Source organism: Sapajus apella, unplaced genomic scaffold (assembly GCF_009761245.1).
Source record: "Sapajus apella isolate SASKATOON/1434 unplaced genomic scaffold, GSC_monkey_1.0 scaffold41, whole genome shotgun sequence".
NCBI classification, from domain to species: domain Eukaryota; kingdom Metazoa; phylum Chordata; class Mammalia; order Primates; family Cebidae; genus Sapajus; species Sapajus apella.
The window spans coordinates 7350093-7422181 of NW_022436981.1; the positions used below are offsets into that span (position 1 = coordinate 7350093).

Consider the following 72089-nt stretch of genomic DNA (forward strand, 5'->3'; position numbering starts at 1 on the left):
TTTTAAGTGACTTTTTTTCCTTTCCTCACAGTGTTCCAAGCAATGAAAATTTATTTTTAAAGCACTTATTCAACTTCCCTATTAATTGCCTACAGCATGTTTACAGATTTCCTTCTCACTGGAAACAAAAAATAGTAAGTCGAAATACTGTTGAATTTGCTTCACAGGTGCTCCTCATCCAAGCAGAACCCTGTCATGTGAAGAGCCTGAGAAATCTTACCCAATTTACAAGTGACCTGGGAATGCATCCAAAGTGAATTGGGCATCTTCAATACTAAGAAATCTCTGAGAATGGCTGGGCCTTGGCTGTTTGATCTTACGTCTACTCCACTGAAAAATAAGATTATCTAAAATTGTGTTTGGTGGATGAACCACATCAAAGACTTCCAGAAGCCACTCCAGTGACCATAAGACAAATGTCAGAATTGCATAGTTACCGGGATCAGGCAAGTGTCACCCTCTCTTAAAACTCTTGGTTTACAACCATCATTTCCTTTCAGGAATAATTACATTTGACTTGCTGCTTATTTTTGTTGGACGTTACCAGTGCATGACGATAAAACTTGATGTGGCTTTTTGCTTTGAAAAAAAAAAAAAAAAAAACAAACTTTTTATTAAAAGAAAAAGTTATACACACTGCATAAAATTAGGGAAATATTATGAAGAAAAAGAAAATTATTATTAAAGAAACAAAATGTACAGATGACCCCAAATCTCTTTTAATATTTGGCATGTTTCAAGTATGAGTTTTTTGTTTTGTTTTGTTTTGTTTTTATTTTACAGAGATAGTGCCTTGCTATGTTGCCCAGACTAGTCTTAAAATTCTGGACTCAAGCAATCCTCCTGCATTGGCCTCCTAACACGCTGGGCTTATAGGCCTCAGCTATCATGCCCAGCCAAAGATGGCTTTATTTTATTATATTTTCATGTGTATATACCTACGTATATACCTACATTTTTCTAAGCATAAACTATATAAAGTAGTAATAATGCAGCCTCTGTATATTTTCTGAGTATTGTCTTTATATAAACACACATATGCTACTCAAGATGTTTTCTGTGAAACAGCAACCTGGGCATCTCCAAGAAGGCATTTGGAAACGTTGAATCTCAAGCCCGATTCCAAATCTGCTGAATCAGACTCTGCATTGTCAAGATCATTGGATGGTTCACATTAAAGTTTGAGAAACATTGACATATTCTCATTTTTAGTTCTGTGTTCTATTTTGTCACTTACCAAAACCAAAAAGTTTATTTATTCTGTATTCCCTATTAATTGTTAACAATGTCATGAAGATAATAATTTGCAGAAATTTGAAAACATTTAAAGATAACAGGAGGGTGAAAGATAGTAGATATGAATTGGTAAATTGGCAAAGAGAGCTCTATGATGCTTTATAGTGTCTTTTTAAAGAGCCTTATTATTTTAAAGGTTGTCCCAATGAGCCATTGACTCATCATTGGATTTCAAACTATTTCAGAAATGTGACTATTTCATTATCTAGGAATATGAAATAATACATTCTCAAACTCTTGTAAGGGTGAAAAGTCAGGAAGTCATTAACACACTGCACAATTGCAACACCTCTACAGGCTGAGTCAGGACTTGTCAGCCACTTATGATGAATTGTAAGGGGTGGGAAAAAGGTGGAGCCAGAATTTGAATCAACTGATTCAGATAAGTTAACAAAGGGCTGTGACTCCTGAACACCATGACATCTCTATAACTGCAGCCAGTACTTTGCTCTGTAATTAGGGAGGGCAAATCTGTGAATTTACTTTTCTAGTTGAAGATAACGAAGTCCAGATTACTTTGGAGAGACTAAGAAGTTGTGATCGGTTTTCAGGCAGTATGCAGCCAACAGTCACAAACAAAGCATTAAGACTTGGTTATCTTCAAAGCAAGGAATTAACCAAATTCAAACTTAGATTTCTAATGTTAAAAAAGAACAAGAAAACTTTGAGGAGACTGCAGCCGTCCCAAAAGTAGAACAAATAGAGGCTGTGTTTGCAGAGCTAGGTATAGTATGGGAGTCAGACAACATCATTTGTGCTTAGCCAGAAGCGAAGGCAGGCAGGGCAATAGGAAAGCTTTATAGTGACCAAGATGATCTTACCAGTTCCTCAGTTTTGCTAAATTTTAGATAAGCTTCTTGACTGTAGGTCCCTGACTTCCCTTTTCTTAGAGCATTTACTTTAGAAGACTTTCGATTGTAAATTGTTTATCTGCTCCTTTGAAATATAAATCTAAGAAAGATCCGGGTAAGTCTTTCTTAAGGACCTAGGAGCCATCCTTTTGAAATGTAATTACCAAAAAAAACAAAAAACCCAAACAAGCAAAACCAGACAACTCTAACTTTCAATCTCTGTGGGAGGGTGGAAGCCCAACTTCTCAAAGTGCCAATCAGCAAACATTTATGACATAAGCACATTGACCAATGTCCCTTTTAACATTCTCACCTTAATGCTTAAAATGTTCCCACCTTTTGTTTCAAAGAATTGGAGTTTAATCTCTCTCCCCCGTTGCAATCCTTTTTTTGTCTTGTTTGGTTTGTTTGTTTTTGTTTTTGGAGACGGTCTTGCTCTGTTATCCAGGCTGGAGGGCAGTGATGCAGTCTTGACTCACTGCAACCCAACCTCTGCCTCCTGGTTAAAGCGATTCTCCTGCCTCAGCCTCCTGAGTAGCTGAGAGTACAAGTGCATGCTACCACACCAGAATATTTTATTTATTTATTTAATTTTCAGTAGAGACGGTTTCGTCATGTTGTGCAGGCTGGCCTTAAATGATCCACTTGCCTTGGCCTCCCAACATGCTAGAATAACAGGCTTGAGCCGCCACATCTGACCTCTAATGCAGTAGTCTTGAATAAAGTTTTCCTTGCTTGTTTAACTCTGACCCATGCAATTATACTTAATAATAGCGGGAAGAGAAAGACTTTAGTTGTGCTCTGCTCGGAGCATATTGGCATGCAGGAGCTGGAGGCAGGTCATCTAGAAGGACAGCTTCTTATATGATTGGTTTAGGGCTTTCTCAGGTGGGCTCTGAGTTGGGGAGGGGGAAGAGAAGCTGGCAGTCCCTGACCAACTCCTGACCTTTTAAGCTGATTACTCCAGAGGCTGTGGTTTGACTTCTCAGGTTAGTTCCTTGTCACAAAACTTGTAGGTTGGCATTCTGTAATAAGTGATACCAACTTCATAAGAATTTTTCTAGGATTAAGTTGAATAAAAAATTCTTAGGACAGCGTCTGGCATATGGTAAATACTCAAAATTAGCTATGATGATTATTATAATTAGCAGTAGTGTGTTATTGTTCAGTTTACTTTTCATTCTAATTAGGCTTTAGTCTTTAATGACAAAGAGCAGAAGACATACAACACACTCACAAAATCAAATCCAAACCAGTGGTTTTTACTAAGACTCTTTTCTGTCTTTTTTCATATTTTACCATATATGATCTGGTCATTGTCCATATATATATTCAGTCTTTCATTTGTGTTAGACCAATCCTAACACAAGAGTTAGAAACTAAAAAACCCCAGTCATAAAATTCTGGAAGATTTAGTCACAGATTTGTTTTAAAGAGATAATCACATTATACCTGTTTATTAGAAACATCCGGAATGCAGACTTGCAAGTAGTTTTTTTTTTTTTTTTTTTTTTTTTTTTTATGGGGGTGAAATATGCTTTGGCATAGTTTAATCCTGACTGTTGACATCCAAAATGTTATGTAATGGATCAGTGCCAACTACTGAAAGCAAAGTCAAGTCTGTGTTAAGTCCACCTAGGCATGGGGTATTACCTAATGACCACTGGCATTACAGCATACATAAGCATTACTTTAACACTGCATGACTTGTCTCTGACCCAAACCCCTGAGTATTAAATTGGACCATCCTTAGGCCATTTTCTACGTCCAAAACATCTTGTGACTTTGAGCTTATTTGGAAAGACCATGAGGTCCACGAAAAAGTGGGCACAATTTGATATCTTGAATTCAACTTACCTGGGAGAGGAATAAGGAGGTATAAGGGGCACCAGATAATGTTTAACAAAGCTAGGTAACTTTCAGGGAGGACTTTGGAATGCAGTCAGCTTCTGTAAGAATTCTCTAACTGGTGTCCCTATGTCAAAGAAAAGTCCTAAGCCTGCCGGTTGACTTTCCGAGCCAGGCTGGGATAATGTTGTCCCAGGCCCCTGAGGTTATAGGATTTATGCTACAGTCTTTCTATCCTAACTGGGTGGAATAATATACAAAGTTACAAAGGCAATAACCTTTTTTTTTTTTTTTTAAATTTTTTCTTTCTTTTTTTTTTTTTTTTTTTAAGATGGGGTTTCACCATGATGGCCAGGCTGGTCTTGAACTCCTTACCTCAGGTGATTCACCCACCTCAGCCTCCCAAAGTGCTAGGATTACGGGTGTGAGCCACCATGCCCAGCCTGCAATAACCTTATATTAGAAATTGGTCAGGCCGGGTGCTGTGTCTCATGCCTGTAATCCCAGAGCTTTGGGAGGCTGAGGCGGGTGGATCACCTGAGGTCTGGAGTTCAAAATCAGCCTGACCAACATAGTGAAAACCCATCTCTACTAAAAATACAAAAAAATTATCTGGATGTGGTGGTCCACACCTCTAATCCCAGCTACTCGGGAGGCTGAGGCAGGAGAATCGCTTGAACCCTGGAGGCAGAGGTTGCAGTGAGCTGAGATTGTACCACTGCACCCCAGCCTGGGCAACAGAGCGAGACTCCATGAGAAAGAGAGAGAGAGAGAGAGAGAGAGAGAGAAAGGAAGGAAGAAATAAAAAAAAGGGAGGGAGGGAGGAAGGAAGGAGGGAAGGAAGGAAGCAAGGAAGGGAGGGAGGAAGGAAGGAAGGAAGGGAGGAAGGAAGGAGGGAAGGAAGGAAGGAAGGAAGGAAGGAAGGAAGGAAGGAAGGAAGGAAGGAATTGGTCATTTTTCTCCCCGGTTGGAGAGTGGAAGAAAGGGGATTCTCTGATCTCTGTTGAGTGGCATGCCAAGGACCAGGTGATGGGTAGAGTTTGCTCGGCAGAGAAAGAAAGAGAGAGAGAGGGAGGGAGGGAGGGAGGAAGGAAAGAAATTGGTCATTTTTCTCCCTGACTGGGATTCTGTTGGAGCGGAAGAAAGGGGATTCTCTGACTTCTACTGAGCGGCATGCCAAGGACCAGGCGATGGGTAGAGTTTGCTTGGCAGTAAAGAGTTAGCTGTGCATCATCGTTAGATATTTTAAAACAATGATAAAGCCAGAATAAACGTATTTCTGCTTTTTATTACTGTCATGTGCTTAGTGATAAAATGCTTCTATCTGAAAAAAAAATTATTGTTCTAAATTATAAAAAATTCTCATGATTATTGCTGAAATTTTAGCAAAGCAGATGCAATTTTCAAATTTGCACATTTTTATTTTTCTTCACCATTTTTTTCTGTGTGGAAGATCATTGAAAAGACTCTGTGTTGTCCTCCTAATATCTCTGCTTTTCTGTCACTGTCTGTCTCTCTCTCTGTCTCTGTCTCATACAAACACTCAACTAAATGCATTTATTTTGAGAGTAAATTTTTTTTTTTTTTTTTTTTGAAGACAGAGTCTCACTCTGTTGCCCAGGCTGGAGTTCAGTGGCACAATCTCAACTCACTGCAACCTCCACCTCCTCCTGGGTTCAAGCAATGCTTGTGCCTCAGCCTACCAGGTAGCTGGGATTACAGGTGCATGCTGCCAATCCTGGCTATTTTTTGCATTTTTAGTAGAGACAGGGTTTCACTATGTTGGCCAGGCTGGTCTCAAACTCCTGACCTCAGGTGATCTGCCCTCTTTGACCTCCCAAAGTGTTGGGATTACAGGCGAGAGCCAACGTCCCTGGCTGGGTTAAGAATCTTTAGCACTCACTTTGAATGTACCTTGTGCCTCCAATCCCTAAATATAAATACCTGCATTTCAAGAACAGATTTAACATAAACAATACCATAGCAAATGTAGTGTCTGAGGAATAGAACTTGAGTTACTTCAATCCTGCCATTCTATGTGGCTTATGATGTGTAAAATTTAAAATAAGGAAACAGCAAAATGTATTATTTTTGATAAGTGCAAATTTGTTTCACAGACAAATTGTTTTACTGGATATGAGTAATGTCTTTAATTGAAATTTATTCTTTAAAAAAAAAAATAGAGATGGGGTCTCGTTCTGTCACCCAGCCTGGAGTGTAGTGGCATCATCATAACTCACTGCAGCCTCAAACCCCTTGGATCAAGTGACCCTCCTACCTTAGCCTCCCAAGTAGCTGGACCTATAGGCATAAGCCACCATGCCTGGCTATTCCGTTTGTTGTTAATTAAAAAAAAACAACAACAACTAAGGAATGAATCAAGAAAATAAAGCATTACATGAGTGGTACAATTTAGTTGTTGTCTTAGTTGTTTCTTGCTATCATTTGGATCTGTGTCTGCGCCAAATCGCGTGTTGAATTGTAATCCCCAGTGTTAGAGATGGGGCTTGGTGGGAGGTGATTGAACCATGGGCATGGTTTCCCATGAATGGGTTAGCACCATCCCCTTGGTGCTGCTCTTCTGATGAGTGAGTGCTCACAAGATCTAGTCGGTTAAATGTGCATAGCACCTCCCTTCTCTCTCTCTTGCTCCTGCTCCCACTTTGCCGTCTGCCATGACTGAAAGCTTCCTGAGGCCTCCCCAGAAGCAGAAGCAACTATACTTCCAGTACAGCTTGCAGAAACATGAGCCAGTTAAAACACTTTTCTTTATAAATACCCAGTCTCAGGTATTTATAGCAGTGTGAGAATGAACTAATAGATTTCTTTTTTTTTTTTTTTTTTTTTGGGGTTCTTACTTTGTCTCCCATGCTAGAGTGCAGTGGCATTATCTCGGCTCACTGCAACCCCCGCCTCCCAGGTTCAAGCAATTCTCCCACCTCAGCCTCCTGAGTAGCTGGGATTACAGGCATCTGCCACCATGCCCAGCTAATTTCTATATTTTTAGTAGAGACAGGGTTTCACCATGTTGGCCAGGGTGGTCTAGAGCTCCTGACCTCAGGTGTTCCACTTGCCTCAGCCTCCCATTACAGGCATGAGCCACCATGCCCTTCCGAACTAATACATTTCTTTTGTGGACATTTCAGTTTTATTAAAGTTTACTTATCACTAACTTGACATTTACATGAAATATTATTGTATCAAACTGCAACCAAAAGAGTAAGGTTTTATTTGTTTTACTTTATGATTATTACTAAAAGTTATTTTCTCATATTGACGTTAAAAACTGATTGCTTGTGATAGCAGATATGCGAAGTACATCACTGCCAATATGTAGTCATAGAGTCCTAAATTTGGATGAAAGACAGGGTTGCAATTAAAATTAGATTTTTTTTTTTTTTTTTGAGACAGTGTCTTACTCTGTTGCCTGGGCTACAGTGCGGTGGCACAATCTCAGCTCACTGCAACCTCTGCCTCCTGGGCTCAAGTGATCCTCTCACTTCATCTCCCAAGCAGCTGATACTACAGGCTTGTGCCACCATGCCTGGCTAATTTTCGTATTTTTATTAGACAGGGTTTCACCATGTTGGCCAGGCTGGTGTTGAAGTCCTGACCTTAGGTGATCTGCCTGCCTCAGCCTACAGAGTAGCTGGGACCACAGATGCTATCACACTCCAGCTACATTTTTGTTGTTGTTGTTGTATTTTTAGTAGAGATGGGGTCTCACCATGTTGCCCAGGTTAGATTTCTTGATCTTTAATTAAAGCTGTTTCTATTCCCTGCAAGAGAAAGTAGTCCACTAATTCTGGGGTTTCCAACCCCTAGGCCACAGACTGGTATTGATCTGTGGCCTGCTAGGAATGAGGGCACACAGCAGGAGGTGAGCAGCAGGCAAGTGAGCAAGCTTCATCTGTCTTTATAGCTGCTCCTCATCACTCACATTACTGCCTGAGCTCTGCCTCCTGTCAAATTAGCGGCAGCATTGAATTCTCATCTAGGAGCATGAATCCTATTGTGAACTGTGCATGCAAGGGATCTAGGCTGCGTGCTCCTTTCGAGAATCTAATGCCTGCTGGTCTGAGGTGGAGCTGAGGTGGTGATGCTAGCACTGGGGAGCAGCTGCAAATACAGATTAGCATTAGCAGAGAGGGTTGACTGCACAGAGACCATAATAAATCAGTTGCCTGCAGACTCATCAAAACCCTATCAGTGAGTGGCAAGTGACAGTTAACCTGCATCTGGTAGCAGACTTTATAGTGGCAAGTGAGTTGTACTTCAAATGTAAGCTGCATCTGGTGGCCTTAAGTTTGTTTGAAATAATTTCAAATCTCCATATGTTCTGGATTAAAGTCAAGGTGGAATATCCTGAGATTGCCACAAAAGAAAGCGCTGAAAAGCCTGCTTCCGTTTTCAACATCTTAACTCTGTGAAGCAGGGATTTTTGCAGTGGCTGCAACCACCGTGAGATCAGAAAGTAGCCTGGACATATGGAACACACTTCCAGTGTCACCGTCTCCCATTGCTCCCAGATAGGACTGTTACAGGAAGCAAGCTCAGGGCTCCCAGTGTTTCTACATTACGGTGAGTTGTAGAATTATTTTATTGTGTATTACAATGTAATAATAAGATAAATAAAGTACACAAGAAATGTAATGTGCTTGAATTATCTCAAAGCCATCTCCTTCCAAACCCCTGGTTCATGGAAAAACTGTCTTCCACAAAACCAGTTCCTGGTGCCAAAAAGGTTGGGGACTGCAGCACTAATTAATTTTGACTTTGGATTCAGAATTAATTGATATATTACTGAACACCAATTGTGAACTAAGTGTAATTCAGAAAACGCAGCTACCCCTTAAATGTGTTCAAACAATGAACTAAGATGAGCAGCTTCCATTTTTTAAATTATTTATAGTTTCATTTAGCTCCACTGGGAAGTCAGGGAACCAGAGCATTTTTCAATGGACTTATCTAATTCACATTGCACACCTGCATCAAAACATCTCATGTACCCTATAAACATATACACTAACTATGTATTCACAAAAATTAAAAATACAAAATTAAAAAAAAATTAAAGACTTTATAGAACATACTGGTTGGGGATGACCAAGATCACCTAATGTTCTTCTCAGCTTAACTAAACTTTAGACAATTTTGGTTTTTGTTTTTTGGACTCTAAGCCCTGATCTCCCTTTAGAGCATTTACTTGGGAAAATTTTCATTTGTAAATGATTTCTCTCCTGCATTGAGACATAAATCTATTAAAAAGTTTGCTAGTTTTACAATCCAGAAATTTCTTTCTCAAGGGCTTATGAGACATCTTTTTGAAAAGCAATAATCAACGGATTAAACTTCCACAACTCCAGTCTCTGTGGGAGGGTAGGAGTCTGATTTCAATGTGAACCAATTAGCAAGCACAGATGACTTGGTTGCAGGGAAAAATATTTGTAAATTTAGGAGCCACACAATATTGTGGGCACATCCTACTGATCAAACTCTCCCTAACTCCCTTCAGTACTTTTTCACAACTCACCCTACTGCTTTAAAACCTTTTTCTCTTTATTTTAGCAGAGTTTCATTTAGACAATTCTGGCCTCACTCCCCTGTTGTAATACCCTTAAATAAAGTATTCTTCGTTTAATTTTATTCAGTGCAATTTTTCCTTTGGCAAGAATCAGCTAAGAGCAGGGGAGAAGGATTTATGTTGATAATGGGGAAGTATTTGATTTCATAAAGGCTAAAGACGCTTTGTGTCTCAAGGGAACTGACAATGATTCCTTTATTGTGCTGATAAGAGTCCCTTGCTCATACCTTCCCTGGGACTTCAGAGCATTGGAAACTGGGATGTGGGAGTCTTCAAGTTCCAATTTTGTTAGGAAAAGGAGTGAATACTTTTTTGTTGTTGTCAAGACAGAGTCTCACTCTGCCACCCAGGCTAGAGTGCAGTGGCCCAATCTCAGCTCACTGCAACCTCTGCCTTCCTGGTTCAAGCAATTCTCATGCCTCAGCCTCCAGAGTAGCTGGGATTACAGGTGCACATGACCAAGACTGGCTAATTTTTTTTTTTTTTTTTTTTTTTTTTTTTTGGTATTTTTAGTAGAGATGAACTCTTGCTATGTTGCCCAGGAAGGTCTTGAACTTCTGGACTCAAGTGATCTGCCCACCTTGGCCTCCAAAAGTGCTGGGATTACAGGCATGATCTCAGCAAGCTGGCTGTACTCCCAAACAATTCTCTGTTATTAACCATTGTTTTTTAGTTACTCACAGAATAAAACCAATGCCTCATGTTTAGTATGGTGTGATCCTCACTTAAGAGTTTAATTTTCTTCATTGCAGTTTTGTTCATTGCCATTTTGATGCTGTCCATGATCTCAGGAGAAAATGTTATAAAGCACCTTTCCCTCTCAAACACACATCAGTTATAGCTATTGACCGATGATAGAAGGACCAAACAGTTTCATGTTTGAAAGACAAAACCCTAAAGCACTAAGTGAAGGTTCTGTTTGTCAAATGTTTTGTTTATTTGTTGGACAGAGGATAGCAGTAGGGATGTTTCCACTATGGCAATTAAGCATAGGAACTCAATCTGAGGTGACGTGAGAACACTCTGTGACAGTGCAGCTAACTGCCTAAATAATCTCAAAGTGCTTGGCAGAATATTGTGGCTTGCAAAATGCAGGAAGGAGAGAAATCCATACTAAGGACAAGATAACAGTGAGAACTGAGACTCAAGCACATGTCTTATGAAGCACTGGTCAAGTGGTGAAGGCAATGTCCGGGCTAAGGTCCAGGTCCAGATGGGAGACTCCAGGGGGGGCAGGAAGGGGGGCTTCTGCAGGAGGCTGGTGAAAAACAGGAAAAATTCCATCTTGGCTAATGACTCACCAGCACACATCTGGTGACCTGGACTCAGACATCTTGGGGGGTTAGAAAACATATTGTCACAAAAATCTGAAAAACAATCTAGACAAAGATAAAAATGGTCCTTATGTAATTTCTTCTACTTTGGAATGTGTAGATCACCCATTTCACCTTCCCTGAGTCTCATGAGCTCTGTCTTCTAGTTTAAGCACTGGATATACATAATGAAGCACAAAAGCCAGGTTTGCTTTATGAGCTCCATGGAAAGACACACAGTAAAATGGTAATATTTAAATGTGAAAAATGTTATGACAAGTAAAGCCAAGTGTATCAGGAGAAAATAGTAAAGGTACCTAATGTGGCTTGGAGAATCAGGGAGGGCTCATGCTTTGTACAAGAGCTTTCTTTGTATCTAAACTCTCATACATAGGGTGAGAAGCTGGCCAGGCAAAGACAGGGAATATGAGGAAGGGATCATGATAGATTTGAGGGCTGAAAGAAATTTGACTCTGGCTAGGATATACAGCATGAACTAGGTTCTCAGCCTGAAGCCAGAGGAATGAGTAGAAACTAGATCATGGGACCTTGGAAATCAATGTTAAGAAGCTGCTGAAGCACCCTGAGGAAAGAGGCTTGACTAGTATTATTTTGAAACATGGATTATTTGGGAAATGTTAAGGTATCTAAAAGGGGGAATAAGTTAAAATTGAGAAAGGAAGCATTTCTAGGTAGGTTTTTATTAAAACAACTGAGGGCTTAATGATTCTATGTATATATTTCTTAAGACATTATGTTGAGAATGGTATTTTTCTTTCAGCTTAAATTTAATGAGCTTTGTGGTTGTTTTATAGAGCAAAAGTAGTATATTGTACTAAAATGTAGCAATATTAAAAGTTTCTACTTCTAGTCCTTCAGAAGACCTAACCAGGTCTTTTCATTCCTGCTCCCATAATCTGTAAATCCTAAACCTGCTGCTTGCTTTATGGTCAGCAAAATGTTGCAGATAATTTAGTTAGATTTCATGTTTTTGTTTCTTTAATTTGCAAGATAAGTGTGACAAGTGTACTGAAGACGTCAAAGCTCACAAAAATATTTAAAAGCAGATATTTTGGCTGGGTGTGGTGGCTCACACCTGTAATTTTAGCACTTTAGGAGGCGGAGGCAGGTGGATCACCTGAGATCAGTAGTTTGAGACCAACCTGTCCCACATGGTGAAACCCTGTCTCTACTAAAAATACAAAATTAGCCGGGCATGGTGGTTCATGCCTGAAATCTCAGGTATTCCAGAGGCTGAGACTGAGAAAGGAGAATTGCTTAGAAACTGGGAGGCGGAGGTCGCAGTGAGCCAAGATCACGCCACTGCACTTCACTTCAGCTTGGGTGACAGAGGGAGACTCTATCTCAAAAAAAAAAAAAAAAAAAAAAATAGGGGAAAGTATCCCAAATTACCACTTCCAAATTAGTATTATTTATATAGGACTTCCTGCAAATAGATTGACTCCAAAAATGAGAAACATTTTCTCACCACATCTGATAACAAAGCAAGCTTTTTGGGAAGTGAAAGGCTACAGATATTGCCTGGAAATGTTTGTTAAATAAAAGCTAACCATTCAACTCACAAATGTATGTTTAATGTCAACAAGATTCATATGTTTAATGTCAATGTCTCTCGAGCTTGGCTCTGAGACTGTTGCTCTCAAGGGGTGTGCTGTGTAATAGGTGAATCTTATAGTAAATAAGTAATTTATTTTGTTTGTTTGTTTTTTTGAGACAGAGTCTCACTTTTTTGCCCAGGCTGGAGCGCAGTGGCACAATCTTGGCTCACTACAACCTCTGCCTCCCAGGTTCAAGCAATTTTCCTGCCTTAGCCTCCTGAGTAGCTGGGATTACAGGTGTGTGCCACCACCCACAGCTGAATTTTTGTGTTTTAGTAGAGACAGGGTTTCATCATTTTGCCCAGGCTGGTCTTGAATTCTGAGCACAAGCAACTTTTTCACCTTAGCCTCCCAAAGTCCTAGGATTGCAGGTGTGAGCCGCCGTGCCTGGCTAAATAGGTATTATATTTTTTATCAGTATTGCAAGATAGAGTGCTGGGGTTGCCCATGGAAGGAATGCCTAATCTAGCTTTTTAGGTCAGATTTTCCCACCTGCCCAGAAATAAATGCATGACTGAGTGGTGTCATCTGACTGGATGATAGGTAAAGTAGCTTAGAGTGTGAATTATGTGCCCTATGTTTAGGCCTTATTCAGTTTCACTCCAGCCTGGGCAAGACCCTGATTCTCTCTCTCTCTATATATATATGTGTATATATATATAGTGTGTGTGTGTGTGTGTGTGTGTGTGTGTGTGTATATATATACGCACACAAAAATATACTTTTTTGCCTCTAATAAAGATAGGATTACTACTGAATTTTCTGGATTAAAACAGAAAACAAAAGGCCCAGTATAACTAGGGAAGTTTCAAATTCCTGAAGTAAACAGCAGAATCCTTTGAGAATAAGCCACTCTGCAAAAATCTGGACTATGGCTACTTGTCTCTTAGTACAGAGAAGCCTCCAGGCTCAGTTGTGTAAGAAACCAGAAGGAGCTTGTACACAATATTGATTAGAGCTCACGAGACAAAATAAGTAATTGTTGTTCACAGTAAAAAGGGAGTGTTAAGGAAAACATAATTCCTTATCTCTAAATACTAATAGCAGGAAGTCCAAGAATCTGGAAAAGAGTTTGGAAAAAAAAAAACTTTATGCATGAAAAAATTGTTTTTCCATGTCTTCTCTTATAAAATGATTGCTCAGTATTAGATGTTGTTAATGTGACTTCCAGACACCAATGCTTAGGTTTCTAGACTTTTTTTTTCAAAATATAAATCAAGAAATGTTGAGAGAAATTGAGTTTATAACACTGCAAATTATACACAGATTGTTTTTCATTTCTTTTAATTCTTGTTCCAGGTGTGATATTACATTTTTTACTTGAAAGTCATTAATACATGTAATATTTTCCCCTATATCTTTGTGTGTATGTGTGTGTGTAAAAATTAGACTGAATTGTACTTCATATCTTGTATTACTTAGTTATCAGTGAGTGAAGAAAGCCTTTTCTTGGGGTGGCTGCTGTTTATCCATCAATGAGTGGATATCTGGAATGAATGCTCAGCCATTATTTGTAGAAGTGGAAAGGCCAAAATCACAACCTGCTTATGGTGCAGCTTTGCTGCGACTCTCCTAGGAACAGGTAATTTATTTCAAGCTGTTAAGCTTCAGCCATTTATGGAGCAAATTCACTTAGTTTTCTGAATTTCAAATTTTATAATAATGAAAAGCTCTTTCCTTCCACCCACCTTCTCCAAAGAAATCCCTAAAAACAAAACAAAACAAACAAAACCAAAAAACACTTCTATTTACACATATTAACGCAGAACTTTTCTGGTTGGGGTGAAGTCGCTGCTGTTGTCTTTCTGCTTAACTTTCTCCTCAGCCTCCTGAGGTTCAATCCTAGCCTTAGGCAGAAGGAATCTTCAAAGATTCCCTAAGAAAATGTTGCTCTAGTGCCTAATGTCCCATAGCCAATTTAGAACCCGTGCTTTTTCCAATCTTCCACAGTTCTGAAGTTTAGTGCCATATGGAAAAGTACAAAACCTTAGCACAGTCTTAAGTCTCTCCAGGTTTTTCAAACCACCTTTCTCAAGTAAGATACATGACCCACTGAAAGGGGCAGGAACACTTCTCTCTTGATAAACTTTCCCTTAGAGTTGAGGAAATGCTCAGGATTAAAAGTGTCTGGTTTTTCCCACTGTCATTGATCCCGAGCTATGGAAGCCGACAAGATGATAACCTCAGTGCCCTGGAAATAAAGATGTTCATATTAGTGACAGGGACCAAAGTTCTGCCTAAAAAGGTCACTCTCTAAAAACATAGCATGATGTTGGTTGGCAATTCTTCAGAAGCAGGGTGTTCTGGAAGGAAAAGGAAGATGGGGAAGCAGAAAGGTGGCAGATCAACTTGAGGCTTAGTGTGGAATATTCACTTTCCTAACCACATTTTTATTCATGTGCTTACTAAAAAACTCAAGCCTTAGACTCAGAACTGAGAACAAATTCTTTCTTGGTCATGTAGTGGCTATGTGATAATAGCATGTCATTTACCTTTAGATAAACCCCACTTTCTATATTTGTATGATGAGAGTTAAATAGTCTTCATTTGGGACTGAGACTTAGAGGAAAGGATATGTATGAAAGAAATTGGCACAGCTCCTGGAAGGCTTGGGGGCTCAGTGAAGGTTGGCTCTTATCTCCAGTGACTATGATAATGGATATTAAATCAAAGAAGCCCATCAAAACATTCTCAAAAACAAGTTTTCCTGCTGCCAGAGCATGCTGCATACTGGGAAACAACTTTATACAAAAGAGAAAGTAATTTTAATTGTGATGTGAGAAAGAATATTCTGTGAACTAAAAAAAAATAAAATAAAATAATGATAAAAACCAAAATCTCTCCCTCTCTACTTCATTTTGGTTCATTACAGTTGCCTCTTTTTTTTCTTTTTTTTTCTCTTTTTTTTTTTTTTTTTTTTTTTGTATTTTTAATAGAGCTAGGGTTCACCATGATGGCCAGGCTGGTCTCAAACTCCTGGCCTCAAGTGATCCACCCACCTCAGCCTCCCAAAGTGCTGGGATTACAGGTGTGACCCACCATACCTGATCCTATAGTTGCCTCTTTTAGAAGACTTTGGAATACTGTGTTGGTGATCAGCTGTTTTACAACATGAATCTGTATAGTTTTTCAAATTACAAAAAGCAAACAACTGCTTTAAAATGTTCTGTTTTAAAATTTTAGGCTGAGTGTGATGGTGCACACCGGTAGTTCCAGCTACTCAGAAAGCTGAGGCACAGGGACTGCTTGAGTCCAGAAGTTCCAAGGCTAGCGGCCCTATGTTTGAAAATAATAATATTAATAAACTACTCTGTCTATGAATGATTCTTTGTATCTCGATATTGTACAGACTTTCCCCTCCTCATAGCAACTGTGCTAGTTGTTTCAATTTCACAAAAGAGATGATTGAAGCCAGGTGTGGTGGCTCACACCTATTATCCCAGCATTTTGGAAAGCCAAAGTGGGCAGATCACCTGCAGTCAGGAGTTTGAGACCAGCCCAGCCAACATGGCAAAGCCCTGTCTCTACTAAAAATACAAAAAATAGCTGGGTGTGGTGGTGTGCACCTGTAATCCCAGCTACTCGGGAGGCTGAAGCAGGAGAATCGCTTGAACCTGGGTGGCGGAGGTTGTAGTGAGCTGAGATCATGCTGCTGCACTCCAGCCTGGGTGACAGAGTAAGACTCCATCTCAAAAAAAAAAAAAAAAAGAAATGATTGAGGCTGAGTCTCAGTAGCAAAGTAAATCAGACCCCCTATACCCACCTTCCTTCCTTCCTTCCTTCCTTTCTTCCTTCCTTCCTTCCTTCCTTCCTTCCTTCCTTCCTTCCTTTCTTCCTTCCTTTCTTCCTGCCTTCCTGCCTTCCTTCTTTCCTTCCTTCCTTCCTTCCTTTCTTCCTGCCTTACTGCCTTCCTGCCTTCCTTCTTTCCTTCCTTCCTTCCTTCCTTCCTTGACCGGGTCTTGCTCCTGCCACTCAGGCTGGAGTGCAGTGGTGCAATCATGGCTCACTGCAGCCACAAACTCCTGAGCTCAAGCAATCCTCTTGCTTCAATCTCATGAATAGCTGAGACTATAAATGCATGTCACTACGTCTGGCTATATTTAAAGTTTTTTTTTTTTTTTTTTTTTTTAGAGACATGGTCTCGCTATGTTGCCCAGCCTGGTCTTGAACACCCAAGCTCAAGCGATCCTCTTGCCTTGACCTCCCAAAGTGCTAGGATTACAAGTGTGTGCCACTATACCTGGCCCCCTTTCTTTCTTTCTTTCTTTCTTTTTTTTTTTTTTTTGAGATGGAGTCTTGCTCTTTCATCAGGCTGGAGTGCAGTGGCGCAATCTCGGCTCACTGCAAACTCCACCTTCTGGATTCAAGTGATTCTTCCGCCTCACCTAATTTCTTTTTGTATTTTTAGTAGAGATGGGGTTTCACTGTGTTGGCCAGGATGGTCTCGATCTCTTGACCTCATGATCTGCCCTCCTCAGCCTCCCAAAGTGCTGGGATTACAGGTGTGAGCCACTGCACCTGGCCCCTGGCCCCCGGCCCCCGGCCCCCTTTCTAATACAATGCTCTATCTACCTCACAGCAAAGTCAATGGCTAGAACTACAATCCTGCCACCATTACTGTTTCTATGGTCTTTAAAAATTCTTTTGACATAGTTTGGATTTGCTTTTCTATTTCATTGCTAATCTGATTCATTCAGCCCAACAGTGTGCTTCATGTGTGCTGAGAAGAGAAGGCAGAGATGGATACAGTCTGTTTGTCCCCACAGAATAGGAAGCAATAGCGAGGGTAGGGGCCACATAACCAGTGATTTTGTGGATTCATGCAGAGGTGGGCCCAGAAGCAATGAACTAGGTATCAGGAAAAAAAATTAATACTACGGCATACTGTGTGACTTTATGCCAATTTCTGCCTTCAGTTTACCTTTAGAAAAGATCTACACGTAGTTCTTCTGCTTACTGGGGGAAATCAGAGGATGCATCTAGATATCCCAATATTAGGAAGCAGAGGGCATGAGAGTGTCTCTGTGAGAGGTCAGAAGTGAAGCCTGGAGGTAACCCTGGCAAGAAGGCTGTGTGGGGGAAAGCACAGGCTCTGAGAGGGGCACACCTCACCTGGGACTCCAGCTCCCTACAGACCAAACTTTCATTCCTGACACTTGCTGGAACGCTCTGGGCCCCGGTTCTCCCAACTATAACATAAAATGTAATACTGTCTTATAAAGTTTCACAGAATAATTATCATCTATTACATACACACGCATACATAGACACTTAGTTACTTTTGTTGAATGGTAGGGAAGGAGGCAGAGAGAGGAAAAGGGGAAGGAAGGGAGGGAGAGGGGAGGGAGGATGGGAGGAAGAGGCGAGGGAGGGAAAGGCAGGCCAGGATTGTCTTTGACAGTTTATCTCAGTGCTTCTGTGATTGTAAGCATCAGAAGTTCTCTCCCCTCACCTTCCCTTCTGAAGCCTTACCTCTGGAATGTAGTAATTTTTAAATATATTTGTAGTTGTTGCATGGGGTCAGCTTGTGGGTAAAACGTTAGCAAATCTTTGTACTTTGTGAATGACAGCATCTGTGTATGGCATTTGAGTTCCGTGTGCAAGTTGAGGCTGGGCTGATCCCACAACTTAGGTGATCTCATTGTAGACCTTTTCTGGTTAAAATGGAATTAGACTGTTTAGAGTCTGGGCTGGGAGTGGGTATGGGAACAGTCTTCCCCATTTTCTTTACTTGTGAAAATCAAATCCAGTGTTCTCCCAATTTTGGTTCATTTTTTCCCAGCACTGCTTCCACCCCTCAGCCTCTATTCCTAAGGCTCCCCTGGGAACCTGCACATCATGATGCTTTCAGAGCATCTCAGGATGCTTAAAGAGCAAAATCTACTTTCTTATATTGAAAGGAAACTAAAGATACAGACTATCCTTAAGGCGCAGATTACAGGTTACCCTGTGTGACTATAAAATTCTGCATTTGTCCAGTCCAGGAGATTTCTGGTTTCTCTCTTTCAGGCAATGCTCAGAATCTTAGATTTACTCCGGACCTCAGCACATCTCATCATGAGCAAAATTCCCCAGCGAAACATGGAGGCTGTGTTCTCTGTACCTGCCGTGAACAGATTATTAACAAGTGCCACCACATTTTCATCACTGAAATAGTCAGCAGGTGTGTGTCATTCTCCGGAAAGAGTAAAATGAACCAGCGATGAAATAATTTTGTAATGGATAACCATAACAAGAAGTACCCTATCATGGATTTAAAAAAGAAAGCAATTACATTTTCTCCTCAATTGAGTGGAGTTTTTTTAATTATACAAATATTGTGAAGAATTTTAGGATAAAGCACATTCCAGAATATATAATTCTAAAAATGAGCAAGGCTGTTTGCCACTTGGGAAGGTTGAAAATTTTAATTGAGTGATTAGAATATTCCCAGCACTGTTTCTTTTCTTTCTTTATTTTTCTTTCTTTTCTTTTTTTTCAGAAAGTAATTTATTTAGGCAGAGAGAGAGAGAGAGAAAAAGGAGAAAGAAAAAGATAGGCAGAGAGCAGCTTCCATGAGGTCATGGAAGGGACCAGCATTGTTTCAATTATATACATATATTTCACTGTGTTTTAGGTTTTGGGGTACATGTGAAGAACATGCAAGATTGTTGCATAGGTACACACATGGCAATGTGGTTTGCTGCCTTCCTCCCCTTTACCTATATCTGACATTTCTCCCCATGTTATCCCTCCCCAATTCCCCACCCCCCGCTGTCCCTCCCCTAGTTGCCCCCAACAGACCCTAGTGTGTGATGCTCCTCTCCCTGTGTCCATGTGTTCTCATTGTTCAACACCCGCCTATGAGTGAGAACATGCAGTGTTTGATTTTCTGTTCTTGTGTCAGTTTGCTGAGAATGATGGTTTCCCGGTTCATCCATGTCCCTACAAAGGACACAAACTCATCGTATTTTGTGGCTGCATAGTATTCCATGGTGTATATTTGCAACAAATTTTAATTATATAATTTTTGTCAGGTTTGCCAATTTAAACATTACTCAAGACTGCAAAAATTGCTTGAACCTGGGAGGCGGAAGTTGCAGTGAGCTGACATTACGCCACTACACTCCAGCCTGGGCAACAGAGCAAGATTCCGTCTCAAAAAAAAAAAATAATAATAATAATAATTCTAAAAGCTAACACATGTGAGATCTTCTGTATGTTTTGCTTTTTTCAGAAAGTGATATAAAATGTGATGGAGAATACTCAAGAATGCAATATGCAATAAATAATATTATTTGGAGTGTACAAATTAGCATTAACTTGAGTAAAGTTATCTTTCTTCTTCAAAAGAAATGTTTTTCCTTTAGATGCTATCAAACTAAATAATAAACAATAGGCTATGGAAAACTCTAAAAAAAAAAAAAAAATTACCTCCTGCTGTCTGACCAAAAAGGCATCAGTGAAACTTCTTGGATCATTTTTGTCAAGTTTATGATGGTGATCTAGAAAGATCAACCTTATAAAAGAAAACAGTTCATCTCTATTTCTGAGTATTGTCTTACGACTTTTTAGGAGAAACCCCAAAACACGAAACATATTGAAAAGCTCAAAGAATAATTTAAAAAAGCAATTAAATATACATATGTACAACTTATGACAATACAAAGAGCATTATTTCTGAAAGCATTATAGAAATAGCACCTTGAATTTTACCTCAACTATTAGGTTGTCACAAAGCTGCAGTTACTTTTGCACCAACCTAGTAACAGTGGCAGTCTGAACTAGATGCTACTTCCTCAATTTTCGGAATTAACTAACTTCCAATGAATATTGTTATGGCTTACAGTAAGTTCTAGGTATCCAGAGTATTTTGAATGTTATTCCTGTGACAATAGCTCTAATTCGAGGTTAGATGGGACATGAAAATAATACTGGCTTTATGTTCAGAGCTATAAACCCAAGTGTTTTTCTTACAATATCCTGGGTGATTGCAGGTGAACAATTGAACTATTTTAGTTCTATGTAACAGTATAATCTTACCAATAATGTTTTCTATAAGATCACAAACATTTAAAAATTTATAATAGACTTACTGTTCATTGGTCCTATAGAGCAACACCGCTTAAACCAATATTCACTGATTCTTAAAAAGTTCAGGAAAGACTTTATTGTTTGCTAAATTTTGTGTTTGTTAATATATTCAATTTTCGGGAGCTAGGGCCTATGTACTTAGTCATATTTAGTCATACCATCAAAGTGGTTCATGACCCTTGAAATGACTTAATAAACCAGACATGAAATATCCTGTCTAAAATTAGACAGCATAATTATCTGTTTCAGTGTTCCTGAGCACCTGCATTTAGAGGAAGTCTATATTTATAGTGACAGAGCCTAATTACTACAAAGTGAAGTATTATGGTTGTCAGTGGTGCTATTTAAAATGAAAACTATTTGAGATGGCTCTTTCTTCCTAGATTATAGAAGAAAGTGACTTTATCACTCACAATGATAAAATATTGAATCATAGCACTATTGTGAACTTGTATGGCTCAGAATAAATACTAAGGTTTTATCTAACATTTACGTTATTTTGTACTTGATAGTTGTTGTGGATCAGCATACAATACCCTGAAATGGAGGCCTCAGAAGCATAAGTTTTTCTCTTACCCTCTCCTGCTCTCCTATCAGTCCCCTTCTCACTTGAGCCTAGACATAGAAACTCTTTTTATAACTAAATAAAGAAGCTCAGAGAGAAAGTATTTTGTCTAAAGATACTTAAACAGTAAAAGATTAAGCAGGGATTAAACTCAAGGCCTGCAATACAAATGGGTGCCAAAAGAAGGGAGAAGGGCTTTGTCCAAAAGAAGATCTGATGAAATTACATACATAATTTTTTTTTTTTTTGAGATGGAGTCTTGCTCTGTTGCCCAGGCTTGAATGCAATGGCATGATCTCGGCTCACTGCAACCTCTGCCACCCAGGTTCAAGTGATTCTCTTGTCTCAGTCTCCCAAGTAGCTGGGATTACAGGTGCACGCCACCATACATGGCTAATTTTTATATTTTCAGGCCACTGTGCCCTGCCTGATGGAATTATACTTTCTATCAAATTAATTCTTGGGAGTCTCTGTCTGGTTAACAAAGCCAGATGTACTATAACTGCTTTCATTTATGTTGGATGACGCTGGAGTAGATACTCTTCTGTGAGATTTTCAATCAACACCCACCAAAATAAGGCCAGGATAAAAGCCAAAATCATTACTTAGAAAAGACTAGATTTTATACCCCTGAAATAGAAGGGAACCTAGGTCTGGAGCTTGACAGGAATAGAGGTGGATGGTTCAGGAAGTAAGGTGAAGAGTGGAGAGATTCGATATTTCATGTGTTTGTTAATCCCTCCCATTTGCTAATCACCCCAACTGACCTACCCCACGTTAGCACTCACACTTACACAAATAACTGCTATCTTCAAAAAGAGAAGAAATTCATTGAGCAGACATCCAATCTTTCATTTAATAAGCAAGGTGGTCTCCAGGGAAAAGAGTATCAGTTTTATTTTCAGTAGAATTGGTTCTTAATCCATTCTTTGCTTAGCTGTATGTTGCTTTATGTCATTTTTAAAATTTTTCTGGCAAGTTTTTCTTGAGTGGCTGAAATTGATTTATGTTCTTGTCTCCTATGTACAGCATCCTGTGTATGTCACCATAATAGAACCTGTTAGTACAGACACTTTAGTATGTCACTGACCTACCAGCTGTATTCCAGGATAAGCTGCAGGCTTTTTCTTTTTGTGATCAAGAGCTTTATCTTATATGACGTTGTATTTATCGAGTCAAACTTAACCATTGCTTGATGAATTATTACTGAATAAATGAGTAACTGGGTAAATTTTTTAAAAGCTCTCTTTGCTTTTTTGAGGCTGATTTCCTTGGTTTTTTCAAGTCATTCAATTATTTATCTGTTCATCCACTAAACAAGCTTCCCTAAAACATGTGCTCTATTGAAAATGTGGAGGTTACAGACAAAGAAATGAATTGTGTCTGCTCTTAAGAGATTTATACTTTTGTCTTCAGGCATTTACCAGGCCCGAAGGATGTGAAACTAGATCCTGGGAAGACACCAACAACAAAATCGACAGAGAACTTCTCTCCTCTCTGTTGGAGGGAAGTCTGGAGGCAGTTGTAAGAGTCATGGGGTAAGGATCTGGGTACTACTGGTTTGCAGAGATTTGTGGATTCCCATGGATGATGATGTAGCTTCTGAACTGAGTGTTCCTGAAATGACAGTGGGCCTTTTTGGTCTCCCATAAGTTGCAGGAGGGCTTAGCAGATATGTTGAGCTTCTTTGGGCCCTGATTCTAGTATAACACCAAGCTTTGGCAGCTGAAAAAACTAATGAACAAAGTGATTTCCTTTAGGTGCCAATCCAGAGGAGTTCTATTTTTGGCATCTGGCAAAACTTTAATACATTCAGCCAGAGATTACTGCCCCTCCCTTCATTTTTAAGATTTTTGTCACCCAAGGTATCCCAGCAGCTGGAGTTTAACCCTCAGGGAATGGACAAAAAGAAAAAGAACAATTCACCTAATGAGGTTCCAGCACTCAAAGTGAAGAGAATCAAGAAAACACACAAAGTAAGTGGCTTCTAACAAAATGCAGCTGTAGGAAAAGTCCTCCCACACCCTCTTCAGCAGAGTTCTCTTGTGCAAGAAACAGGTTACAGTCTATGGAAACAAGGGTTGGGGAAGCCTGAATATTTCAGCTTTCAGCAAACTGTCTGAAATTGCAGTTAGTAATTATGAGTCAATCTTTCAGATTTAGGTAAGAACAAGAAAAAACAACTTTCTGGAATTGATCATCTAAGTACAGCTTGAGATTTCTAATCAAACCAACCAATTATCATAGAATATTAGTGAACATCTTAAATGTTTTTAACAGATAAAGGATAATGTTATTTAAGTTTTGCAGACAGATTTTGAACTTGAACTTTAATAAAAATAACACCCCTCTTCAATAAACAAACTTATAAAAGGAAATTCAAGCATAACACATACACATGCACATGCACACACACACACACATACATACACATACACACAGATTTGTTGGACTTACAAATATGGACCATGATTTACAAACAAAGAAACAAACAAAAATAAATTGAAGAAATGGATAAAAGGAACCAATAAAATAAAGATTGGGAAGAAAATAGATTTGGATAAGAGACTAAGCAGACTTTCCATGTGAATAACAAGAGTGCCGGAAAAAAAAAAATTAACTGTCAAAGAAGAGAAAGTTACTAAATAGAAAGAAATGTATCTGAACAGAAGACTCAAGTATTAAAATTAAAATGATTCACTAACTTCTAGGCAAAATAGATTAAAAAAGTGTTTTTCTACTGCAAAGAGAAGACCACTAACTCAGAATTTGAAAAATAAGGCTTTATTACTTATAAGAACTGCCTTGCAGGAAGGCAGGAGAGAGTGTTTATAAGCCAGGGAGTGATGATGATCATGACCCAGTTCCTTAGCACATCAAAGACTTTCTTATATTCCTGAGTATGCCCAAAACCCTCCAAGATTTGCTTTATGATCAGCATAGCAGCAAGGAGGTCTCATACACCCTAGTAATGAAAACGATTCTTTGCAAGGATCAGAAGGGAGAGGACAGTGGACTTTGTAAGTGAGCACACTCCAAAAAACCTATTTGAAAGAAGTTCTGAAAGAAGTCAATTATGTCAACTAAGATACATGAATAAAATATAGATTATATAATTCTTTCAAGGAATAAAATATTAAATAATCCACTCATTTATAATTTTTAAGTTCATTAAAAAGCTGATGTCCTGTGAATTATGGTAGGGCTGATTTCCTTGTTGATAACTAGACACATCTTGGCAAGATTTCAGGATGCCAGGGCTAGAATAAAAATCTTAAAAGCTTCCAGATAGAAAAAATAAGTTGTTTGACTTTCTTAAAGATGATTTTTGACTATGCCAGTTACCTTTTGTAAAATTTAACTTCTTACAACATTCTATAATGAGACATTAACTTGTTATTTTTAAATAGCTAAAACATGATAAATAATATATTTAAATTGAATGTGGACTAAATATGAAGGAGTGTGTGTGTGTGTGTGTGTGTGCATGTGCTTGTTACTGAAATGAATTCTAACTACCAAAGGAGAGTCAAAGACTAATGTTTTATTTTATAACAATATTTAATTATTGAACATTTTATACAAAATAGACTTTGATCAGATATTATTTGAGCTTGTTGCAAATAGTAAATGTGCAAAAGGAATTAATAATATTCAAGCAAGAATACATTACTAACTAGACCATTTTTAAAATAAAAAGCACCACCTAAAATAATCATATTACTACTTTACACACATTCATTTCTTTAATTTGTTTTTTACATAGATTTCTTACATCTATTCTTGTTTTGTGGGTTTCAGTTTTATAATTTTGAGTATGGACGACATAGTGTCTACATTAAGAAACTGATATGTTTACTCTGTATTTACTCACTGCCAAAAGCATTCTGTTTGATTATCTGTTTTATGAGTCACATCCCCTCAATTAATCATTGAATAGCAAGACACAGCATTAGACATAAGGACATTTTTACACTGGCCATTTGGGACTTAGGATCTTTTCACTCTGGTCCATACTCTCGTTTGTTACTGCCTTTTTGTTTATTTGAACTTGATTCTAGATAATGGGAAAGAAAGTTGGAGAGCAGGAATGGTGTTTAGACTTCAGGTTCCAGCTGGCTGTGGTCACCATGTCTGTGGAAGTGATTGTCATGTTCCGTCAACCTAGGGACCTCAAAGAAAACAAGTTTGGGGGAACATTAATCATCTTTTAATGTAAATTTTAAAAACAAGACTTTACTTAGAAAGGGCTTAGTACTCTCAAAAAATTGATCCTGATCTGACTCATTTAATAAATATTGAGTATCCACTTTGTGTCAGCTTCTTTTCTGGGCACTGAGGATAGAGTAATGAATAAAACAGTTATTTCACTGGGCTTGCCATAAGTTAGTATTGAAATAAAAATATATTTGTTAATTATTATTCAAGCTTGAAAAAAACTGGGAATAAAAATTGTTTTAGTTGAAGAAAAATAAAAGAATAAAATATTTCTCTCAACCACCCTGACTACATTCCCGCTTTTCCAAACTCATTCTCTCTGAAATTTTGCTGAAAACACCCAAACATCTATCCCTCTCAAGTTTTGCAGGAAATTATTTGGGAAAAAGTATTAATAAAGAGAAACTGGAGGATAGAAAGAGGCTGATGTTTTGTTATTCATAGGTCATCTTGATGTGTACTCACTCAAATTCTTTATGTATTTCACTTGGTTTTGACCACTTTTACCTATGGCATGTTTTTAAATTAAGTTTAATTTCTTTTATTATTATTTTTTTTACCACCAAATAAACCTGTGGACTATATATGGTATAAAATCTCACACTGTTTCCCAGAATTCATATTATTTTTATGAATAGCTTTTTAATGGCTTTCAGAGGAGTAAAACAACATCTGCTAACTAAATTCTGTCTTTTCTTTATCTAACTTCTGCTTTAGAAAATACCATAACTTCTGATTTTATCTGACAGGGTACATCATCTTAATTTCTCTCTATAAATAGGGAGTTCATTCAGTTTCTTTTCAATTATTTACTTTTCTTTTACACTTGACATCTTGTTGAAGGCAAAAATGTAAAATTTATTATTTATTATTTTTGTAGAGAGTTTCCTAGGCTAGTCCCAAACTCCTGGCATCAAACAATCCTCCGCTGCTCAAAGTGTTGGGATTACATGTGTGAGCTGCCATACCTAGCTAATTCAATTTCATCACACATATGCCACAGAGATATATAGGCTTGAAGTGAGTAAAGCTTTCAGTAATGTAGTCATCGTTCACATTCTTGTTTAGAATACTGTACAGTACCTCCCAATAAACAGAATCATCATAGCAGTTCTGGTCAGATGGTTGTCCCAAGAAAGGCAACTTTAGGATTAAACCTGTGACGGTAGAGGGAAAATGAGTCATGTCACGATGCTGAAGAGGAAAATCCACTGGCATAGTAGTTCATATACTATTATAAAATCATCCCCTTTAGCTGTCATAATTACTGGTAGAAGTTCAGAACATTTTTGAATTTAGCAGTTGACTTGATTATTAATTATCTTTGGAAATAATCTGAGAGCATAATATACAGGGAAGTGTTCACTTTTTATGCTGACCTGTAATCAGACCTCCAACAACTGCTGTTCCGATAGAAGAACCCAGTGCAGCCGCCTGCATGGCCATAGTAGACCTAAGGAAGCCAACAAAAAGAGTCAGTGTTTTTCCTGGACCTCAGCCAAAAAAAATCTCACCCACTGAGGGTGTGGATGACTGCCATCTTCAGTCCAGAGTGTAACATTACACACTAGCAAATTAAGCATTTGTTAACAATTTTTCTTTCATATTCTTGTTTTCTTTGCAACTCCTGAACAGTGTTAGAAAATTCTGAGATGCACCTAAAAAACAGAATCATCTTTTAATGTAAAATTTAAAAATAAGACTTTCCTTAGAAAAAATTTAGTAGTCTCAAAAAATTGATCCTGATCTAACTCATTTAATAACTATTGAGTATCCACTTTGTGTCAGCTTCTTTTCTAGGCACTGAGGATAGAGTAATGAATGAAACAACATAAGCTACTATCTCTTCTCATCTCATTATAATGAAGTAGTTGTGATGAAATTAGAAAAATCTATTGGCTGGACGCTGTGGTTCAAACCTGTGATCTCAGCACTTTGGGAGGCCGAGGCTGGTGGATCACCTGAGGTCAGGAGATTGAGACCATCCTGGCTAACATGGTGAAACCCCGTCCCAACTAAAAATACAAAAAATTAGCTGGTTGTGGTGGCACGCCCCTGTAGTCCCAGCTACTCCCAGCTACTCAAGAGGCTGAAGCAGTAGAATCCCTTGAGCCTGGGAGGCAGAGGTTGCAGTGATCCGATATTGCGCCATTTCACTTCAGCCTGGGCAACATGAGCGAAACTCCGTCTCAAAAAAAAATTGGAAAATGAGAGTTTTTTTGGTTCTCCAGCTTCATCATCCAAGGGAGAGGATGCACTAAACTCAGATTTTTTTTTTCTCCTTATTTGAAGGGTTTAAATTTTCTAATATATATAAAAAGTTGTGGAAGTAACATTGTGAAAACATTAGAAACTGCAAATAACAAAACGGAGCAGAAAAGTTTAATATCCCTCAGATTGTATCAGAATAAAAATGTAAAATAAAAACAAGTATTTTTATAAAAATGCAATCATGCTACATTACTTATTTTCCTATTAAATATGTTTTAGGGGTCCATTTTTGTGAGTCAGTGTAGATTTGGACCACAGTTTGAATTGCTACAGGGTGTTACACTGTGCAAAGTACTGGTTGCTTCCGGTACCGTTTGCTTCCAGTGTTTCATATTTTTAAAAATGATGTGAGAACATCTCCTCTGAACATGCTTATGAACTTGTCTGATTATTTTCCTAATATAAAACCTATCAAGAAACGAGAATATTAGTAAAAGTCTATATATACTTTTTTTTTTTTTTTTTTAGATGGGGATTCGCTCTTTCACCCAGGCTGGAGTGAAGTGGCCTGATCTCAGCTCACAGCAACCTCCGACCCCCGGGTTCAAGTGATTCTTCTGCCTCAGCCTCCCAAGTAGCTGGGATTACAGGCGCCCACAACCATACCCTGCTAATTTTTGTATTTTTAGTAGAGACGAGGTTTCACCCTTTTGTCCAGGCTGGTCTTGAACTCGTGATCTCAGGTGAATCACCTGCCCCGGCCGCCCTAAGTGGTAGGATTACAGGCTTGAGCCACTGTGCCCGGCCTATATAGTTCTTAGGAACTTTTCCAAATAGGAAATTGTACAATTTATATTCCAAGTTTTTACTTAGCCACTATTCAGTATTATTATTATTCATTCATACTTCATCACTTTGATAAATGAAAAACTAGTAGCTTGTTTTAATTTGCATTTCTTTGAATATAAGTGAGGTTGTGTATTTTATATATATATATAAATTTATTTGATTTTTCTTCTTTTGTAAATTTCCTGTTAGCTTTACAGGAATTTGCCAAGATCTTTTATAAGGTCTTAAAAGATACTTTTGATAGCAAGTGTTCTGTGATCAAATAAACTTGGAAAACTCTGACTTATACAAAATTAACAGTATTACTAGAGTTCTGTTGCCGTAATTTGCAAAAATGTCCCTTAAGAATATTAACTTTCCCTTTTTCTATGCTTACCAAAAACCTGATTTACATTTAATATTCTGAATAGACACATGTAAGTAGTTTTGGCTCTCAGGTGGGTAATTTATTTGGTGTGAAATATGTAAATTTTACCCAAGTGAACGGACCTTCAAGGCTTGCCCTCCTTCCCCTCCTCTGATATTTCTCTAACTCCTTTCCCCATCAACGAATAAATTGAGAAGATGTTCTAAACCAGCATTTCCAAGGACTAGACCTTCAATCATGAGACTCACCCAATGTCTAAGCACCCAGCAAGGCCTGCTCTTTGAGAGCCAGATAGACTTGTTTTATTGCATCTGTGAAACTGGTCTACACGTGTTGCTTAAGAATTCCTAATCATAGGCACCTCAGTGTGTTTGCACAGTGTCTGCACACTCCAACACTGTGGAGTTGAGTTCATTCACACATACTTTTATCATGCTTGATTTGCATTAAAATATGTTAGTGTTTGGTCTCTACAGTCTTGGGTCTGGAGAGAACTGAAAACGATGGGCAATTCTGGTGTTTTCTTCTAAATTTTCAAAAAGGGTAAAAAAAAAAAACAACTTATGGAAGAAATGCGTCAAATGTACATGTGAAGAAGGAAGCAAAGTTTCTATTTAGTAGGAAATGATTAAATTAGTTTTTCAAGTATTTTTTATTGATCTCAACAGGGATAAATTTTAATCTGCTAAAATTGAAGAGAGGTTTTTCTTTTCAAATTATGCATCTCCAGTTAGTGGTCATTCAGACATTTCTAGACACACATTTCTTTTTTGTTCATGCTTTCAATTGGATTTAAAAGTTGAGCATTCTACTTTGCAGCCATAAAAAAGGATGAGTTCATGTTCTTTGCAGGGACTTGGATGAAGCTGGAAACCATCATTCTCAGCAAATGAACGCAGGAACAAAAAACCAAACACCGCATTTTCTCCCTCATAAGTGGGAGTTGAACAATGAGAACACATGGACACAGGGAGGGGAACATCACACACCTGGGACTCTTCGACGGTGTGGTGCAAGGGGAGGGAGAGCATTAGGACAAATACCTAAGGCATACAGGGCTAAAAACCTAGATGATGGGTTGTTGAGTCCAGCAAACCACCATGGCACATGTATAACTATGTAAAAAACCTGCACATTCTGCACATGTATCCAAGAACTGGAAGTATAATAAATTTTTAAAAATTGAGCATTCTAATTTATTTTATTTACTCTGAGCGATCTGGACTCTGTGATCTTCCTAGCTGTTTCACATGGATGACATTCATACCAAATCATTCCAATCTTGTGGCATCCCTTTTATTCTCCTGGGTTTGCTTGATACTTGTTTTTCCTCTGCTTATTTAAGTAAACATTTATACTCTACTTAGGGAAAAACCTAGGTCTGATAGAGCTAGAAGGGATTTTGGAGAATAAATACTCCATTCTTCTCATTTTATAGAGGAGAAGACTAGAAACCCGAAAGGCTGAGCGACACCTCAGAGGTCACATAACGAGTGAGCAGCAGAGTTGGGACCATATGCCAGTGTTTTTGATTCTGCAGAACCAGTCGCTTTTCGTATGATTCCAACTCATTCTTCTTTGTGTGGTTTGGATGGAAATGACTGCTCAGCTCATCATATGTGTCTCCTTCTTCATTTTGGAGGGATCAAGAAAATGACTAAGCCTACTATAATCTGACTGTGATTATCAAACTTCCTTATCTGCTAGAAGACAGCTGTTTCTGGTAAAGACATTTAAAATAACAATTTTTTCAACCCAACAGTTTCAGTTAAGGTGACTCTTTCAATATAATTTTATGCTAATTATCTTCTCTCAGTTGTGTCTCTTTGGCTCCAGTGAAGATAATATAAACTGTGGCCAGAATTGCTAAAATGAAAGCTCTCCTACCCCTAAATTTCTCAGAGTGAGAGAAAACATCATGGGACCACAGGGGCTGGAAAACCCATTTTTTACTCACGTGTTGGATGCACCCATTGCTACCGCCACAATGCCTGCGAGGCCTCCCATTACGCCAGGTAAGCCGTGGAGGTTATGGACCCCACATGTATCATGGATCCTCAGTTTAGTAGTAACAAGTGGCTAAAATTATAAAAGGAAGAAGGCTTAGTATTTCATTAAACATATGGAACTCTAGAACTGAAACAGAGCTATAGCTGAGCTCTATTCTTCCATGCAGAATTATTTTATAAATAAATTTTGTTATGTATATTTAAGGTATACAACATGATGTTATGAGATACACATAGAAAGTAAAAAGGTAACTACAGTGAAGACTATAAACATCTCCATCATCTTACATAGTTACCTTTTTTTTTTGTTTGTTTTCATGGTAAGAGCAGCTAAATATCTACTCATTTAGCATAAATCCTATATACAGTACAATTTTACTGCCTATAATCTTTATGCTGTACATTAGAGCTCTAGACATGTTCATGCTGCATTTCTTTTTTTTTTTTTTTCCCATTTATTGCATTGCATTGCATTTTAGGTTTTGGTCATCCTGCATTTCTGCTACTTTGCATTCTCTGACCTACATCTCCCCATTTCCTTCTCCATCCAGAAAAAATTGTATGTGTAGCTCAGTTCTCCATCCATATCTGAAGTCCATTTAAGTTAAAGGATTTGAAAATATACTTGTGGCAAAACTGTCCATTTCAGTCTTCAGTGGATTGGTTTGAAGAGAATCATTCACGACTTAATCCTTCTCACCTAGTGATGATATCCTAAATCTCTCTCTCTCTCTTTTTCTTCTTTTCTTTTGAGAGGGAGTCTCATTCTGTCACCCAGTCTGGAGTGTAATGGCACCATCTTGGCTCACTGCGACCTCTGCATCCTAGGTTCAAGCGATTCTACTGCCTCAGCCTCCTGAGTAGCTGGGATTACAGGAGCTGTAACCATGCCACGCTAATTTTTGTACTTTTTTTTTTCTTTTTTGTAGAGCCAGGGGTTTCACCATGTTGACCAGACTGGTCTCAAACTCCTGACCTCAGGTAATTCACCCACCTCAGCCTCCCAAGGTGCTGGGATTACAGGTATGAGCTACCATGTCTGACCAACATCCTAAATCTCTTAAAAGAGCAGAGTTCTTAATTACATAAGACAAATAAAAACAACTACTTCAATGGAACAGCCCAAAAGGAAAGTAATGCCAAGGACTTAACATTTAATTCAAACTAAATTATAAATAATTGATATCAGATTCTTTCCTGTTACACAGAAGTCAGGACAGAGTAGAATCACTGGACAGCTGAAATGGGAGTGGTATTTCCAAAAGGAAGGCAAGTGGCATCCAAATAAAAATGTTCATAAAATAAAGCTTTATAGCTTTTTTCTTCTGGAGGGACATGAGAGAAGAATGGTGCAGATTCAGGGTTTGACTCAGAACATCTGCTGTACTTACAGTTAAGAACTTGTATCCAAAGACAGAGACTATTCCTGCAATGCTCCCAATGACCATAGAACCGAAAGGATGAATTGTCATATCTGCACAGGTGCCCACGGCAACTCCTCCAGCAAGAGTGGCATTCTGAATGTGAACCTGTGTGAGGGGTAGAAACATAAATGAGGTGAGCTGGATGATGCAGAATTCAGAAGGATCAGGGGATTCTAGAGTTCAATAGACCCACATCACATTCTTCAGTTGAAAGGGTTACTGATTCTTTTTTAAAAAAGAGGGTTCTTTGAAATTGTAGAAGGCCTTTCTTTTTTATTTTATATTATTTTATTATTATTATACTTTAAGTTCTGAGATACATGTGCAGAATGTGCAGGTTTGCTACATAGGTATACACATGGCATGGTGGTTTCCTGCACCCATCGACGCATCATTTACATTAGGTATTTCTCCTAATGCTATCCCTCCCCTAGCTCCTCATCCCCCAACAGGCCCCAGTGTGTGATGTTCCCCTCCATGTGTCCATGTGTTCTCATCATTCAACTTGCACTTATGAGTGACAACATGCAGTGTTTTGTTTTATATTTTTGTGTTAGTTTGATGAGAATGATGGTTTCTAGCTTCATCCATGTCCCTGCAAAGGACATGAACTCACTTTTTCATGGCTGCATAATATTCCATGGTGAATTTGTGCCACATTTTCTTTCTCTAGTCTATCACTGATGGGCTTTTGGGTTGGTTCCAAGTCTTTGCTATTGTGAACAGTGCTGCAATAAATATACACGTGCATGTGTCTTTATAGTAGAATGATTTATAATCCTTTGGATATATACCCAGTAATGGGATTGCTGGGTCAAATGGTATTTCTGGTTCTAGATCCTTGAGGAATCACCACACTGTCTTCCACGATGATTGAACTAATTTACACTCCCACCAGCAATGTTACAGCATTCCTGTTCCTCCACATCCTCTCCAGCATCTGTTGTTTCCTGACTTTTTCAGGATAGCCATTCTAACCATTCTAACTAGCATGAGATGGTATCTCATAGTGGTTTTAATTTGCATTTCTCTAATGACCTGTGATGATGAGCTTTTTTTCATATGTAGGTTGGCTGCATAAATGTCTTCTTTTGAGAAGTGTCTGTTCATATCCTTTGCCCACTTTTTGATGTCTTTTTTTTTCTTGTAAATTTGTTTCAGTTCTTTGTATATTCTGGATATTAGCCCTTTGTCAGTTGGATAGATTTCAAGAATTTTCTCCCATTCTGTAGGTTGCCTGGTCACTCTGATGATGGTTTCTTTTGCTGTTCAGAAGCTCTTTAGTTTAATTAGGTCATTTGACATTTGTTAATTAGGTCATTTGTCAATTTTGGCTTTTGCTGCCATTGCTTTTGGTGTTTTAGTCATGAAGTTTTTGCCCATGCCTATGTCCTGAATGGTATTGTCTAGATTTTCTTCTAGGATTTTTATGGTTTTAGGTCTTAAAGTCTTTAATTCACCTCGAGTTAATTTTTGTATAAGGCGTAAGGAAGGGGTCCAGTTTCAGTTTTCTGCATGTATCCAGCCACTTTTTCCAACACTATTTATTAAACAGGGAATCATTTTCCCATTGCTTGTTTTTGTCAGGTTTGTCAAAGATCGGATGGTTGTAGACATGTGGTGTTATTTCTAAGGCCTCAGTTCTGTTCCATTGTTCTGAGAGCTTTCTTTCAAGAAGTTGACATTTGGTATCTTTCTTGCCAGTACCTTGGTAGTGAATAAGTAATCAGATTAATGAGGCCAGTGGTGGAAGGCATTTGAGAAAATCAAAAGATGGTTGTAGTGGAAAGGTAGGAGTGTTTAGAGCAAATAATCTAGCAATGTTTTTGTCTATTCGTGCAGTTTTTGGAACACATTTGTGGTTATCATGAACCAAAAGATGACTATGGCCACTGTGTGTTTTGTAGCATCTATGATATTCCAATATCCAAAGAGGAAATGTAGACATTGAAATGTACACATTACATATGAAAGACAACAGTTTCTGCAAATGTCACTGGGTTGAGGACATTTGAGGATGGAGGAAAGAGGAATTTATTTATTTTTGAGACAGAATCTTGCTCTGTCTCCTCAGGTGGAGTACAGTGGTGCAATCTTGGCTCACTGCAACCACCACCTCCGGGGTTGGGGGATTCTTCTGCCTCAGCCTCCCAGGAGCTGGGATTACAGGTGCATGCCACCATGTCCAGCTAATTTTTTTTTATTTTTAGTAGAGTTGGAGTTTCACTGTGTTGGCCAGGCTGGTCTTGAATTCCTGACCTCAGATGATTCACCCCCCTCAGCCTCCTAAAGGTCTGGGATTACAGGCATCAGCCACTGCACTCAGTCAGGAATCAATTTTCATTTACCAGACTTTTTCAGAAAAATTACAGTCTGTCCTGTCTGAGAAGCAGAGGTCATCTGTACTTTTAAAAGAGAAACACTGAACTGTACAATTTTTTCATTGTTTTTAGTGACTTCTCATGAGACAATGTTTGGAGAATTAAGATACACATCCTCAGCTATGCTTAAAAAATTAATTACAATAACATCTTCCTCCCCACCCCACTCACCGCACCCAGTTAGAAAGGTAGACTGGCTGATCTGGGATTACTCCTTTACTGATGTTTCTCTAGCTCATAGGCAAGAAACTCAAGAGACCAATTTGGGGGAATTCAAAACATATTTTATTTTGAACTAATTGCAGACACATATATGTTGTAAAAATACCACAAAATGTTTCCACATATCCCTTGCCCGATTTCTCAAATAAGATGTTAATCTTACATAACCATGGAAAGGAAAATAGCATTGATCTAATACTATTAATGACCTTATGTGAATTTCACCACTATTTCCACTGATTATTTTCCCCAATAACTTACTGAAGATCCCACATTGCATTTAGTTGTTATTTCTTTGAGATGAATGTTTGCAGTTGGGAAAATAGAATCAGTGTGCATCATCCCACTTTCTGCTGTTTGAAAAGTTTTGTTTCTAAGGAAGCTTTTCTCAGAACTTGGGAACAGTTAAAGCAGTTAACGCTATTATTAAAAAAATACACCTCAAATCTTTGATTTATACAAGACTACATTCATTCTATACTAGACTGTAAATTCCTTGGGAACACTTTTTTAATTTTCCAGGGTACAATTTTTTTTTTTTGAGACAGAGTTTCACTCTTGTTGCCCAGGCTTGAGTGCAATGGTGTGATCATGGCTTACTACCACCTCTGCCTCCCAGGTTCAAGAGATTCTACTGCCTTAGCTTCCTGAGTAGCTGGGATTACAGGTGCCTGCCACCATGCCTGGCTAATTTTTTTTGGATTTTTATTAAAGATGGGGTTTCGCCATGTTGGCCAGGCTGGTCTCGAACTCCTGTGCTCAGGTAATCTGCCTGCCTCGACGTCCCTAAGTGCTGGGATTACAGGCATGAACCACCGTGCCCAGCCCAGGGTATAGATTTGATTAATAAATAAATGAATGTTGCTATTTTTAAAACATTCTTCAAGATCTGAAGTTTTGTGATTTGTCTTGGGAGCTCAGCAGTGATGCGGAAATTATCTCCTACTTATCTGAGTAACTGTCAGTGTTGTGAAGGGAAATTTCCATGAGGGCTAAGACAGCACTTACCATGTCAAGCTTGCCTCGGGGCTCCACGAGACTGGAGAAGGCATAGGCTGTGAGGACACAGGCAGCAAGAGAGAAGTACGTGTTTACAATGGCCCTGTACTGTTTGTCTCCAGGTTCAGCAATGGCCGAGTTAAAGCTGGGCCAAAACATCCATAGAAAGAGCGTCCCTGTAGTGAACCAAAAGAGGCGATATTAGTTCTGAATGTGGAAGACAGTCCAGACGATGCAGTTTGCTTTGGGCACCAACAATGTCTCTGTTTAGGCTTGATTATCGACAGTTAAGAGAAAAGAGGAGAATTGAGCCAGCATAAAGTAGTATGCAAAAGATGCTCCTTTTTTCAAGGTTTAATTTTTTTTTTGAAAAAAGAAAGAAAGAAAAAGAAAGAAAAAAGAAAGAAAGAGAGAAAGAAAGGAAAAAAGAATGAAAGAGAGAAAGAAAGAGGAAGAGAAAGAGGGAGAGAGAACTGGAGTCTTGCTTTATTGCCCAGGCTAGAATGCAGTCTAAAGATGGGTATTAAAAACCTCTTTTATGCCAATAATTGTGCTTAACAATGGAGACAGGAAGGAAAAAGGGAGGAAAATAACAAACAAGCAGCCAACCAATATTTCATTTAAACCTGTGAAATGCTATGCAATTACTGAGGAGTGATTTATTTCCAATTATGTAGTCACTTTTAGAGTAGGTGTGATGTGGTACTGAGAAGAATGTATGTTTTGTGGATTTGAGGTGGAGAGATCTGTAAATGTTTATTAAGTTTACTTGTTCCAGGTCTGAGTTCCAAGTCCTGGATATCCTTGTTAATTTTCTGTCTCGTTGATCTGTCTAATATTGATAATGTGATGTTAAAGTCTCCCACTATTATTGTGTGGGAGTCTAAATCTCTTTATAAGTCATTAAGAACTTGCCTTATGTATCTGGGTGCTCCTGTATTGGGTGCGTATATATTTAGGATCATTAGCTCTTCTTGTTGCATTGATCCTTTTACCATTATGTAATGTCCTTCTTTGCCTCTTTTGATCTTTGTTGCTTTAAAGTCTATTTTATCAGAGGCGAGAATTGCAACTCCTGCTTTTTATTTACTTATTTTTTGCTCTCCATTTGCTTGGTAAATCTTCCTCCATCCCTTTGTTTTAAGTTTTTGTGTATCCTTGCATGTGAGATGGGTCTGGATGCAGCATGCCGATGGTTTTTGGCTCTTTATCCAATTTGCCTGTTTGTGTCTTTTGATTGGAGCATTTAGTCATTTTCAATTTAGGATTAATATTAATATATATGAGTTTAATACTGCCATTTAATGTTAGCTGGTTGTTTTGCCCATTAGTTGATGTAGATTCTTCATTATGTTGATGCTCTTTACCTTTTGGTATATTTTTGGAACGGCTAATACTGGTTGTTCCTTTCTGTGTGTAGTGCTTCTTTCAGAAGCTCTTATAAAGCAGGCCTGGTGGTGATGAAATCTCTGAGTACTTGCTTGTTCACAAAATATTTTATTTTTCCTTCACTTATGAAGCTTAGTTTGGCTGGATATGAAATTCTGGGTTGAAATTTCTTTTCTTTAAGGATGTTGAATATTGGCCCCCACTCTCTTCTGGCTTGTAGGGCTTCTGCTGAGAGATCTGCTATGAGTCTGATAGGTTTCCCTTTGTGGGTAACCTGACCTTTCTTTCTGGCTGCCCTTAGCATTTTCTCCTTCATTTCAACCCTGGTGAATCTGACGATTATGTGCCTTGGGTTTGCTCTTCTTGAGGAATATCTTTGTGGTGTTCTTTGTATTACCTGGAGTTGAATATTATCCTGTCTTGCTAGGTTGGGAAAGTTTTCCTGAATAATATCCTGAAGAATATTTTCCAGCTTGGATTCATTCTCTTCATCACATTCAGGTACATCTATCAAACGTAGATTAGGTCTTTTCACATAGTCCCATATTTCTTGGAGACTTTGCTCATTCCTTTTTACCCTTTTTTCTCTAATCTTGTGTTCTCATCTTATTTCATTGAGTTGGTCTTCGACCTCTGATATCCTTTCTTCTGCTTGGTCAATTCAACTGTTAAAACTTGTGCATACTTCGCAAAGTTCTCATATTGTGTTTTTCAGCTCCATTAATTCACTTATATTCCTCTCTAAATGTCTATTCTCGTTAGCATTTCGTCAAACCTTTTTTCAGCGTTCTTAGTTTCTTTGCATTGGGTTAGAACATGTTCTTTTAGCTCACAGAAGTTTCTTATTAGCCACCTTCTGAAGCCTGATTCTGACAATTCATCACACTCATTCTCCATCAGGCCTTGTTCCCCTGCTGAGAGGAGCTGTGATCTCCTGAAGGAGGAGAGGCATTCTGATTTAGGATGTTTTCAGCCTTTTTGCACTAGTTTCTTCCCATCTTTGTGGATTTATCCACCTGTTGTCTTTGTAATTCCTGACTTTCAGATTGGGTCTCTGAGTGGACTTTCAGATTGGGTCTCTGAGTGGACGTCCAGCTTTTTGGTGATGATGTTATTTCTGTTTCTTTGTTTTCCTTAGGTGGACACCCCTCCCCCACAGAGCTGGACCTTCCTGGGTTCAGCTGTGCTTGCTGTGGAACTCTCAACCCACAGCATTTCCAATTGCTGTTTTTTTGTGGGGGTGGGACCAGCTGAGCCCGATCATCTGACTCCCCACTTCAGAGCCCCCTTTTTTTCTTTTCCTAATTGAAAGGTCGATTCTCTCCCAGGTGCCCCAGTCACCCGCTGAAAAGGCACCAGGATCTATGCAATTTCCCTTGCGGGGACTGCGCTGAGTGAAACAGTGGCGCTGAGATTCGTGGCACTTTTCTGCCCGAGAATCTCCCCGTCTGGCTCCCTGCTTCAGTCCCCTTTTCAATCAGCTGAATGGGTGACTCTGCCTTCCCCGAGCTCCAAACGCCAACTAAAAGGGCACCCAGTCCCGCATACTCCACACTAAGAACTGCCGCACTGGGACGCCAGCAAAACAGTCACGCCAGCCAAAAGAGTTGCACTGGCGACCTGTGGGGCTCCTCCACTGGGAATCTCCTGGTCCCTAGGCAACAAAAATTCATCTGTGAGTCTGGCGTCCACTCACTCCCTGCACCTTCACTAGGAGCTGCAATCTGGAACTACTGCTAATTGGCCATCTTGGATCTCTCTCCTCAAGGTTTAATTTAATCATCATTATTATTATTATTTAGAGATGGAGACTCACTATGTTGCCCAGGCTGGACTCAAACTCCTGGGCTCAAGCAATCCTGCCTCAGCCTCCTGAGTAGCTGGGACTACAGTCATTCGCTACCATGCCTGGCCTGGATGTTCTTCTTGAGCATCTTCTCACACCTGTGTTGAAGCTAACCTTCCCTGATCCCTTTTCAAATAGTTAAGGTTCAAGCAAGTTTATCCACACTCACCAATCATTGCAAACAAGTCTGAGTGGTACACGGACTCTTCATTTTCATGCCCTCTTCTCAGTCCACGTCGATACAAGATGCCTGCTACAGCCAAGCCAAAGTAGGCCCCAAAGGCATGGATTGTCATTGATGCTCCAATATCAGAGGCCTGAAGGGACAAAATAACATTCATATAAATAGAGGTGAACCTAAGGCTCATTATGGGAGGAAAGTCAAAGAAAGAATTGCATTGTTGGTTAAACAATTTTAAAAAAGGGAGAAACAGAAAGATGGTGTCAGCGAAAGCAGGGTAAAACAGGGTGGTAAAAGGGAGATAGCACAGACTTTGGAGCCACACAGAACTGACTTTCAAGCCTAGGTCAGTTACTTCCTTGAGATGTGACTTTCAATAAATTATTAATCTTCTCTGATCTAAATGGGGATCTAAATCTAAAATGGGAAAATATTACCCACTCAACAGAGTTTGTGATGGGACTTAGATGAGACCATATTTCCCTGGTGGGAATGCTAGTTCCCTGGTGGGCACATAAGCTTTGCAGGGTTACTTCTCTAGGAAGTAACCTAGATGGAGATTCTCAGTGAAATACATATTGCACAGCCTGGCATGGTGGTGCACTCCTTGTAGTCCCAGCTACTCGGAAGGCTGAGGCAGGAGAAAGGCTTGAGCCCAGGAGTTTGAGGTTACAGTGAGCTATGATTGTTACATTGCACTCCAGCCTAGGTAACAAAGCAAGAACTAATCTCAAAAAAACAAACAAACAAACAAACAAAAAAAAAAAAAACCAGATACTGCTTGTGATATGAAAGGAAGATGATATGTTTACTTGAAATTGCAGTTGAGTCTCACTTAATTGTAACTCAAGACTTGAAACTTCAAAAAACCAAAGTTTTTACCCATATATATATATTTTTATTTTGCTCTATGATGACCTGAAAGCCAGCTGAGGTCCCAGATTCATTTGAAGAGAGATACTTTAGATTCCTCTTTAGGATATGATGTGGATTTGACCCAGTTTTCTACATTTCCTACCTCTAGAGGGAATGTTCAGAGGGTCCAATTCTAGATATTTATCTGTCTTACAGACAGGAAGATGATACTCATCTATTTATAAAACATTTTCAAATTTAAGTAAAAAGGTTCTCCTAGTTTTATTCCTTTGTTTACTAGACATAGACAGACACAGTCCCCTTGAAGATCCACACTTGGTTGGATTGAATCAAGTATCTTTCAAGCATGTATGATCTATCTAGCAATCTTTAGCTGTCCAGCAGCACTTAGTCCCCTCCCGGCTTGGAAACCTTGTTTTGCTTCACCCGGTGGCTTCAGGGGGATGGGAGCTGGCAATTAATCGTGCTTGGACTTTGCAAATACCATGTGAGTCTGTGCCTCTCTTTAAATGCTCACATATTTATAGGTAAATGACCTTCCCTGTTTTTTCCCTGGGGAACCATCAGATAAGTCTTCACCTAGCTAGCACACAGAGATTACAGAGTCTTTATTAATCTGACCCACTTACCTTGTTGGCTTCATCTTGTATTGATCAAGTCCTTTCAAATTATTCTAAAAGTTTTCTTTTAGTTCCTCATTACCAGTTCAAGACTGTGCTTGTTATTACCTTGGCTTAAAGAACATTGCTCCCCATTAGTTACTCGAAAACTTCTAGGTATCTTTTAGGTCCAGTGTAACTGCCACTTCCTCAAAGAACCCCTCCTTGATTCTACAATCTGATCTTCCAGTCACACTTTCTCATACCCCCCCCACATATTTTTCATAGCATGTACTGCAGTTTATAATAACACTTGTGTATCTGTGTCTTTGGGTAGGTGGATGAATGTGTAATTATTTGTTTGGTTGGTTTCTGTCTGTCCCACTAGATTGTAAGCTCTGTAAAAGCAGGAACCTTCATATTTTGTCATTGAGTCCGTAGCACCTAGAAAGTTGTTAAAAATTGAATTAAATGTTAATAGAAATATAAACAAAATAACAAAGTACTAGAGCATGCCCCAAAATGTTATTTATTTATTTATTATTCCTGGGAAGAATCAATGAAATATTTGTGGAGAAAAAAGTTTGACTGCGGCCTTAACAAAAACCTGTACAAACCTTTATATAGGGCTATTCACCTAGTAGTCAAAACAGTAAAAGGAATTGATCATTGATTGTCAAAAGAAGAGTTGAGGCATTAGAAAAATCTGGAGGTGAATTCAGACTCTGGCAAGTCATTCAGCATCTGTGATAATCAGTTTTTATGGTGTATATATGATAATAAAAGTAATACCTACCATACAGTGTTGTAAAGATGAGATAAGATCATGTTTATAAAACTCCTGGTGTGCAATAGGCACTCAGTAAATGGTGGCTATTTCTATTTGCTAGGGCATCCCTCTTACCAAGATTTGCTCCCACATACCGTGGACACCCACTTTTTTTTTGTAACCAGAACTGATGCCCAAAGCTAGGTAAGTATAAATTTTCTAACTCTTACCTTAAATATTTCACCAACCAGATATTCATTGCCAGCAAAGAAAGCAATTTCTATAATTGTCATGATCAGCATTTGGATGGGGCTTGTTTTTCCTAGGACAGCTCCAAAAGATATCAGAACTGTGGCTGTACTGAAGTCTGCATTTATCATGCTGAGGGGAAAAAGAATAGATTGAAGAGTAATGCACGCTCAACCTAAAGCTGACCAAGGTGCAATCCCGTCTCCCATCAGGCCCATCCAGTGCTTCTCCCAGGCCTACTCATCACCTCCCACTTCCTTACTCCTCCTCTTTTCCTTTGACCAGACCCTCTTTAGTTGCTCTAATGTATGTATTTTAACTTACCTTTTATCTCCTTTAGGGTTTTAGTTTATATTTGTTGATCTCATAAATGAATTATTTCCTGGAGTGTGTGTTTACTATTGCACACCAAGAATACATGTTTACATTTTAAAAACAATCTGAAAAATAACTAATGGGGAATTTTTGCTCCCTGTAGCTGAGGTGGAAGGAATAATGCTTTTATGAAAGATGGTTTCTCATATCCTTAAAGTCAAACCAGCGAGGTTACAGACATGAATGTATTATCCAGCTTAGTAGAGCAAGGCATTGCTTCAGATTTTTGAATTTCAACAATTTTTTGTTGCATAAGGGAGACAGTTTGCCAGCCAGTACAGTAAATGACAGTGGACTAACAGAGAAACTATTAATCTGGAAAATAAAGAATTGCCTTAGTCTGTTTGGACGGCCATAACAAAATACCACAAACTGGGTTATTTATAAATAACAGAAATTTATTTCTTACAGTTCTAGAGGCTGGGAAGGCCAAGATCAGATGCTGACAGACTTGGTGTCTGATGAGGGCTCCCTTTCTGGTTAGCAGATGGTGCCTTCTAGCTGTGTCCTCACATAGTGGAAGGGGTGAGGAGTCGCATGTGGACCTCTTTCACAAGGACATTGATCCCATTCACAAGCACTCTGCCTTCATGACCTGGTCACCTCCCAAAGCCCCCACCTCTTAATATCATCGCATTGGAGGTTAAGATTGTAATATATGAGTCCTGGAGGACACAAACATTCAGACTATAGTAAGGATGCTCACTTTTTGATTCCAATGTTAATTTTCTGTCCATGGCTGTGCAGGATCCCCTGTGCAATAGTGCCCCACTGGAGGCCCAAAGCAGCAATGAGTAGGTTGAAACCCACACTGCTGAAGCCATATTTCTTCAGGAAGGTCATGAGGAAGCCAAACCCAACAAATATCATAACGTGTACATCTTGGAACACTGGAAAAGAGAAAAGGAAAAAAAATCTGAGTTAGGTGAGCTTGAAGAAAGTACTGCATCATAGTGTATCCCACTTATTTAGTACTAACACCTTTGTATAGCACACCGGGAGAAGAGAGCATTGGTTGGGAAGCAAAAGTCTGGTTCCAATGCCAGCTTGACTACTTACCAGCCAAGAAACCTTGGCAAGTTATTCAGTGCTTGAGACTTTTTTTGGGGAAAACTATGCACTATTATAGCAGGGTGTTTTTCATCCTGTCTCTGAGGAAGTTTACATTGTTTTCTACCTGAGGACAGCCTTGAAAAGCACAGAGCAAGCATCACTCTTTCTTGCAGACTTTCCCAATACTCCCAGGAAATGGAGTATTTTTTATTTTAATTTACATAGCTTTGTGTATATACTTCAGCTTTATCATTTGTCATGCTGTATTAGCATTTACTTAGCATTTGTCATACTGTAATAGTCAATAAGGTGTCCATCTCCTGCACTAGATTGCGAATTTCTTGATTGAAGGGTTTAGGATACATTCATACTTGGCTCTCTTAAACTCAGCATGGTAGCTTGCATATCAGAGATGAAATAGTACATTTCTTTGATGGATGTGTGAATAAATACATGAGCTACAGTCTCCATTCATCAACTGTATATAATAGCACCAGCCACAAAAATCTTAGCCGACCACTATTTGAATCAAATGGGATAATTTCTTTGTTATCATTGTATGAACCATGAAGCATTAATAAACATAAAGGCTGTATCCTCTTGAGTAACAAATATTCAACTTGTTTTCTGGGAATATAGGCTCTGCCTGAATTCAATCACATGATTGTGTGACCCTGGGCAAGTCACTTATTCTCTATGAGCTTCAGTGTTTTCATCTGCAAAGATTATAAAGACCCTATTTCACAGAATAATCCAAGTGGGATCACTGGTGTGGCAGGATTTGTATACAGTAAAGTATTACACCAATAAAACATATGATCAAATACGAGATAGTGAAAACATGAGCTCTTCCTTCAAGAAACTAACAGCTAAGTTGGTAAGACATATATATGGATCAACCATGTGTGAAATTGACATTTTGCATTGAAAATAATCCTTTGATCTGAAGGGAGTATCTGGGCAGTATATAACAGCATCCACCACAGTGGACAAGCCTGATGACCATAGTCTCTTTTTAATTAAACATCACCATTGTGACCAGAGGTTTAAGTGGAAATAGGTATGAGGGAAGATATGCCTAGAAAATATGTTCCAGAAGAAACTGACATTAGAAGTCAATTAATTTGCCCAAAGGGTGAAGTCAGGATTTGAATTCCAGCCTGACTCTCCTGATTTCTCCATTTTTTGAGCACTGTAGGAGTATAAAATAACCAAAGCAGAACTCTGGATCTTGAGGCACACAGAGTCGTTACTACTTCTTGGCTCCTCTCTACTTCTGTTCTGCCATCAGGCTCAGGGGCTAGTATGTTGAGAGGAAGAGACTACAGCACACTATTCAGGCTTGTCTACTGCAATGGATGCTGAGACTTGCTGCCCAGGTGCCCCTTCGGATCAAAGAACTTATTCATTCCATTCTCCCTGGTGGTCAGGAGTGCTGCCAGATAAAGCTCTAAGCTCTCAGTTCTCTCTGGAAAATGCTCTTGTTTTCCTGAAGATCATAGCTCTTCCCTAGGATAGAGTGCACCCAATAACTGATTCACATGAGTAACCCCTTGTCTCAGAAAAGAGCCACCTGAAACTGGACAGTCCTAGCTTCAGAGTCTCCTGCAGGGTTAGCTGAGGGCTTCTCCTTCTCTGCCCAAATCCTTTTCCCTCAGGTGTTGACCCTTCAGGTGTTGATTCCCATCCCAGGGTACCTACCCAGGGTACCCTGAACTGAGATTTTACCTGACCCGCTGGTGGGCACTTGTCAACCAACATTAACCTGTTTCCCTTTTTGCTTTTTGAAGTATAGATGACCACATATATTCATTTTTCTTTACACATTGTTTTGCCAGGATTTAATTTTTATAGTAAAAATTTGATATAGATCATAGAATAAGTTGGAGGGGAACTTAGAGAATATGCATGACTCTTACTATGGTTTCACTAAACCTTTATGGGACTCAGTTTCCTTTTAAGGAAGACTTGGATTACATGATGTCTAAATTGTCTTAGCTCTACAATTTGCTTTATGCATTTTATTTTGCATTTAGATCAGGACTCTAAGACATAGGCAAATTAGGTGACTTGTATTGTCCTCACAAAGTAGAATAAAAATAAGGACTCAGGTTTCTCTTCATTTTTTAAAATCACACAAAGCTTTTTTTCTACCATTCTTTTTTTTTTCTTTTTTACTTAGAGCACTCTTGTTCTCCCTGTAATCTACTGATTTTATTTATTATCATTATTATTTTTAATATATATTTTATTGCATTTTAGCTTTTGGGGTACATGTGAAGAACATGCAGGATTGTTGCATAGGTACATACATGGCAATGTGGTTTGCTGTGTTCCTCCCCCATCACCTATAGCTGGCATTTCTCCCCACGTTATCCCTCCCTATCTCCCCCCTCCCCCTCCCCTAGTTCCCCCCGCAACAGACCTCAGTGTGTGATGACCCCCTTTTAAACTGCGCAGTTACCAACCAATAAGGTTTGGGTCTGTGTCGCCGCCCAAATCTCATATTGTAGCTCCTATAATTCCCACGTGTTGTTGGAGGGAGCTGGTGGGAGATGACTGAATCATGGAGGCAAGTCCTTCCCACGCTGTTTTTGTGATAGAGAGTGGGTCTCACGATATCTGATTTTTTTTTTTTTTGATGTGGAGTCTTACTTTTGTTGCCCTGGCTGGAGTGCAATGGTGCCATCTTGGCTCATTGCAACCTCCATCTCCTGGGCTCAAGCAAATTCTCCTATCTCAGCCTCCCGAGTAGTTGGGATTACAGGTATGGGTTTTTGTTTGTTTGTTTGTTTTTGGTTTTGGTTTTTAGTAGAGATGGGGTTTTACTATGTTGGTTAGGCTGGTCTGGAATTCCTGACCTCGTGATCTATCTGCCTCGGCCTCCCAAAGTGTTGGGATTACAGGCGTGAGCCACCGTGCCCGGCAATCTGATGGTTTTAAAGGCAGGAGTTTCTCTGAACAAGCTCTCTCTTTGCCTGGTGCCTTCTATGTAAGACGTGACTTGCTCCTCCTTACCTTCCACTGTGATTGTGAGGCCTCCCCAGCCATGAAGAACGGTAAGTCTAATAAATGGCTTTCTTTTGTAAATTGCCAATCTTGGGTATGTTTTTAACAGCAGTGTGAAAATGAACTAATGCACCAACTAATTTAAGAAAATCTAATTTCATAAATGTCTCTTAGTGGAACAATTGTTCTGCAGATTTCATCTCTCTTCCCCTTTGATGGAAAACCAGACATTTTATATCTGGGGAAAGAAATTTCATGTATTAACTGCTTCAATATAGTTCCCTCTTCTAATCTAATTCTTGTTACTGCTTTTCGCCACAAGGGGGCTTAAGAACCTCATTTATTATTTAAATTAACAAGGAGGCTCTTGACATAATGATTCGGTATGAAAGATATGAATAAAAAGATTTATAAACAACTAGGATTATTGCGTTACCATTTATCCTGTTTTAAGAGTTTGTGGGTGGGAACCAGAGAGAGGGCCACAAATATAGTTGTGTGGTGCAAGGCTCTGCCACTAAAGTAACACAATATCCATTTTATAGAAGAAAAGGAATTTCTTTAGGAGTTTGTACTTTGGAGAAATCTTCCAACAGGTTTTAAGGATTGTCAAATCTTGTCTAAATCAATGATTCTCAACAAGAGGTGCTATTAGCCCCCAGAGTACATTTGACAATGCCTGGAGATGTTTTTGGTTGTTGCAACTTGAGGAGGTAGAGAGCGGTGCTGCTGATGTCCTGAGGGTACAGATCAGGGATGCTGCCGAACATCCTCCGATGAACAGGATAGCTTCCCACAAGGAAGTATTTGGCCCAAAATGTTAAGGGTGCTGCTGTGGAGAAACTCTCATCTTAATAAACTACGCTTTTAAGGATTCATAGTTAATAGTGTAAAACTTCCTTTTCCTTTAAATGTTTTAGACCAAAACAGAAAATGCTGGCTTGATGTACTTAAAAATTTCTGCCCAGTAGCACAGCAAATTTTGCACTCTGTTTTGGGCCAAGATATCAGGGGTGATGGACGCAGGTGCCTACATTTTCCTTGCTTCCTTCTCCCGTTCCTTGCTGCCCTCTGAGGTCATAGCAACTCAAGTGTTTTTATTTAAAGCATTTCCCTGAAAATTGTTAACAGTAAATAAAGGAGGATAGTGAAAAGTATAAAAGTGAAGAAATCTCAAGGCATTAGAATCCTACATTGTTCTTAGCCTTCACATCTCCCTGGCTGTGGTAAGTTGTGTCTTTCACACTTATTTGTTTATTTTATTTTTGTTTATTTATTTTTTTAGATGAAGTCTCACTCTGTTGTGCCCAGGATGGAGTGCAGTGGCACAATCTTGGCTCATTGCAGCCTCTGACTCCCGGGTTCAAGCGATTCTGCCATCTCAGCCTCCTGAGTAGCTGAGACTACAGGCATGTGCCACCACACCCGATTAATTTTGTATTTTTAGTAGAGACAGTGTTTCACCATGTTGGCCAGGTTGGCCTTGAACTGACCTCAGGTGATCCACCAGCCCCAGCCTCCCAAAGTGCTGAAATTACAGGCATAAGCCACCGTGCCCAGTGTCTTTCACGTTTAGAGAAGCATCACACTGATCCAAAACGCTGTGTTAGCTCCATGATAGCTAGTAATTTATATTCCATTTAAATTGTTTACTAGCTGCGTGTCTTTGGTTAACCAGTGAATCTCTCTGAGCCTCAGTTTCCTCATCTGTAAAATAGGAATAATACTTCATAAGGCTCCATGAGGGCATGGACTTTGTTTAATTTACCTCCTCATGTCTCCAGTGTCTGGGAAAGAGTGCTTGTGAAATATATTCAGAATAAACATGTAAACTGTGGTGTACATCTAACATCCAACCAACTTTTTATGTTTTGATATTGATGTATATTAAGGACTATCATACTTAGGATCAATATTAAGGGAGGCCACAATATTTATCCATTTTCAAATAGGTAAACCTGTTTCTTTGCTATTAGTTGATGACATGCATAAAACCCCTCATATTATCAGTTGTATAAAAAACAATTTCATCTCTATGTGTGTGTATATATATATATATATATATATATATGCCTGAATATATCTATATATATTTTAAACTCACAGTGCCTTATCTTGGAAAACAGCAGCAATTGCTTTGAATTCTACAATTTTTGTTCTGAATAAGGAACAAGGGAAATAAGATCACTCACTTTGCTGTTTTTCACTGAGTAAACTCATTTTCCCACAGATAATGTATTTTCATCCTTTGAAAGCTGACTGATGTTAGTGAAGACCAAAAAATATTTTGGCAAATCTGTTGGAGACAATAGATCCATGTAGACAAATGTGGCCTAAATTCCTACCTGATAGACAATGCTGCCTATAAAATATAGTGGTTAATACACAGGTTTTGGCTGGGCGTGGTGACTCATGCTTGTAATCCAAGCATTTAGGGAGGACGAGGCAGGTGGAGCATGAGGCCAGGAGTTCAAGACCAGCCTGGCCAATATAGTGAAACCCCATTTCTACTAAAAAATACAAAAATTAACCGGGGTGGTGGCGGGCACTTGTAGTCCCAGCTACTTGGGAGACTGAGGCAGGAAAATCACTTGAACCCAGGAGGCGGAGGTTGTGGTGAGCTGAGATCATTCCACAGCACTCCAGCCTGGGCAACACAGTGAGACTGTCTCAAACACACACACACACACATACACACACACACACACACACACACACACACAGGTTTTGGATGTAGACAATCTGGGTTGGAATCTGACTAAGCTCTTTCATGTACTAAACATTTGACCTTGGGCAAATTGCTTAATCTTTCTAAACCTCAACTTTATCATAGGTTTTTCTTCCTAACATGTGTATTCCAAGGATTGTTTTGAGGATTAGAAAATAAATACACAATAAGTTAGCACAGTGCCTATGACAAATTAAGCATCATTATAATCAGTGGTTTTATTATAATTAAAAATTTGTCCTACTTTCCTGTTAAAAATTAATTTGGATATGAGGTTGTTAACCAGAATCTGACAGGATACAATTCGCCATCATCACCACCACCACCATCAGCAGCATCAACATCCTCAGCATCATCTCATTCATTAGTATAGAGGGTTGAATTTATGTTCTTAATTTTGTTCTATTCTACTTTGATAGCTTGTAATAGATTATCTTGCAAACTCTAATGTATTAGTCTGTTATCACACTGCTAATAAAGACACACCCGGGACTGGGTAATCTATAAAGGAAAAAGGTTTAGCTGACTGACAGTTCCACAAGGCTGGGGAGGCCTCACAATCATGGCAAAAAGCAAAGGAGGAGCAAAATCATGTCTTACATGGTGGCAGCTGAGAGAGCTTGTGTAGGAAAACTCCCCTTTATAAAACCATAAGCTCTCATGAGACTTATTCAACTATCACCAGAACAGCACAGGAAAGACCTGCCCCCATGATTTAATTAACACTCACTGGTTCCCTCCCACAACACATGGGAATTATGGGAACTACAAATCAAGATGAGATTTGAGTGAAGACACAAACCATCTCATTCTGCTCCAGCCCCTCCCAAATCTCATGTTCTTGCATTTCAAAACCAATCATGCCTTCCCAATAGTCCCCCAAAGTCTTAACTCATTTTAGAATTAACTCAAAAGTCCACAGTTTCATCTAAACAAGGCAAATCCCTTCCACCTGTGAGCACATAAAATGAAAAGTTAGTTACTTCCTAGACACAATGGGGGTATAGGTATTAGGTAAATACACCCATTCCAAATGGGAGAATTTAGCTAAAACAAAGTGGCTACAGGCCCCATGCAAGCCTGAAATCCAGTGGGTGGTCCTTAAACCTTAAATTTCCAAAATGATCTCCTTTGACTTCGTATCTCACATCCAGGTTACGCTGATGCAGGAGGTGGGCTCCCATGGCCTTGGGCCGCTCTGCGCTTATGGCTTTTTAGGGGATAGCCTCCCTCCAGGCTTCTTTCACAGTTGGTGTTGAGTGTCTGTGGCTTTTCCAGGTGCATGGTGCAATCTGTCGGTAGACCCACCATTCTGGGGTCTGGAGGATGGTGGCCCTCTTCTCAGCTCCACTACACAGTACGTCAGTAGCGACTCAGTGTTTGGGCTTGCACCCCACATTTCCCTTCTTCACTGTTCTAGCAGAGGTCCTCCGTGATGGCTCTTCCCCAGCAGCAAGCTTCTGCCTGGACAACCAGGCACTTCCATACATTCTATGAAATCTAGGCAGAAGTTCCCAAACCTCAATTCTTGACTTCTGCGCACCCATAGTCCCAATACCACTTGTAAACTGCTAAGGCTTGAGGCTTGCACCCTCTGAAGAAACAGCCTGAGCTGTTCATTGGCTCTTTTTAGCCATGGGTGGAGCTGAAGCACCTGGGATACAAAGCACCATGTCCTGAGGTTGCATAGAATAGGGAGGCCCTGGGCCTGGCCCACGAAACCATTTTTCTTGCCTAGGCCTCCTAGCCTGTGATGGGAGGGACTGCTGTGAAGGTCTCTGACATGCCCTGGAGACATTTTGCCCATCATCTTGGCGATGGAGGAACATTTGGATCCTGGTTACTTATGCAAATTTCTGCAGCTGACTTAAAATTTTCCCCAGAAATTGAGTTTTTCTTTTCTACTGCTTCATCAGGCTGAAAATTTTCTAAACTTTTATGCTCTGTCACCTCTCAAGTGCTTTGCTGCTAAGAAATTTCTTCTGCCAGATACCCCAAATCAACTCTCTCAAGTTCAAAGTTCCACAGAACTTTAGGTCAGGGGCAAACCCTACACCAGCCTCTCTGCATAGCAAGAGCCATCTTTACTCCAGTTCACAACAAGTTCCCCATCTCACTATCAGCATTTTGGTCAAAGCCATTCAATAAGTCTCGGGGAAGTTCCAAACTTTCCCATATATTCCTGTCTTCCTCTGAGACTTCCAAACTGTTTCACCCTCTGCTTGTTACCCAGTTCCAAAGTTGCTTTCACATTTTCGGATATCTTTACAGCAGCATCCTACTCCACTGGTACAAATTTACTTTATTAGTCTGTTCTCACACACACTGCTAATAAAGACATACCTGAGACTGGATCATTTATAAAGGAAAGAGGTTTCATTGACTCACAGTTCCACATGGCTGGGGAGGTCTCACAATCGTGATGGAAGGCAAATGAGGAGCAAAGCTATATCTTACATGGTGGCAGGCGAGAGAGCTTGTGTAGGGGAACTCCCCTTTATAAAACCATCAGATCTTGTGAGACTTATTCACTATCAAAACTCTCCTTGTCTTCTATTTCTTATAGATATATGCCAGCTGCTTTGTTTTCTCACATAACTCTGGTGAAGAGAGGCTAAAAATACATCTTCTCTTGTCCAAATGCATTTATATCTCTAATCTTGCTTCGTTTCTAGGAATGGCATTTTTAAACCATCTAAATGTATCGAATACATTTAGACATTGAGATGTGTCTGGTCATACATCTCCTTGTCTGCCTTCCTCCCTGGAATGTAAACTTTGTGAGGACATGGACTTTGCCCATTTTGTCTTTTTTTCGTTTACTTTCCTTTTTAAAATTGATATATAATATTTACACACGTTTATGGTATACATGTAGATGGTATTTTGATAAATGCATATGATGTGTAATAATCAAATCATGTTATTCAGGATATCCATCACCTTGAACATTTATCATTTTTTTTTTTTTGGAAACATTTCAAATTTTCTCTCCTAGTTATCTTGAAATATATAATACATTGTTGTTAACTACAGTCACCTTACCGTACTAACAAATACTACAACTTACTCCTTTTATCTAACTGTATATTTGTATTCATTAACCATACTTTCTTCATCACATTCCCTGTTCCAACACCCTTCCCAGCCTCTAGTAATCATCATTCTACTTTCTACCTCCATGCAGAGAAAAGGGAATTCTTACACACTGTTGGTGGGAATGTAAATTATAATGTAAACAATAAGGAAGTTTCTCAAAAAAACTAAAAATAGAACTATCACATGAACCAGCAATCTCACTACTAGGTATATTTACAAAGAAAATGAAATCAATATGTTGAAGAGAAAGAGATATCTGCACTTTTATGTTTATTGCAGCACAACACAATAGCCAAGATATGGAATCAACCTAAGTATCCATCAGTGGATGAATAAAGAAAATGTGGCATATATACAAAATAGAATCCCATTTTGTTTGTTTGATTCACTGTTTAGTGCCTAAAAGCTTGAGAGATTTGGAGATTACTTCCAAGAATTGGGAGCTTAATAAATATTTTCTTCATGAATCATAAAATCAGTAAATTTTTATGTTTCTTACAAGTGGTGTAGAAGAGTGATGTGACTATTAAATTATATTTTTAAACAGCTTTATTGAGATATAATTGACATATAAAATTACATATATTTCAGACATACAACTTGACATTTTGATATACGTATATGTTGTGAAATGGTCACTACAATCAAGCTAGTTAACACATCTATTACTTCTACATTGTTACCATTGTGTGTGTATATATGTGTGTGTGTTTGTGTGCGTGTGTGTGCGGGGAGGGGGTAATAAGATTAAATTGAAGCTGTATCCCCTCAGCAAATTACAAGTATCCATACAATATTATTAACTGTCATCATTATGCTGTACAGTGGATACCCAAAAATTATTTATCTATTGTTAGGTTACTGAAAAATGACCATGTTTAGTGACTTTTCTTCAACTTGGTTTTGATCTCAAATTGTGAATTGAAGTTTTACCTAGGAGCTTTGATGCTGGAACTTAGAAAGTTCAGCTTGAATCATGCAATTATTAAGCTCTTAAAGTCTTAAGATAACTTTGTGTAAATCATACTAATCTTAGATCATATTTTTGACATTTTTAACATTGTATTTCATCTTTTGTATACAGATGTGCCAGATAGTGGAGTCTTAGAATAAAAGAATCATATTTGTTTTATTTTTGAATAGATTTGCTGTAGCACATGCTTAGTACTTAATAAAATATTTACCAAATGGGTAAATGAATGAATGAATGTAGTGTACAAAAGCATACATAGTTGAACATAATTTTTTTGTTTTATTCTCTAACTTGCAAATTATAAAACTTATTTAATCAAAACCCTCTTGAACAACTATGCAGTGTAAATACAACTAGACTTGGAGTCTAGTTTTTTCTGTCTTACTATCCTAACTCTGTCCTTAATTTTCAATTTTGTATTTTTACTAAGTCACTTAGCAACCTTAGGCCATAATTTCTTCGTGGGAGTACCCCCATGATACTAATTATCTCAAAAAATGTAGAAATAAAAAAGAGTATCAAACTGTTTTTTAAAAAGCTTAGACATATGCTGTGAACTGTAATAAACATTATACTATTTTAAATAATTTTTATATTTTCAAAATTATTTGAGCCTTACTTAAGAAAAGTAAGTAGTCTACATAATGGTGACATACTACTGTCTCCCTTCCTGCTTAATGAGGTAACGTATGTGTCTGGTTCATAATAAAGACTCAATAAATGGTAGTTGCCATTGTTGTATTAACTATTTTATAGCCTACCCATCCAAACTTGAAATTACATTTCTTTCTTCACTCAGTCGTCATTTCGAAGGAAAAATTTTGTTTTTAAATATGTTAGATATTCACACATTTCTTTTCATCTCAAAGGAAAAAAACAACTTCCTTTCAGAATATTATAAAACCCTGAGTACATCTTTTTAATGAAAACTCCATTAACTTCCTACAACATACTAAATACCCCTCCTCATTCTTTAGAATCAAATTCCACATAAAATCTAGGGTCCTCTTCTTATAACTCCATTTTCTTAGAACTCTCTGTCTTCCAAAGTTACCTCTGGCCCTTTCAGTGGGGAATGCAAAGGAGGTGTGATACTTTTCTTTGCAGAGCTAGCGAACAACTGAAGGGAAAAAGAAGGTCATTTAGCAGTAGTTAATCAATACAAAAAGCATCAATTATTTTAAATTTCAGCTTCTTGTTCTGATATTTTAATAGGAAGAAGTTTTAACCAAACACATTAATCACAGAGTAGAAGGCCAGATGCCATAGCAGAAACATGTAATACCCTTAGCACTCATAACTATCGTATAATTCTACAAGGAGCTCAAAGGTTTACAGTTTTCAATGTTTTTACATTCTGAGAACCTGAAGAACACAAACATGTATGGTAAGTAGTAAATTGCCTACTCACGAGGATATAACACAAGGAATGTGGCCAAGTCTGTTGGCTTGGTGATGTTGCGCTGCTGAGTATGCTGGTCCGTTTCATACTGAACAAATAATCCAAATAAAACAATCATGAAAATTTCCAGGCCTATGGCTACAAGAGGGAATTTGAACCTCATGTTTGTGGCAAAGGACAGAGGCACACTGAGAGCTTCACAGGCTGTGAGATGTTGATAAGAACAAAGGACTGCTCTGTGTGCGGAATTTTACTGCATGTTCAAGAAACCCCGATGACATCACAAGAAAAAAAATGGGCAAAACTGGTTAAAATGCTCCACCCACTGAGGAAAATTATGCTCTGTAATCTAATTGTTGTTCCAAATGTTGATTTGAAGAATATGCAACGAACTTGTGAGAAGCTGGATGATGCCAATGATCTACCGCGCAGATCTCTAGAATCACGTTTAACTTAGTTTAGTAGACATTTCTTGAGGGCTTATTGTACACCAAACATTATGGTAGGCTTTGTAGAAGCCACGAATTTAAAGAAAAAGATAGAATTGGCCTATTAACTTCTTGAGGAAATTAAGGATCTAGTTGGGAAAACATAAATATAAACAAATGATTATATAAAAACACATTAAGTGATATAATAGTGGTTATGAAAGTATTAGAAAACATAAATAAGGCAGTGATACTTTTTGCCTTAGGCCAAGAAGATTAGCATATAAAATAATATCAATGTAAGAATTAAAAAATAAATAGGGTTTTGCAAGTGAAACAGATGGAGGCAATGGTATAAAGCTTGGGAGAACATGGCATGTTTTGGAAATGGCAATTAGTCAAGCAAAGCTGGAACCTAAAAGAGATGAGGAGGAAAGGAGGAAGTGGCAGAGATAATGTAATGGAGGTGGCTGTGTTGTAAAGTCCCTCACGTTCAATATTGAAGATGCTACATATTAAATCTTATCCCATGAGCAATGAGGAATATATAGGACTGTAAGGGGCAGTTTTGTTTATTTATGGTTTTTCTTGACTCCTTACTCTGATTTACACAACTGTAAATAAGGAAGTACCCAAATGGGTTGTGATATGTGTTTTAGTCTTAAACAGACAGAGACTGAACTTGAACAGGAACATAACTAATCTATCATCCTGATAGATAGTCAAGTGTAAATACGATGCAAAGCAATTCAAAACTATCATATGGGTGGAGGAATTCTTGTCTCCACTTTGGAATTGTTCTCATGGCAGAATAAACCTGTTTTTGAGAACTAAGAGTTACCAGTTAAATAAAATTTCTTTCATGAAGCCCAATTTCCAAAAGATTCTATGCAGAATTTGGAGAGAGTGTGCAAATGACTGCCACGCCAAAGTCTACATTATAACAAATATATATAAAACAAAGCACCAGGAGTTTTTGGTCTTTCTGGTATGATTTTCCACAGTAGAATGTGATATATTAGGAATAAACAATCTCTGAAATTTTATAAATATACAAACACTTTGAAAGAAATGACTATTTCCATTGTTCCTTATAGCACAGTACAAGAGGAGTGGGTTCACATGCTTAGCTATAAAAATACATGTGTACATCACACACTTTCGTTTTTGGTTTTGCAGTAGCCTAAAGAGTGTTCCAACAAATTCTAAATGCAAAATATTTGCATTAATAAACTACATATAAACTTGTGAATACCAAGTATCAAATTATAAATTGCAAGAACATGTAAACAATATCACAAATCAATATGGTTTTAAACTCTTTAATAAAAAGTGATACAACATATTAAATAACCCAAGACCTATGGCCTCTCTTCTCTGGGACATTTTCAGCAGCTCGGCAACCGCTCAACGCCTAGTGAGTAGAGGATTCTATTCATACAGGTGATGGTACTATGCTAGGACTTTGAGGGGTCCAGATTTGTTGCCTTCTTATGAATGTAGACTCTTGTATTGAAATAACCTGCATCATGCGCCATCTGGGAAAATATTTCCTTTGTTCGGCTCTTCACATAAGCTGCTTTTTCTAATTGGAACTTTTCCCACATTTTCTCTGCCCCCAACCCTATATACATCAACCATCATTCTTCAGTTTTCAGATAAAATGTTACTTCCTCAGAAAAGCCCTCCTTGATTTCCCATCTTAAACCAGGGTTTCACTGTTATCTCTCATTGAATTGTGGTCTTTTGTTTGCATTTAGTATAGTTGGCTGTCTGCTGTGTGTGCTATATTTATGTAACATTTTTATTTACATGTTATTTTTAAGAATGGTTTTTTCCCTTACTGACCTACTAGCTCCACAAGAACAGGGGCTATGTCTCTTTTGCACCTAATTTGTTATCTAGAGTGAATAATACCGTGTCTAGCACAATATATAATTGATAAACATCATTTGAGTGAATTGAATTAAGGGCAGATTTGAAGGGAGAAACACTCAGCAGGCAGGCCAGCAGTGTGAGGAAGGGAGAGAGGGACAGCTTTACTCTAATACATTTTATTTTAAATTATAAATATATAGAATCCTGACAGTAGCTTTCATACTGCTGCCTACTCTCAGTATTTCAATCAGTGAGGGCTTATCATCAGGTTCTCTGTGCCTGGAACAAAAGGGAGGATGAAGCCCAAGCCATGGAGCTTGGGAGGGCCAAATTCCTGGTGCAGACCAACACATGGTAGTGTGAACCTGAAGATTTTAAAAAATCTCTCTCATGACAGTTCTGAATCACAAAGACAATTGGCTGAGGGTATGGGTGTCCTAAAGTGGAAATGATTTATCCGTTGCCTTGTCTGTTTATGAAGCTACAGAGATGGCTTTCTTCTAGTGTCTTCAGTAAATGAGGAAAATCAGAAAGAATCATGAATGGGTAAGCCATGTTCTCATGCAAACCAAACCAAACCAAATAAAACACACACCATGCAAATGAACCTTTGAGTTCCCAGCTAAATACATAGATAGAAATGAAGTATTCCTGGGTTAATGTAGGAGCCAGTGGGTTACTTGGGATCTTCAACTCGTTGATCCTCAACTTGCTGTGTGACTTTAGAAAAGAAAAAATTTCTTTGTTTTATTTTCTGAATATATGTAAAATGTAGCTAATTGTTATTATTAGAAATTTTAATTTGAGTTTATTTTTAATAGCAAAGAATAATTGAAACAGGACCACGACTGCTTTTTAAATGGCCTCTTTCTCTCTACCTTTGTATATCTGTAATGGTTGTGGAAGGTGGGAGGTATTTAGGAAGTAGAAGGTGCTAAATACTTTTAGCATTTTCTGTTCTGGACACTGTGTTAGGTGCCTATTTACCCGCCTGTATAGTCCCACTGCAATTTGATGTATTTTTATACTTTGCAAACATAGCTTGCTCCATTGGTTTATATATGTAGCTACTCAAGTGCTCAACTGCCAGATTGGTATGAGGTCCAGTGACCCCCTTCCAAAAAGAGACCTTGGGTTTTATTTAGTCTGATGGGATGGCCAGTCCAACTTCTCTTCCCAAGTGGGGAGCAGACACAAAAATTTCTTGCTGCCATATGGGATCTGGTGAAAAAAAGGTCTTTTTTTCCACAAAGGCTCTTTGCACCTTCTCGGGTCTATGGTGGATGGCCTTCCCCAGGGCGGTCTCTCCAGCTACCTGGTTGCACTCAGCATTATTTCATAGAACACTGGAACTAAGCAGGGTTACAGGACCAGAGAAATCTGCACCAGCATCTCCAAAGCAGCTTCCCAAGGCTTTGGAACTTGTCTTAAGCTAGGGACTCAACATTTTTGGGCTATGGACACTTTTGGCACAAGCCTCTGAATCCCACATCAAAATACATTTTAAATGCACAAAATAAAATACATAGGATTACTAAGGGAACCAGTTATATTGAAGTACACTGATCAAAATTCTGTAATATAAAAGAAGCACCTACACCCAACTATCAGATATAGGTGTTTCTCTATAATGGATGAAATAACAACATATAGTAGCATGTCTAATAATGAGCATAATTTCCAAGTTGGAGTAATGAGTGTGAATAATATTTTGAGATATCTGAAACAAGTAAAATAGGAGAGATTATTATTTGTGACTTCTATTAGTGACAGTTATCAATGCTATTAATGATACTGTTGTTTATTTTCCTCATTCATAATAGAAAAAAAAATTAAATTTCAGTTAAATGCACTCTTGGTTCCCTATTTAAACATATGGACCATCTGAATTCTATTTATAGAACCCCAGTTTAAAAATGCCTGTTTTAACTATGGCCAACAGCTTAATTTTTCCTTTTCTTCAGTCTCAGGAGGCTTTCTATCACTTCTTGCCCCTGGTAATTCTCATGGACATATTAGTTTATGTTAATGAATTGTCTTAACTCTGAATTCAAGGGAGATGTTAAAGAATACTGGTTAAAATCTTCTTGGGAGACCCTGTATTCTTTAGACAAGTTGATTTTTCACCTTACATATGATTAACTTTGCAGAAGAGCTAGGGGGCCTCTGAAGTGATCTTTAGCGAAGACAGCAAAACTACCTTCTTCAAGTTAGTTAAAAGAGAATTCTATAGACAGATGATAAACTTGAGGCTGAGTTTCAGCAACTTGCTCAAAGTTGTACAGCAAGTAGATGGCAGAGCCAGAATTAATACAGATTTGCCCAATTTCCTAAATTTAACTTCTTTCTGCTATGCCATATTGTTTTTCCTCTTTTTAAACCAGTATTTATTTATTTATATGGCTACATAATTGCTTGTAGCAAAATATCATGTGTACCCCATATTGTTTTTCTATGTGAGATAACTTATGTTGACACTGATCTCAAGGTACTGACAATATCAAAGAAACTTCTGAAACATAAAAAAGGAATTAAAAATTTTATAACTATTTTCTATTTAGTTTTTAATTTTACTTTAACTTGGAAAGTGCTATCAAATTAAGATATCAACTTTTCTGCTTGGAGCACTCTATTTCTCAACTAGGAGAGATGGGGATTATAGAGAAATTTTGTGTGTCTACTTTTAGTTATTCAATAGATATTCCCAAATGTAGGCTTAATTACAGAATCCTAAAATTGATATGAATTTCAAACTTTGCAGACTGAGAAAAAATACATGGATGTACTTTTAAATTTGAGCATATTGAAACTACATCTCTTTTCTTGTATGTACATATGTATATGATATATAACAGGTGTTACATATTTAAATGTAATTACATATAATTATATGTACCTATATATGTAGTTTTTCTGCTGGAGAGAGATTCACTCTTTACCTCCATGTGCATACTAAATGGACAACTGTCATCAACCAAAGATCAGGCACAAAGTATTTTCAAATATGATCATCACCATGTGTAAGTGTTGAGCTAGAATTTACATTCTGTAATGGCATCCCTTTTTTGGGGGTTGCTCTTTGCTATTTACACTTCCAGGATTTTCAGAATGAGACATCTTACCTGTAGCAACGGTGAACAGAGCCTTGAAAGTGTCAGGATTGTTGCTGAAGGTGAGTGCTTCATTAAGTACATGGCTAATATTTCCTTCTCTCTTTTCTTTCATCTTGGTTTGCTATTGTTGAACTGAAGAAATGGATTTTCTATGTAGCATACCTATCGCTTTCCTGCTTTGAAAATGGGGATAATTGCCTGACAATTCAGCTGGATGATTTATATTACTTGTTAAAAAAATTCCAGGTTTAAGAATTAGAATTCTAGACCACAGTTTTCACACAATTATTTATTTCTTCATCCATTAGATTTGAGCATCATGAGGAAAGCCAACTATTTTATTCACTTATTTTTATTTCTGGCTTGACTCACTGTGGGAAATAATTTTTTAATTTTAATTTTTCAAAAAGACTTGATTGATATATAATTCACACACCATACAATTCGCCCATTTGAAGCATAGAATTCAATGTTTTTTTGGTATATCCACAGATACATTTAACCATCACTACAATACATTAAAAAAATTCTCATGTATTTGTTAGGCATCTGTATTTCTTTTATGAATTACATGTTTGTAGATTTTGCCCATTTGCAATCTTAGAGTCTTTTTTCCCCAACATTTATTTTAGGTTCAAGGGGTGCATGTTCAGGTTTTTCATGTGGATAAGTTGCATGTCATGGGGTTTGGTGTACAGATAATTTTGTCAACCCAGGTAATCAGCATAGTACTTGATAGGTAGTTTTTCAGTCCTCACCCTCCTCCCACCCTCCACCTTCAAATAGACCTTGGCGTCTATTGTTCCCTTCTTTGTATCCACGTGTACTCAATATTTAGCTCCAACTTACAAGTGAGAACCCTGTGGTATTTGATTTTCTGTTCCTGTATTAATTCACTTAGGATAATGGTCTCCAGCTACATCCATGTTGCTGCAAAGAACATAATTTTATTCCTCTTTATGGCTGTGAAGTATTTCATAATGTATATATGCCACATTTTCTTTATGTCTTCCACCATTTATGGGCATCTAGGTTGATTCCATGTCTCTGCTATTACCACAGTCAATTTTAGACATTTTCATCACCTCAAAAAACCCCATATTCTTTACCAATTCCTACACCCCTTTCCTAGCCCAAAGCAACCACAAATCTACGCTTTCTCTACCTATTCCCTTATTCTGGACTATCATATGAGCTGAGTCATATAGTATGAGGTCTTTTGTGATGGGCTTCTTTTACTTAGCACAATGTTTTCAAGGTCTATCCATTTGTAGCACCTATCAGTACTTCATTACTTTTCATGGCCAAATAATGTTTCATTATATGGCTATAACACATTTGTTTATTAATCTTTTTGTTGGCAGGCATTAAAATTATTCTAAATCTTTGGGTATTATAAGTAATGCTGATAGGAACATTCATGTATAAGTTTCTGTTGTAGACACATGTTTGCATTTCTTGAATATATAATAAGTAGAATTGCTGGATCTTATGGTAAGTTGACAATTAATCATTTGAAGAACTGCTGACAATTTTCCAAAGTAACTTTTATCTTCATATTCTCACCAGAAATGTATGAGGATTATGATTTCTTCACATCCTCACCAATACTTGTTGAGTTTTTAATTTTAATTCTAGCTATCCTAGTGGGTGTCAAGTGACGTGTTATTGTGGGTTTGATCTGGATTTCCCTGACAACTAATTATGTCAAGCATCTTTTGTGTGTTTTTGTCCATTTGTATGGCATGCCTGTCCTGATGAACTGTCTATTCAAATTCTTTGCTCTTTTTTTTTTTTTTTTTTTAAAAAAAAAGGATTGTTGAATTGTACCAAATCAGGTTCTTATTAAGACTGTCACTAACTCATATACCATAAAGTAAATCTCTTCAACTGTCTTAGTCATTATTTTTCTCTTCCTTAATGTAGTAGTGAGGAGCCTTGTTTTGTCTGATTGTTGTAAGATTCAGTGAGATAGTAGATACAAAGCCACTTTATAAATTATGAAAAGATGAGAAACCTAAATTATTAAAGAGAAGTAAGGTGGTAAATACATGGGGCAGTGTTTTGGAAAAAAATTAAAAACCTTTGTATAAGTACAACGAATTGTAAAAATGAAGAAATGCTATTTAAGTAATAAAGTCATCAAAATGGTTATAGCTCATAAACATTAGGAATCAAGCCAGGCACTATGGCTCACTCCTTAATCCTAATACTTTGAGAGGGTGAGGTGACAGGATCACTTGAGCCCAGGAGTTCAAGACCAGGCTGGGCAACATATTGAGAGTCTATCTCTACAAGAAACAAAACAAAATGAAAAAGTGGTGGCACACACTTTTGATCTTAGCTACTTAGGAGGCTGAGGTGAGGACCACCTGGACCTGGGAGGTGGATGCTGCAGTGAGCCGTGATTATGTCACTGCACTCCAACCTGAGCAACAGAGTGAGACTCTGTCTCAAAAACCAACCAAATAAACAACACTAACAACTACCAAACTCACAAAAAATGAAAAAACAGACATTTTAAAATGTTTAATTTTGAATAATTTCAGATTTATAGAAGACTTGCAAAGATAACAGAGTCTTGTATTGCCCTTTGTTCACTTTCCTCTAATGCTAACATCTAACATAATCATAGTTTAAATGTAAAAATCAGGAGATTAACATTGTTATAATACCATTATCTAAATGCCAGACTTTTCACTAGAATCCCTTTTCTGTTCCAGAGTCCAATCCTGGGTCCTACACTGCATTTCGTCACCACAAGTTCTTAGTCTCCTATATTTTATGACAGTTTCTCAATCTTTCCTTGTCTTTCACAATCTTGACTCTTTTGAAGAGTGTTAGTCAGATATATTGTAGAATATTCTTCACTTGAGGTTTGTCTGATATTTTCTCATAATTGGACTGGGGTTATACATTTTTGGGTTGAAGACTACAGAGGTAGAATGCCCTTCTCATCACATCATATCAAGGGGTACTTAATATAAATATGCATTACTATTGGTGATGGTGACATCAATCTTGATTACTTGGTCAAGGTAGAGAAGAATTTTAATTTTAAAATTTTCTCTCTCCACAGCCTTGCCAAGAGAGGATTATGTCCCAAACATATATTTCTAATTTTACTAATAATAAATGACGATGGTAACCATACACAAAATAAATAAACAGCAAAAGAGGAGGAGGAGCTAGAGAAGGAGGAGGTAATGGGGGAGGAGATGAGAGGACAGAAACTTGCATGTGGGTTCCAGGGAGATCCCGCCTGATTAGTGTCCTGGCAGTTGGGCCCTTGGGAGTACACAGCTAAAGTGAAAGGGAAGTCACAGAAGCCAGGCATGGCCTTGAGCAAGCTGCTTTTCAAAGATAAGGTTAGAACTGAAGGGCTTCCCAGAAAATATGACAGATCTTTATTTCTTTTTTTCTTCCAGAACTTGGTCTCATTCCCCACTATATTTTATCAGCATGCCTCAGCTTGCTGAGCCTTAGGCATAAATGTGTCTTCAGAGTAAGCATTTGGTGGCATTTTTAACATCTACTGGCACCTGATACCTGCTAGGCTCTTTATACATGCTAACTATAATCCTTAAAACAGTGCAGCAAGATAGAGTTTTTAATTTTTTTCTCTTGTTGTCACTAGACAAATGGGAAAACTAAGACATGAAATAGCTGTTGAGGTCTAATGCCATTTAGAAAATTCCGGTAGCCACATTAAAATGAATGTCTGACTCTAAAACTGTGTCTTTTTTTTTTCTTTAGCTAAATTGGTTTTGGTGTTCTTCTACTGTATTTCAGGTATTACTTACATCCTAGAAAAAGTACTTCTCTTAATAGAAATATAAATGATTACATATATATGTATATTTATATCTACTTATAGTTTTAAGATAATAAAATCTACAGAATTACATAAAGCATTAATATCCACCCATTCACTCTTATGCTCCTGGCAATAGTTTGATATTCATCTTTCTGGTCTCCCTCCACACGTTTATACATAAGTATGTTTTTTTTTTTTTGTTTTTTTTGTTTTTTTGAGACGGAGTTTCGCTCTTGTTACCCAGGCTGGAGTGCAATGGCGCGATCTCGGCTCACCGCAACCTCCGCCTCCTGGGTTCAGGCAATTCTCCTGCCTCAGCCTCCTGAGTAGCTGGGATTACAGGCACGCACCACCATGCCCAGCTAATGTTTTGTATTTTTAGTAGAGACGGGGTTTCACCATATTGACCAGGATGGTCTCGATCTCTTGACCTTGTGATCCACCCGCCTCGGCCTCCCAAAGTTCTGGGATTACAGGCTTGAGCCACCGTGCCCGGCCATAAGTATGTTTTCATATACATATTTCTGATTTTATAATATCAACATTATAATACTTTAAAGACTTCACCATGGATCTTGGAATATCAGTTTTACCTTTTTAGTTAAGATGATAAACATATTTCATGGTATAGATAGGACACATGTATTGATATTTTGATAGAAAATCACTAAAGGTTTTTAGTAGAGGATTACAGCCTAATGAATAGAAACTGCATGCTGAAACTTGAGGCATTTTAACAAGCAGGAAAGGGAGACGTTTAGGAGTATTTTGGAGCATTCCGTATAGATCAATGCTTAGGGTTTTAGACCTAGAATTCAGACTGCCTAGTTGCCTATCCTAACTACAGTGTTGACTTGATATGTGAATCTGGGCAAGTCGCAAATTCTGTAATTGGTTTTATTCCCTAAAACATGGAAATAATAATGACTTCGTAGAGTCATAATGAAATCACAGTAAGGATCATAATGTTACTGAGTAAAAAATTATGAACAAAGCCTGAGACATAGTAGGGACCCAGTAAGTGCAACTATCACTTTTATTTTGTCATTTTTGGCTACACACATCCAAGACTCTTTCTATTTTGAAGGAATTTTAAAGTAAAAGTTTTGTTTTCCACTGTTGAGTCTCACATTGGGGCAGATATTTCCAATCCTCACCCCATGCCATTTGCCAAGTTAGCCTGACTTCGGTTTGGTCAATTGGATTCTCATATTTAGAATTTTGGAGCCTGGCTTGTAATGAATCCTAGGCTTCTGTTGTCCCTTCCTGCCTATTTGTAAGTAATAGTAAGCCCACTTCATGTAATTTGTTACATGTATGGGTATTCTGTCTCACTGTACTCAGAGGAGTCAGTAACCAGTGCATAGTGAATTGCTTCACAATATCAGTATTTCTGGATTGGACAACATTTTTAAGATGTCAATAATACTCAAAGTGATTTATAGATTCAGTGCAATCCCTATCAAAATCTCAATGATGTTTCTGGCAGATATAGAAAATAGAAAAATATATGCTAAAATTCATGTAAAATCTCAAGGGACTCTGAATAGTCAAAACAGTCTTCAAAAAGAACAAAGTTGGAGACATCACATTTTCTGATTTCAAAACTTACAAAGCTACAATAATCAAAACAAGATGGTACTGGCATCAGGAGAGACAAATGGACCAAAGGAAAGGAATACAGACTTCGAGAATAAGCTCTCACAGAGATGAGCAAATGATTTCCAATAAGGGTTTCAAGACCATTTAATACGATAAGGACAATCTTTCAACAAATGACATTGGGAAAAGTGGATATTCACATATGAAAGAATGAAATTGAACCCTTATCCCTATACAAAAATTAACTTAAAATGTAACACCATATAAAACAAACTGTAAGAGGTAGAATGGGAAAACTTCAAAGAAAACAGGAGAAAAGTTTCATGACATTAGATTTGGCTATGATATATATATTTTTGGATGACACCAAAAGCACAGGCAACAAAAAAATAAATTGTATTTCATGAAAATTAAACATTTTGTCTATCAAAGAACACTATAAACAGATTTTTTCCCCCATGGAATGAGAAAAAATGTTTGCAACTCATATCTTATGAAGAATTAATATCTAGAATATATGAAGAACTCTTACAAATCTACAACAAAATCCCAAGCAACCCAATTTAAAAATAGCCAGGATTAGACATTTCTCCAAAGAAAACATACAGATGGGCAATAAACACATGAAAAGATGCTCAATGACATTAATGATTAGGGTAATGCAAACCAAAATGACAATGAGATACCACTTCATACCTTTTAAGGTAGCTATTATTGAAACAGGATGAAACAAACAAAAATCCAGAAAATACCAAGTGTTGGTAAGAAAATGGGAAAATTAAAAATACCTGCACATTACTGGTAGGAATGTAAAATGGTGCATCCACTTTGGAAAATAAAATATTAAAAATGGAATTTTGATATTTTTAATATGACAGTTCTTCAAAACTTAAACACGAATTTGTAACATGTTCCAGCAATCCCACTGTGGGTATATACTCAAAAGAAATAAAAGCCTGAATCAGAACACATATTTGCACATAAATACTCATAGCTGCACTATTTACAATAGCCAGAAAGTGGAAACAACTCAAACATCTATTGATGGATGAATGGATAAGCAGATGTGGTATTATATACAATGAAATATTATGTAACCTTAAAAAGGAATAAAATCCTGACACTACAGAGTGGATGAACTTGGAGGACATTATACTTTACTTAAAAAGCCCAGATAATGACATGGAAGCGGGCTGCTGGTGTCACTCAGTTCCTTCAGTTTAGAGGTTTTTTTCTGAAGAAAATAAAAATTTTCAACAAACTGCTGTCTCACATTACGAAAATGTCACCAGCAGTGAAGAAAGACTGTGAAACTAAAAAAAAGGCATTTTGCAATTTGAATTTTGCATCAAGATGACTTTTATAATTAAAAAAAAATTCCTGTGGCATTCTAAATTTGATAGTCTTAAGAACCTTGTTGGAATGGTTTTATCATTCATTACTCTTGTGTGTATGGCAACTCATTTAAGAACACGTTTCCATTCCAACAAAAAGGAATCCCTAGTATTGGCAATTTTCTGACTGTGTTTAGGTTTTTTTCTTTCTTTATTTCCTCCTTGTCTTCCTTCACTCCCTCCATCCTTGTTTACTGTCTGAGTTCAATTGTCTTTCTTTAAAAAATAAGATAGGCATATTTTGCACAGCCAAAGATTATATTTAACTAAAGTGTTTTGAAATATTACAATATTATAATTTTAAGGTGGAATGAATTATCACTTTTAAAAATCACATATTTTCTATATAATTACTGTATTATGCATTTTACTCTACAAATACTTTATCAACACATTCAATGAACTGTTTATAGAGGAATTATGCTGCTAAGGCCTGAAAATATGAAATGCGGCTTCTTTTAAAATGACATTTAATTTTATTTTAAAGGCTGTAGATGACCCATACAAGTGTATTTGTTATTAGAAAAAGTAATAGAAACTATAATGAGCTCTTTAAAATACATCAGCCTCTCTGTAAATTTTTTTTTTTATTATACTTCAAGTTCTGGGATACATGTGCAGAACATGCAGGTTTGTGACAGATATGCATGTGCCATGGTGGTTTGCTATACCCATCAACCTGTCATCTACATTAGACATTTCTACTAATGCTATCCCTTCCTTAGTTCCCCAACAGGCCCTAGTATGTAATATTACCCTCCCTGCGTCCATGTGTTCTCATTTTTCAACTCCCACTTATGAGTGAAAACATGTGGTGTTTTGTTTTCTGATGTGGATAAATAGAAACGCTTTCACAGTGTTCGTGGGAGTGTAAATTAGTTCAACTATTGTGGAAAACAATGTGGCAATTCCTCAAGTATCTGGAAATAGAAATACCATTTAACCCAGCAATCCCATTACTGATTACATACCCAAAGGATTATAAATCATTCTACTCCAAAGAAACATGCACGCATATGTTTATTGCAGCCCTGTTCACATTAGCAAAGACTTGAAACCAACTCAAATGTCCACAAGGACAGATTGGATAAAGAAAAGAAAATGTGGCACATATACACCATGGAATACTAAGCAGCCATAAAAAAGGATGAGTTCTTGCCTTTTGCAGGGACGTGGATGAAGCTGAAAACCATCATTCTTAATAAAATATTTTTTTTGGCCTTAAAAATTATTTTCTCTTTTTTCTCCAAGGCTCTTTGTCTAGTAGAGAGAATTGTGTTTGGCTATACGATTGGCTGTAAAATTAATTTTGATGTATACTCCAAAGGTGAATTATACTATTTACAAATTTGAATAGTCAGTTAATGACTTTAAGTTTACCCATTGAAAGCAAATATGCCTTTTAATAAATTATCTTCCTAGAAGAGAAAATGAAATAGTGCTTAAAATTAAATATGTAATTTGAAGAAAATAGATTTTATATTAATCTCTAAGCATCCATATGTTACCACCAGGATTATTTAAACAATAAATTTGATGAAGTTTTCAATTAATATCATACTTTCTTTGATTCTGGTATTAGTATTAGTGTCCATCATTTATGGAAATGCTATTTATGTTAACTTTATGAATGAAGCAAAATTCCTTGAGCTCCTCTGGAAAGTCAGCATGAGTTGGTCATTTTCAGTTTCTGCAACTGTGTGTATATAGCATATGGGATTCTTCATTTAAAACTGCATGTAAAATAAAAATAAAATTAAAATTAATGTTGAATTCTTTCCAAAATACTTACTAGATATTTTAAAATCACAGTTGATTACATTGGCTCAACAGTAATTGCATCTTTTTTTATTCTAATGTACAAGAACTTTCTGTTCTCCTAGTGTTTAAAATAGTCATGCCATAGGAGCAAAGACTGCAGATATATCCTGTTTCTGTTGTTGCTGCCTATTTGGTTAGGGAGATGGGGGGTGGGGGGTGGGGAAATACCTGATGGTTCTGAAATCTTTCTTGAGTCCGTGTGAGGTAAAAAGGTATGGTTTTGCACATCCTGGGACTAGGAAGAGTTTTATCTTTTTCTAATCTCTTCTTTCTCAGGTTGCTTTTGGAAAATTTTATTTTGAGTATAAACATGGGGCAGACTAATGTGGTAACATATAGAATTGTCCAGGAGACAGTTTAGTTTAAGAATATTCAAGCCATAGACAACCATTCTGCCCCTTGCTAGACCACCCTAACGGAAAAAAGTATATACTGAAGTAAAAAATCTCCTCTACAAGTATTAACTTTCTTCCTTTCTTTTCTGAAATCTCTGAGGATGGTGGGAGAATGCTTTGTGATGTGGCTGCTCAGCTCTGAGCTTTAGAAAGATATTCAGATGAAGTTAAATTCTATGAATTCTTGTTGCCTTTGACTCTTCCTGTAACATGGGATGCATATTCAATAAAGTTATCTTACATATGTGTGCTAAAGCATTTATACCGGAAGACTATCAGGAAAGCTATTTAAAGTTTATGCCCATATGAGGAAGGTGAGTGTGACATGTTTGAATACATATGCATAGAGATTAGAAATCCTCAGGAGAACAGCAAATGTCGGTTAGTTTTAATGTTAACTCTTCTTGTTGTTTCAGATAAGTAATTTCTCTAATTTGTGCCTCAGTTTTCTCTCCTGACAAATCATGACAATTATATAAAGAGGTAAGCCTTCTTAAGTTAAAACTCTTAAGTATCGATTTGGGATTGTACTGGTTTCAGAAGACATGGACAAGTTAGATAACTTTTCTGAGTTTTAATTTATTTTTAAGCTAAGAATGCTTACGTTGTACAAATTAAAAATGTGGGAGATGTTCTAGTATTTGATTGTTATAAGTTGTCAGTGGATGGTAGTTTTCATTATTTTTCCCACTACACATGTTTAGTGGTCTCAAGAAAATACACGAGGCTGTAATATATATTAATCTACTTGGAGAACCAGAATTAATATTGGACTAATGTATCAATAATAAAAGCTGAGATGTATTTAAATTAATTCATTCATATATGGATGTCATGACTACTCTTATTGAAAACAAGCAGCTAACGCAAAATAGCATTTTTTGCTATATTTATGCTGAAACAATACAAACAAAAAAACCAAATCATGTGAAAGGGTGAGTTAGCTGAGCAGTAATTTCACAACTGAGTGTATATTAGTATGGCTTCATTGTATAGATTCTAAAAATAGTAATCATTAGCTGATCACCACCATTTTGAGTGTAAAGATCTCCTTAATATTAAAAATATTCACCAACCTATATACAATATAGTAGTTTTAGGATTTATTGATTGAGAAAATACACAGTAACAAAAAGCAAATGAGGGTTCCATTTCACTTTTCAGTGAGTTCGCATTTTAATTATTCTGTCATGGAGTATATGCACGAGTCCTATATCCAAGTCTGTCTTCACTGAGGCTGGGGCTCATTGTTGAACATATCTAAATTCTACAATTAGAGGCAAAATGAGAAGAGAACTGTTTCATTTAACTTTTGTACGAATGTAAACCTTTTCTTCCATAGTGCATATGAAGCCATGGAGGGAGATCTGAGGTTTAAAATGTAATAAATTATCTTTTGTTTCTTCATTCTTTCAAAAACTTCTCAGTGAGTCAAGGTCCTGGGGAAACAACAGTGAATTAAGACAAAGATGCTATCGTCATGCTCTTGCTATTTACAGTTTTGTGGGCAAGAAACATAACAAACACATTTTATAATATAATTTTGCAACAATAGTGACAGAAGGGTAAGGGGTAAGGGGTAAGGGTGTGAGAGGAGTGTGTGTGTGTGTGTGTGTGTGTGTGTGTGTGTGTGTCTGTGTATGTATGTGCCTGTGAGAAAGAGAATGTATCAAGGAAAGTCTGAGGAGATTATTAACATTTGATCAGGCTATCATGTACATATTTGGGGAAATGTATTTCTGGTAGTGGTAATAGCATGTCTAAAACAGTAAAGAAATTGTCATCTTAGAGCAACATAAAGAGGACAAACTAGGCTACAGGAGGCTAACCAAGGAAAGGTGATAGGAAGTGAGGTTGAAGATTTTGGTGGGGTTTCATCATCTGAGACTTTGTGGGGCATGACTGCTATCAGACAAGTTTGCCTCAGAGGTAAAAGCAGTTACGACAACTCTTGAAAAATAAGATTTTTGCTGCCTAATGTTTTCCCACAAGTTTGGCAAAAATTAATACAGCTTACTAATGCCTGAATTCACATTTATATCTAGGAAGCTATGTGTTACTCTTTTCCTTTTTTTTTCACATACATTTGGAGAAACGAACTCTTCCTGTTTTTGACTACCCCTCAGAACTTATTATTAATAATTTGGTATTAGTGGTAAGCAGTGGAAATAGTTTCCTATTTTATAAAATTCAGACCTCTGGGGCACTTGAAACAGGAGTTTATCTTTAATTTACTTTTAGTTCCAGTTTCTAGAACCTCAAATTTCTTGTTAGTATGGGGTCCTTTCTTCCACAATCAGACAAAAAAATTAATTAAATATGGGTGTGGAGTCATCATTGTTTATGAAGAATAGAATCATATCTGGGTGAGATGGAAAGGAAGATGTTTAGATGATGACTTTTGTGTGGTTTGACTTTTTACAAAAAACTTGCATTCTTTTCCATTTAGAAAAAGATAAATTTATAGTTTCTTATTTTAACATCTTCCCTTCTCCTCTCTGCAGTCTCACTTTATCTACTTCTGTGGTTTTAATGTAAAACCCAAAATTTCCTGTTCTGCCATTTCTTTTGAGACCCAGAGTCTTTTGCTTAATTAACTACTGAATATTCTGCAGACAGTTAAAACCTAGGGAATCTAAAATTAAAGTTGCCGATTTTCTGTCCCAGAACGGTTTCTGCTCCATATTCCCAGTCACAGCTGATGGCATCCCATTCCACCTATTCTCCCAAGTTAGAATTCTGAGTCATCTTTGCTCTGTCTTTTTTCTTTCTCCCTCACCCTCAGGTCACAGCACATTGTTCTTTTGCAAGGATATTTCTCAAATAGTCGCCTGTCTCCTTTCCCATTTACTACTGCCTCTTGCCTAAATTTGTGCAATAGCCTCCTGTCAGTTTCTTCAAATCTGCTCATCTCCCATTCTACTTCCTGGTGTGCTTATAAAAATACAGTATGGAAATGACTTTTACTTGTTTCTACTCTCTACAAGGTGTACAAAAATTACTCAGCACGCCATGCAAGTCTATTTACGATTTTTTAAGTTTGATATCTGGTCTCATAATCTAGGGTCTGACTGCAACAAAATACTTGTCATTCTTCAAATATTTGCTCATGACTTTCTCTCCTGTGGTAATGTTACCTTCACTCTCTAAGGCACACATAGATCTTCCATTTCCTGGTAAATAAACTGCCTCACGTTGTTCAATATTAAATGTGATTTTTGTGTGTGTGAGTTCTTGTTGTTCTCTTGGGACTCGCAGACAGTT

The 72089-nt window shown here is 37.8% G+C and overlaps 2 protein-coding genes and 1 long non-coding RNA gene across 3 annotated transcripts in view; 1 reads left to right on the forward strand and 2 right to left on the reverse strand.

Moving 5' to 3' along the window:
- The window catches only part of CUNH6orf141 (chromosome unknown C6orf141 homolog), a 5719-nt gene extending 3400 nt beyond the window's left edge, over positions 1 to 2319 (forward strand). The window contains exons 2-3 of the mRNA XM_032299655.1: positions 168 to 1351; positions 1402 to 2319. The gene's annotated coding sequence lies outside the window, so the exon portion shown is untranslated. The remainder of the gene's footprint in view (positions 1 to 167; positions 1352 to 1401) is intronic.
- A 22355-nt stretch (positions 2320 to 24674) lies between these two features.
- RHAG (Rh associated glycoprotein) lies at positions 24675 to 55594 on the reverse strand. The gene is made up of 10 exons (XM_032299656.1): positions 54387 to 55594; positions 42820 to 43003; positions 41720 to 41870; positions 39234 to 39381; positions 35839 to 36005; positions 32195 to 32332; positions 30752 to 30873; positions 26747 to 26820; positions 26451 to 26524; positions 24675 to 25321 (listed from the first exon to the last, which is right to left on the reverse strand). The coding sequence occupies exons 1-10, from the start codon at positions 54538 to 54540 to the stop codon at positions 25247 to 25249; spliced, it is 1287 nt and encodes a 428-aa protein (XP_032155547.1). The 5' UTR covers positions 54541 to 55594; the 3' UTR covers positions 24675 to 25246.
- A 15978-nt stretch (positions 55595 to 71572) lies between these two features.
- LOC116565810 overlaps positions 71573 to 72089 on the reverse strand; it is a 3554-nt gene continuing 3037 nt past the window's right edge. Inside the window, exon 3 of the long non-coding RNA XR_004275595.1 lies at positions 71573 to 71584. This is a non-coding gene — a long non-coding RNA (uncharacterized LOC116565810). The remainder of the gene's footprint in view (positions 71585 to 72089) is intronic.

Coding starts and splice junctions, on each gene's coding strand:
- RHAG (XM_032299656.1), bottom strand. CDS start 54,540: ATGAGGTTCAAATTCCCTCTTGTAGCCATAGGCCTGGAAATTTTCATG. Junction 39,382..41,719: donor TGGTTGGTGAAATATTTAAG/GTAAGAGTTAGA, acceptor TTGTCCCTTCAG/GCCTCTGATATTGGAGCATC. Junction 36,006..39,233: donor AGACTTGTTTGCAATGATTG/GTGAGTGTGGAT, acceptor GGTTCACTACAG/GGACGCTCTTTCTATGGATG.